Here is a 72,089-nt window from a genome sequence, read left to right as displayed (position 1 = left end):
AAACGCACTGCTGAAACATAAACCAGGACGCACGAAACGAACGAACAGGTACACACAAGACGAGCGCGAACTAAATGTCGCAGTTTTTACTTATTTCTGTTTGAACAGCGCGCTCTTTTCGCAAACCCGGCCGCTGGAGCGAGCGAAGTGACCTTCGTACGCGCTGTGACTTCAGCGCGGACATCGCGGGAAAAGCACAACACATACAACCCCCCGCTCCACCCCCCGCCCGCCCCTTTTTTTTCCTTGAGATAAGCGCACGAAGGCGACCACGCACTTTAGGGCGAAGAGCCTCGGTGTTCGCAGGAGCGGGGCGACGACCTTTAAAGCGCACCCAGCGCGCACATCGCGCCATCTCGCTGGTGAGTAAAGAAGCACGCTGAAGTAAACGATGTATATAAATAGCTCACCGTTAGCATGCTGAAAGGCGCTACTCTCCGTGGCTTAGCCGTCTAAAAGCCGTCTAACAGCCGTCTAACAGACGGCTTAGCCGTCTAACAGTTTAAATGCACATATATACCCTATAAAGTGGACGGGGGGATGACCGCCGCCGTAGCTCAGTGGTAGAGCTTCGAACGCGTTATTCGGAGGTCGCAGGTTCGGTCCCTGCCGGCGGCAAGTTATCTTTTCGTCCGCTTTACTTTCTTCACATTTATGTCCCAATTATTAGAAATAACATCCCCTGTACTTTGCTTGGCATTATTGTCTGTTAGTCCTCATTAACATTGTGTCTAATAAAGAAAAACGAGCCCTTAAAAGCAATCTTTGGCCCTAAAGTTAATAATTCAAAGATCAAATAACGAATTTCTGAAAGTTTTTCCGTGTCGGCGTAGAGTTGGTCTGCGAAGGCGACACGGGCTCGAGTGTCCTAAAATTTTAAATTAAAATCTGTATTGTCTAAAAAAAAAATAAACCAGCTCTACTTCGCGAACATTATCGAATCAGCGAAGCTTATGCCCGTCCTTCATCAGGCTATATCGTACTTGTATGTTTTTGAAGTCTTCCGCTCGTTGACGCTTAGCTTCGGCCTCTCTTTCGCGAACATCGCGGTTGTCTCGGCGACGACATGTCCGCTCTCTCGTCACCTCTCGCTGACGCTCGCGTCGGGTGGCTTCTCCATCGGGAGAATGAGAAATGTTCGCCATCTTGAACGTGGAAATTCTTGAACACTGCCACTGACACGGTATTTTACACTCCACTGCGCCTCAACCTCACTCCATCTAGGCGCGCTCTTCGAAGGTTCGCTCCTCGACGTCCACCACCCTCGCCTTCGCCTCTTGAAGCACGTGCAGCTCTCCCCTTCCTACCGAGCCCCACTGTCGTCACACTGCGGGGTCACGGGATCACCGCTACCACAACCCCGGACATGAAAGCCTCGACTAAGAACAGCTACGCTGTTCTTAGTTAAAAAAAAAAAAACACCCTAGATAACGTAAGATGAAACCGTACGTTTTGGCAAGCCCCGTGTTGCGCCGCAACTATAGACTAGAACAATGGTTCTCAAATGGGGGTTCCACGGACCCCCCTCGGTTCCGCGGAGACCCATTTAAATAAAAGCCACGTACTTCACACTGCATGCTATGTTGTGACCCCGTCCTCACCTTTCATTCTCTCACTGCAAAGGGTCCCTCATCTATTCAACCGGTTCACAAGGGTCCCCAAAAGTTCAGCCAATTTTGCCATTCCACAGGCGATACAAATTTCTTGAGTCCGGCTCTACGGCGTGCCTCAGAATCGTATACAAAGCCCTAGAAATCACTATCATCACCAGTCACTCTTTGTCGACAGGACGTGTGCATTGAGTCTCAAAAAGTACCATAACCAACGTAATCGCGGCACTGGGAGTAGTCCGATAGTTCTGATATTTCAAACGTCCCATGTATTTGTATGTCATATATCGCATGACTGCCTAATTAGACACCAAGTGTTTGTTCGTAATCGAGAGGTGTTACTGTACTATAGGCATGCGCAGGGAGGGGTGGAGCAAGGGGGGGGCACCAAGTCTGGCTCATACCTTTGCTCAGCTTGCCTAATCTTTCGAGTTATGGCCACGGCGCTTTCGACTATAGTGCGGCTAAGACCACAGATAATGCAAAGCAATCACGTTTTACATTTACTTCCGCAAAACAGGGGACCAGAGGCACGCCGTTGTCAGACGCTTCATTCATTTGGCATCCATTGCGAAGCTCCTTTTCTTTCGAACTCAACAAACAAGGGAAAGGGGGTGCTGCGTTGAATATTCCCCACCCCCTTGCGCGCGCCTATGACTGTACTAACTCCAGCGTGACCATAAGCCAGACACGCTAAAAGAGTAAGCGCTAAAAATCAATGAGCACAAAGGAGCGCAGACAATGGACTTGTGGTTTGTGCTCGTGCCCTTCTTTGTGCTCGTCGATTTTTGGCGCTTATTCTTTCAACGTTCATGGATAGCCAACTAGCCCAACAGTCTGTCCCGCTAAAATAAGCCAGAATATTTGAGCGAAATGTTACGCACTTTCATTCTCTTCTGTGCCTTCCGTGCAGATGGCCTCGTATTCTTCTTCCATCGACTGTAGAGCTATAATGATCGCCGCTCGTGGAACGCCATCCAAGCATTTCTTCGCGAACTCCTGGGTGCAGGAGATCTGCATCTGCAGGAACCTGCGGGTCCAATTTGAAATAGTGCGCAACATGTGAAACAAAAAGCGAAGACTTGCAGTAACGCTTGCTTGACAGTTATTCCCGTCCTTTATCAAGCAACACGAAATGTTCGATTGCAATAAGTGTATCGAGTAGTGAGGAACCGGCATATAGAAATGTTCGTTGTGTGGCCGCTTTGTGGCTCCAGCGTCCTTATTGCGTACTACACCAATAACGTTGCCACTGGAGCTACTTGGTATCACTTCAACTTATCACGCGCTGCCAGGTACTGGTGAGGACCACAGGAACGAAAGACCCACGCGCATCGCCCTCTGTGTGTGTCCTTCGTTCCTGTGGTCCTCATCATACCAGTCATCACGTTATAAGATGAAGTACAACATCGCAGTTTTGTGGCATAAAGCGCCCCCAACATATTTCCCAACCACACTATAATGAGGCGAGCGCTGACGCGTAAACACGTGTTCTGCAAGATACACCATCTCCATTATTAATGAATGTGGTGTTCGGTCCATTTTGTCTATATACCGTGTCTACATACGGACGCGAGAAGACGAAAATTTGGAGGCGGGGTCTACGCCTGTCATTTCCTTTCCCGCTTTTTCGAGGTAGGAGTGGCCTTTTGGTATTTTATTTTTTTGTCTTCGTGTACTTTGCCTTTCTATTGCCCCTAAATGATTCCTTGACAAAAAAAAAAACAAATAGTTAATGCCAGCTGCTGCTTGCAAGCAAAAAAAAAAGTGAATGGGAAATCAACGCAACTTTATTCGGATAAGTTTAAATTTGCCGCTTAGCTCGACCGCGTTGAAACTAGCACTGAGATATGCAAGTCCCTCACAGAAGATAAAGGTATGGTAACTATTACGCGAATCACTTACACGTAGTTACATTAAATCATTTTAGACGAACAGATACTTTTACTAGTTTTAATGATATCTGGTTCTAATAAGAAGCGCTAAACGCACAAGATGCAAAAGTAAAACTAGACAAGGCAAACGCTTAAATCAGTTACATTACATTAAATCACATTACATCATCGCATCACATCTATAGCTACATTAAATCGCACACAGTTAAATGACTTACAGGCAGTTTTCTTCGAACTCCTTCCCGCCTTCTGGTAGAGTGGTGACGTTGCTGAACACGAGGTAGTCGGAGCCGCAAGCGGTCAGCTGTTCCCTCGTACAACTGGGCTTGAAGGATAGTTCTTCACACGAGGCTGAGGCGATGTTCCATTGGGCACAGCGACATAATGACAAATAAAAAATAGCGTGTCGGTTATATAGGAGAACAAACCAATCATTGACATCGGTGAAAAAACTTTAAGTTGATAGAGTTAACTGTAGCTGTGCAAAATCCACTTGTGGAAACGCTCAGGGTAGCGAAGCGGAATGTCGCAGAATTTACCGGCGTCGTGTAGCATCAGCTTCAGGTACGCTGGAAAGTTTTCATTAATAATATGTGTAGCGGTACACGTTAAACGCAAGTGGTTGTATGCCTTGCTCGTCAGCCACCGCGTTGCACGTTGTATTTTTGAGAAGCCATAAGATCCACAAGTAAACCGTGAAAAACTCAGAGCTTCGTGTTTTCGTACATACTTGCTGTAGTCAAGTGACATTACTTTCCAGCAAATAGCTCGCGGTGGAAAAAATGGAAGGTGGCGCACTACAAAACTAGGAATTCAACGCTGATATGCTCATTTTGACGCATTTTACAGAGCAAGATAATCAGCATATTGTGTCTTGCTTTCTTGTCGCTAGAATAATCCGTCTGTTCGGCTGATAGGCCGATGTTCTGCAGACCACATCTGTCTTTTAAATGCGAAGCATTTCTTAGCGAACCTCAGGCACTTTGGGCGTTTCTATCTACGTATCTATCTATCTATCTATCTATCTTTCTAGCCGCCTACGTCTGGGCGCTCTCCTGGTCGTCTCTATAACTTCTAATATACCAAAATTGGCATAGCAGGGGATCAGTGTATGTTGAACGCGATTCACTGGTCATGACATGAATAACGCAAGATACCTGCCGCGTACGTCATGAAACCCTTTCTCTCAGTCACGTGTGGCACACACCCGCATACCAGAGTTTAAGTTATGCGGGTATGTGCCACAGGTGATACAAAGTCTCAATCAACACAGTAAACGCGAACACACACATTGACACGCAAGGAAAGTGATAATAATAATAATTGTTGGGGCTTTAATTTTGACCATCTGGTATTGTTTAACGTGTACCGAGATCACACAGCACACGGGCATCTAGCATTTTGCATTCATCGCAATGCGACCACTGCGGCCGGGATCGAACCCGCGACTTTCGGTTCAGCAGCCGAGCACCGTAACCGCTACACCACCGTGGCGGACGTAAGGAAAGTGAGGAAGCTGAAGACAGAACACCCCTGGAAGACGGTCAACTACCATGCACTCGTTAGCGTGGTCCGCAACGTGGACCACGTCGATTACGCAAGGACCGGGGTCAATGATTCCTACAATAAATCTGCCGAGAGAACCAAGCCTCTCATCATTACCGGTGGCTTCAACATTGATTTATGAAGACCCAACAAGGCCCGGTCTTTATACTATGGGAAAGACGGCTTGGATGTGGACAGGGCATTAAAAGACCTCGCTGCCACGTGCAGGACAGGAAGTGTCATAAATCATTTCATCGTAAGAGGCATCCAGGATTTCTACCAGCTGTGCTATACCTCGCACTTCACTACACTTAGACCCCTCGTAGCCGTGATCACGAACGGATCCGATTAACAAGTCCGGTCCAGCTGCTGGTGCTCACTGATCACGGTGATAATGACCTTGATCAAGAACTGTCAAGAACCCCTTCTACACATACACACGGGTTCGTGAAACGCGCGTGTATTCCCATCATAACAGATAAGTACAAGCATAAAAACTGTAACGCAACTGTAACAACTGCAACTGTGACTGTACCGTACGTGCTGTGCGCCTGCGTGCGCCACTCGGCTTTGTGTATATCCAGGGAAACTTTCCTTAATGAAGCTTAGTTGCGAGTAACGCCTGTCCTGTGCATTTGTGTTTCTTCTTTGTGCTGTTCGGATTCGCGCTATCTAGTATTGAAGAATATAAGCACTACATATCAGCTTACCGCGTCTGGTGATGGTAACACCCTTGTTGCTGTTGGCATCGTTACGCAACTGTAAACAACTGGTTATACAAAACATATGCGACTATTCAGCATATGAGTGTGTTTATACCACTTTCAGATTTCTCTAGCGTCATTCCGTAACGTTTCGCTCAAGTTGAAAAATTATGCCACAGTACCCATCCCGCGCATGCTTCGCATAACATCGATTCCCACGGTACGTGGGATCTGCCGAATTTTTTGTAGGGAAAGTATTATTGGTGAGCTGATACTTCAAAGTGCGCTCCCTGAAATGGAGTTAACTCACCATTTTTCGCGGCAATTTTTTTCTTTTCTCTGAAATCTTTACGCCGTCTGACTGTACGGCACGATAGAAGTGTCTGTGCTGAAAAATTAAATTCTAAGCAGCGGTGCATTCAAGATATCATGCCAGTTCTCCTGTCTTGTCATTTAGACACCTGTATCTTTGCCATATGTTCTGTCAGCTATATAACAATAATACGCTTTAGCTCACGTCTTTCTGCAGCCAATATACACATATTGTGTATGGCTACACGCACGCGTCTTCACTCTGTGTGCATTTGTTTGTTTGTTTGTTTGTTTGTTTGTTTGTTTGTTTGCGTACGTGCGTACGTACGTGCGTGTATGTGGGTGTGTGTGTGTGTGTGGTAATGCTGCCGATGTCGGTTTCTCTTAACGCTGTCGCATTTAAATTACCAATGTCTGTTCTCGCCGTTCCTGGGTAGATATAAACAATCACCTGTGGCGCACATCCGTACACAGCGGCCCGTAGTAAACGGGTATGTGCCACACGTGTCTGGAGGGAGGGGTTTTCGACGTAGGCGACAAAATTTTCATTTCATAACTTGACAGTCATATTCGTCAAATCATCTTACGTCGCCCCCCCCCCCCCCCACCCATGCCAATCATGGTCTACACCAAGTTGAGGAGGCGATCATGAGAGCACTCAGACGTAGGCGGCTAGATAGATAGATAGATAGATAGATAGATAGATAGATAGATAGATAGATAGATAGATAGATAGATAGATAGATAGATAGATAGATAGATAGATAGATAGATAGATAGATAGATAGATAGATAGATAGATAGATAGATAGAAACGCTCAAAGGGCCTAGGGTCCGCTAAAAAATGCTTCGCATTTAGAACTCCTTTCTAGCGTTACAGTGGAGCTGTTATGCTTTTCGTTGTGCCGTGACCTGAAAACTATAATCATCATGAGCCGGCACTTGCTCTCTTCATCCTCTTCTTCACCTTCTACTTGGCTTCCAGAACACGCACGCTGATTTGTCTGGCTTGGAATGCGATAACTCTGATGGGCAAAAGAACCAGTACAGAGACAGAGAATGAAAGAAAGATAGAAAAAAAGAAAGAAATAGAGAGAAAGGGATAGAAGGCTGAAGAACGAGCACAGAGATAGAAAGCGAGAAATGGAGAAAACAAATAGAAGAAAGAGAGAAAAGAGATAGAAATACGGAGATAGAAATAGACAGAGAGAGAGCGAGATGGAAAGAAACATAAGCAAGAAAAATGAGAAAGAAAATAGCGAGAGCAAGCATAGACATGTGTAATATTATATAGCATAGAGTATCAAGGGGTTGGAAATGGAAGTGATGTTGGCAGGAGGCAAAGGAGGAGGGCAACGCCACCAGCTCCGTCGCTTCCTTAGTCTTTGGACCACTACTGCGTACCTGCCCCAATTCTTTTCCTTCTTCTTCCTCGAGCCCTAGAATATATAGAACTTAAAACTTGTGCCTCACAACCAGTTGGGAGACTCTGCCAAGAAACATGTAGGAAAGGTACAATATTTAAAATATAGAAAAGGAATCATTCTTTTTATTTTGTTTATTAGTAATATTTTTGACCAGAGTGAATAATTGCTACATGAAAGTAGAGGCCGATATGGTTACTTGGGAAGGATAAGTAGTATTAAAATAATAAAAAAAATAGTGTAGAAACAAATTTGGTTGAAAATGAAGCTTTCATTCCCTGATTACAGTGCAAATTTTATTTACTCTGTTATATAATCTTGAACGGCAGCGCATATCTTACCGTCTCTGTGCGTAAGGGTACGCGCCAATAGCACCTAGAAGTTCTTTGTCTTCTTTGGATCACTAGATAGGTCAACGCGGATTGGCACCTTTATACATCTTGCTCATTGCGGTAGCAGCAGAGTAGGGGAAGAGAGGCCTCTTTTTTAAAACCTTGTAACGCTTTCTAAGCTTCCACAGTAGCTTGTACTTATGTGCGTAGTGCCGATATAACCACTGTAAAAATAAAAAAAATCTATTCGCTTTTATTGCGATATCAATTATACTGACACTCTCGACGGATTCCTGCCATCTCCGTGGCCGTCACGTCTCGTATATGTATATGTATGTATATATATACATAAAAGCCTCAAATAAAAATAATTCAGAAGAAAAAAATTACGAAGCGCGCGACCGGTGGTTCGAACCAGCGACCCCTCGCTCCGCAGCACGCTGCCTTAGACAATTACGCCATGCGTCAGTTTTTCTTCTTTAATTCATGGAAAAGTTACCTGTTATTGCTATGAACCGCGCACTACATAATCCGTCACATTCGAATTACCTTGACGTACTCAACACTCACAGTGTTCCCTACAGTAGGAGGCTTTTCAAAAGTCAGGCAAAAACACACACAAACATCCAGAAGTGCAAGCCACCCCGGAACGGGCTCAAAAGTCCCAACACTCGTTCTCCAGTATACTAACGGCAGAGTACACGCGCACGCGGTGTTGGGTGAAGCTCACGGGACGCCACACGTGGCGAAATTAAAATTATTCGAGGCGCGGGTCATGCTGCATTGCTGCTCGCGCTGCGTTTGCGTCTTATCGCTGGCGACCCATGCTAGTTTTTCATTATGGGGCTGTAGCGCCGCGCCACTCGTGGCCAGTCTGCCTGGGAAAAAGAAGAGCGTCCCGTGGCTCGTCCGGAAGAGCGTCCGGTAGCGATACCAGAAAGTCAATTTAGCTATTTAAATCATTCATTTGAGTCGAGGGATATAAGCACCTAAATTAATAATTTTACTCTATGCCTATAGGTTAAAGTTCCCAACCGGTTATTTCGCACTGCCCTAATAACTGGCTCGTTTTTCTACTTCGACACCACCAAATATCACGTTCCGGCTGCCTAGCCAATAAAGTTTCAAAACACACGGTCTAATCTATTACTCATTATGTAACAGCGCGAAAAGGACAGGAAAACTTTGGAAGGCACACATAGGACAGGACAAAGCGCAGCCAACTAGCCAACTAGCCCGGTTTACTGTACTCCTAAACTTAATCCATTACTGTTCATTGTGCTGTAGATTCAATGCTACGCCCAATAAAATAAAGTCTGTAATTTATATTTTGACGTATAGTATACTTACGCATGGAAGAAAACGGGCGCCCGGCGCCTCTGCGAGGCGCCATGTACGGGCATAACCTAAGTTTAGACAATGCCAGGCAACGGTTATAACTTGCACTAGTATGCATATTTATTGTGTTCTTTGAGAAGCTGCTGCGTATCGTTCGTTATTATACCAGGAAAAAATACCTTAAGCGCGCTGAATGAAATATTTTTCCTTGTGAGAGACGTATTACCACCCAGCCCTTCAAGCGACCTTGTTATGTTTCGTTATTGACGCTGCATATCTGCATCTTACTGCCACCTGCTCGTCCACAAGTTTTCCTTAAAGGACTCCTAGCACCACAGTTGCGAACTTGTATTTTTTGTGTTGGTCAATTAAAATGCGCACATAAGTACACCCGACCACGCAGTAGTGGTCAACGTAGTGTTGCTTAGTTTAAGATCGTTTGGATGTTATCGCGAGGGCTCATTTGAGTTGGCAGCACCTCGCTACGTTGCAGTGTTCTCCGAAGGACAAGCGGTTCGCGGAATTGTAAGAACATTAAGAACCAATGATCTTAAACCAGTGCTCGTCGAAGCTATCGTACCAGCATCCGCTGGCTTCTTTTGCTTATAGTCAACCTTGATCATATTTAATCTATATATAGCTTTCGATATTTTCAGGTTGTAGATTACTTATTTTAGCTTTTGGTATCCACACTCGTGAATGGCTGGAAAGGTGATGATGACGACGACAATGATAGTATTGATGATAATATGTGATGTTTTGCATCGTAATTCCTTGCTGACAAAGAAACCGAGCGAACACTATAACTCAGTGGCGTCTCTCAATCTGCTTAATTAAACATGTGAATACAGAGAAAGGGGCTAAGTATGACTCACTGCCAAAACTTCACGCGCTCACGTCCTTGGCAAGTTGAATGTCTCTTCATGTTTGGTAGTCGAAACGAAGTGTGAAACAACATCGCTTCGTTAGGCAAGCAAGTATTCCTGATTGTCTTGAGTTAATCGTACTTACGGGTGAGTTAAGTACCGAGTGAGATACGTACCGAGTACCGAGTAAACGCTGAGTGATTTATTTTTGTCTTTTCAAATACTAACGAAATATTTGTAAATAGTATGTGGGACACAGAACAGCTCTGCCCTTTTAGTTTCAGCTCTGGAATAGTCAGATATTGCTAACACCGAGAAATTAATCTTAAACGCTGACAAAATGAAAAAAAAACAATAAACTATTGATCTACTGCCCAACAAATTCAGGACACGTAATGCACATGCAAGCAGAAAGAGCTCTTTACATCAACCCAGTTGCAACGAAATTTCAGACATGCAGCCATTTCGATGAAAGTGGCCATATTTTTTCTGTAAAATCGTCTCTTTTACAGCTAATGTGTTAATAAAACTAAGTTCTATGCACTACTTGAAAAAAAATAATTAGGAGAATGTTCTCTGCGTTTTTTTTTATATTTCTAGTTCTCTTTTTCCTTCTTTCTTTCTCTCTGCACTCGTTTTCTCGCCTATCAGGGTTGTTGCATCCCACGCTTGGCAAACCGGCGCACATATGAAAGCAAAGCAGAAGAGGAAGGAGAAGATGAAGAGAGCGCGTACTGTTTAACGATGATAATTTTCTATCTGCGACACATGGCAAACCTAGACCGTAACAGCACTGCTTAATAACAAATGACATGAAAGAGAGAATAACGTGAAAAATTGATGCCCCGGAACAAAAGGAAAGCGCTGGCCACCCTGACGCATCGGCGGAGCTGTGTACGGGGCCGGTTGTCGCTTCTTGCAACGACATACAACGATACGAGTTCTATCTCTACCGCTTTAACTAACGCTTCAAGCAAATATTTTGGGAAATGGTAAATATGTTCGTGTATACTTCTTGACTGCAGTCCCTATTGCCGTGAAATTGTAACCACTAGGTTGTAACTAACGTATGAAACGGAAGCAAAAAAAAAAATCTTAATGGAGAAATACCATGTGACAACATGCGCTAATTTTATTCGCTTAGTTTTTTTTTCAGATTTTAAATTTAACGCATGTTCTTTAGTGCAACGAAAAAAAGTTGACATCTTTGTTAGACACACATAGGTATACTAAATGAAAGCGCGGTTTGTAATAACAGCGCAAACGGTGCCAATGAAAAAAAAATTATCCCATATGTTAACACAATCACGTAAGGTAGCGCAACAACGCAGAGACGCAAGCAACGACATGCATAAAGCCCTTGCGAAGTCAGAGCATTCGATTTATTGCCTTTATCCACCGCGATATAATGGACTGTGACCTGATCAGCGTATTGTATTTTTTTTTCTTTCGCTCATGCAATTTCTTTAACAAAGCGAAGGTATACTTGTTTTATTAGTCTCAAAGTGCAAATCATTTTAGCTCTACCACCGGTAACTTGTACAACAAACACCGACTCTGTCAACGATTAGAAACCTGTTCGAGATTATATAAAAGTGAATCACTTTCACCATCTTTCTTCGCACATGATCAACGTCATATTGATCAGTTCTCTCGTTGTTTTAGCTTAATGTCAGTTGTTTCACTTTAAAACGCATTTATGATACATATACGTAATTATCGACCAAAGTCATATTCTTACCGCTGTAGAAGGCCAATGCGGACAATAGGATGAACCACGTTGGGATGCGCATTATGTCTTGCCTTGGAAAGCGTGGTTTTCCCAATGAAACTGGCTGCGTCTTCTGAGCTCTGGACACCTACGCTCGCTTACGGTTTTGAGGAAAGAACAACTATTTTTTTTTCTGTACTTTTTTGGTAGGCGTGGACAGACGCACAAGAGACAGACAAGCAACAACATAAAGCCCGTATGTATACCGTCGCTTTGGCAATCACTTTCGTTATGGCGATTACCCTAGCCCGATCGCATCTTCTCCTGAACGTCAAGAGTGCCCGCTTTCCTGGTCGTGAAATGTGGCACCATAATTTCCCCCTGCTGAGTGAAGGGTGTCAACGCAGAGGAAAAAAATAAATAAAAGAAGTGCATTCGGTTGCACAATAAATTTTTCCTTCGCGAACATAAGGGGGCTTCACTAGTGCTCTTTAATGGGACAACGCACAGCTAGAGTGTGCTAGAACAGGAGTGTGCTCGGAACGAGCTTTGAAAAGTGATGCCCGAACCGAGTCAAAGCGCTTGTGGCGCTGCGATCGGTAGCCTGCAATATGTCGTCGTTCAAAGAGTTGCGCGCGTCTCCATAAATGTGGTGCAAAGGTAGAATGTCTGTTTACCACTGAAATCGATCGGGTTCGATTCGCAGCTGTAGATGATGGGTTTTTATTTCTAGTCTCACTTGCTATAGCTGTATTACTAACTTCAATTGCTACGTGTTGCTACAAAAGGTAACGAGAAACCTGAAGTGAATAAGAACTTCGACAGTGAGCGTAATTATTTGCAGAGCCACTGCGCGGCATTCATCAAAGACGTAAAGTATGGCCTCCGAGGTTTTTGCGAATACGAGACTCGCAACGAGGCTTCACACTTTGAGTTACTTTTTGTAGCAATACGTAGCAACTGAAGCTAGTTTTAAGAAACAAAGGGAAAAAATACAGCTATAACAAGTGACACTAAATATAAAAACCCACCATCTACAGCTGCGATTTGTACCCGGGCCATTTTAGTGGGAAGTGGGCATTCTCACCCCTGCACAGCTTTGGCAGAGCCGCGCGCAAATCTTAAACGACGACGGATTGCAGGCTACCGACCGCAGCGCCACAAGCGGCTTGACCCTGTTTGGGCTTCACTTTCTGTACATTGGTGCTGCGGCCGTTCCTAGCACTCCCCCGTTCTAGTACACTCTAGCACAGCACTGCCATGAAGAGGTGAGAGATCCTTGAACACGGGGTGTCACTGGAGGCAACCTTTCGACATGTGTTTATTATTATTATTATTATTATTATTATTGTTATTATTATTATTATTATTATTATTATTATTATTATTATTATTATTATTATTATTATTATTAAATCTGTTTAAGGAAAGGTTGGTGCTTATGTGTTGCTCCGACTTGTCCTCTTGCATAATAGTTGAAGGTGTGAATAAAGTGATCATCCCATTATCACTGACCTCAAAATGATAATCTCACAGTGATCGGAACGGTTAGTGGTAGACTAAAGGGGCATCCTGGCGACACGCGGAACAAATTACTGAAAGCAGTGGCCCAGCACGTAATGTGGCAGATTGCAACTTGGGTGAGCAAAAAGTTACATGCTGCACTCATACGTTCTGTCCCTGAGAGAGAAAAAAAATTCGGCAGATGCCACGCGTTGTGGGAATCGGCTTCATGCGAAGCAGTCAGCCAGTACTTCCGTGCTGTATTTGGTGGCTTTGAGCCAAGCGTTACGAGGTGGATCGAAATGTTTTTGTAAGCGTAGTAGCTGTGTCCGCATCGTGGACGTACCAGGCACGTCGAAAACACTGGCGTTTAAAGAGTAAATTATGGTGCGACGTAACGTAAGCCCTCACGTTCGAGTACATACGTCAGTATTATCGAAAGTAAGTGCACTTCATGGTGCAATCATGTGAATATCATACTTAACTCTCATTAATGTTCGAGCAACGCTTCAATATATCTTTCTGAATCATAGGAATACAAATGTAATGTTTATTGGACTGCTATAAAAGCGGAGCCAACACTGACACCACAGACGTTAATATCATATGACGCCTGTATCGTAGGAGTACATATGTAGTGTATATTGCTTTCCTGTAAAATTATATAGCCAGCACCACAACCATAACTGATGTTGCACTGATATAAAGCTGCAAAAGCTGTTTTCCAAATCACTTTATAGACATGGCGTGGCTCTTTGGTAGCATACCTGATTGCCACACAGAATACTTGGGTTCGATTCCTGCTGCGATCGTAATTTTTGTGCTTTCCATTCGTCGGATCAACGCTGCCGATGTCGGTTTTTGCTTAACGCTGTCGCATTTGAATTATCAATCTCTGGTCGCGCTTTTCCTGGGTTTTTCTTAGTACAGCCTCATTAATAACAATAATACATGACTTTCAAAACAACTTAATCTACTTCTTCCTAAAGGTAGGACAAATTATGGGAAATTTGTCATTGCATTTCCAGGCATCTCACTTTCGAATTCATAACCATCAGATATTAAGTCATTTTCATTATTATCATTCAAACGTAGAATTAAGGATTGCATTACTCATTTTGTCACACACATAGCATTCATTACGTTTTTTTTTCTACAGCGCACTTTCAAAATGTACTGTTGCCTATTTGTTAAGTGTTTGAATTTTGTATTTATTTGATGCTTGTTCACATTGCTGGTTGCACGTGACATTTATCCTTGATTGAATTTATGTGAATTCGTAATTTCTTCCATTTGACTTTTTAAATATCTCATTTTATCATTTGGGATTATAATAATGACACTTTTATTGATGATTAGTCTTCCCTTCTATTACGGACGCACTTGAAATTACATACAATATATCACTCACTGTTGGCCGAGATTCTTGTAACCCCCATTTAGTTTTTGTTGGAAGGTGCCCCCGACAATTTTCACTTCGGGACCTCCCCCAGTGTGCAGTTATACGTCTACGTTCTTCTATTTTTTATTTCGTCAAATAAATAAATAAATAAATAAAAAAATCCCACCATCTCCCGCTAAAGGGGACCATGAGGTGATGCGAAGCAGCGTTTCCGCATGTCGAGCCCGCGTTTCAGAGGGGGAGTGGAGAGGGGAGAGGGGAAGGGAGAGGAGGGTAGAGAGGGAAATGTGGAGAGGGGAGGGGAAATGGGAGGGGGAATGGGAAGTGGATAGGGTGAGTGGAGAGGGAGAGGAGGTGCGTGGAGAGGGCTTGCGCATGCGCAGTAAGGGTGGTCACGCTGCACACCACCACCACCACCGGTTTGAACTCCGCTATAAGCTACTTCACATCTAAAAAATATAACCTATCAATCACCTATGGCGCATACCCGTATACCACGGCCCGTGGTATACGGGTATGTGCCACGCGCGTCTGGGGGAAAGTGTTTGACGATGCATGCGACAGGATTTTCACGTTATTCATATCATGTCCTGACAGTCATTTTCGTCAAATCCTCTTACGCTCCCATGCCAATTTTGGTGTACACCAAGTTAAGGAGGCGATCATGAGAGCACCCAGGCATAGGCGGATAGATAGATAGATAGATAGATAGATAGATAGATAGATAGATAGATAGATAGATAGATAGATAGATAGATAGATAGATAGATAGATAGATAGATAGATAGATAGATAGATAGAAACTCTCAAAGTGCCAAAGGTTCGCTAAGAAATGCTTCGCACTTAATATATAGAGGTCATACTTTATTCTTGAGGAGAACTTCTTGGCCTAGTTGGTATTGCTTGCTGTATGACATACTGCCGCTAGAAAAAACACACACACACACACAAGAGAGACACGAACAGGACGATAAATAGGCGGCACTTCCAACTGATTCACAAACTTTATTCACAAACTTAATACACTCCAACCAATAGGAACAAAATTGCAGTTGGGGTTCTTGAATACATGCGATACGATAGATACACAATGAATACCATGAGACTTGCCCAAACCCTGAAACAGTTTTCGAAGTAATTATCAAATCACGTTACCATAGGAGTGTATTGACTTTTAAGGCAATGCACTCATATGTGAAATTTAAGAATCTAAGCAAAATTTAGGAAACCCTCAAGTACTAACGGAGTTACAATGATTACTCGCGCGCTTCAAACGGTTTATCCTTTCGCCCTAGCGAGCGCGCAGAAAGCGACGCTGGGGAGAGATAATGCAGGTTCAATAAGCCACGTCCTACGTGAGCGCGCGCTATGACCAAGGTAAATGTAACTGGTAGTGAAGCTTCTATAGAAGCATATACGTTCAGAAAATGGCGGCTCATCAGCTGGTGATGGGGCTTAGCGCCTTTTGTGTGAGGAGGGAACACTTCCGGCGGAACAAAAAATAAAGCAGATGTGACGCAATATCCTGTAAAAACGTGACGTTGGCCCTAGCGCAAAATTTGACCTCAAGATAGTTTCCTTAGGCCCCTGATCGCTATGGACTCGTGCTACGGCGAGCCGGCAAGTCGTTAGCGAGCGCGCTTGAAGCCAACGACAGCGAAACTAATATCGACTCATGACTAAAGAGCGGTGTTAAGCGTACCGCCGTTTAATTCGCCTTGATTTTGCCAGGAAAACGTATTCATGGAGCTCTTATTCTGCGTTCATGTCATATTCCATAGCGGAATTAAAGTAAGCAGCTGGGTATTTATCATGTTTGCTGCAGCTTTGTTTATTTTCTTAGCACATGCGCAGGTGTCTCAAAGAGCGCACTGCTTCTGTGCTTTAGTTCTAACGAGAAGAAATGACACCTGGTCACGGCAAAATTATCACATTTCAGTTTTATTCAATGGTCCCAATTACGCAATTTTATCATCACGTCCTACACACGCCCTACTCGAGTGCCGTAATAAGTACAAAAAGTGCGTGCACTACGTGCACTATAAATATGTTTCGCCTTATTTCCGAAATCTTACGTGTAACGTATACAGTAAACTCGACTTGCTGCGCAACCAGCAGGAAAGAAGGAGCGAGACAGGAAACGCGGCGGTTCCGCGGTAACTACGCCGCACACAATGCTCAAATGAGCCAATGGCCGTAAGATAAGTGATGCCATATCATAAGCCGTATTGCGCTTATGGCATGATTTGTCGAGAGAAGAGCAATTTCTAGCTGCCTTTGAGACTTAATTGTACATTCCATGCCACGGTGCTGCGCGATAATGTTTGGCTCGCATGTTCGCAAAACGCCTCGACCACCTACCTGCAACATCTTGTGACCGTGTTCTAAAACTGTTGCAGAGCTCCTTCAAGAATTTCTTCTAATGCTTGCTAACCGTTCTGATTGTCGTTATATTGTCATTCTAGGTGGTGCTTTGTTGTCACAACTATGAATCAGCGAAACATGTCACCCCTTTCTACCTTATGCCTCGGAACCTCCCCCCCCCCGCCTCCTCCACCTTTCGCTTTTAACGCGATAGCGTTGAAGAGCTCGTATCGCAGAAATTCCGCCGTCGGCGTCGGCGTCGGCACCGTTGGTTGTGAGTGAAAAATCATCATCTTGTCCGTGACCGAAAATCGAAAAACCTGCAAATAAAATCAATAATAAAAATGTTGGGTCCGAGTGAGAATCGAACCCAGGCCGTCTGCGTGGCAAGCAGGTGTTCTACCACACAGCCACGCCTCTTTTTTTTTTTCATGGAAATATGACCCGTTATATCTGTGAACTACACACTACATACTTCCTCTGCTGGGAGCTGCACTGAAAGTAACTTTCATGCTTCCCAAAAATACGCGTCCTGTATACAGGTGTCACAGTACGAGATGTAATATCGCAGTAATATTGCGTGGTACAAGCGTACATTGCCATCGGGCGTCACACCATGTGAATATCATAACGACTTGGTGGTTTAAAGACAGCCACCCATTACAAAAGGCACACACATTACTGCGCGTATTCCCTTAAGACCACGTAGAGGGTGCATCGCAACTTCGAAAAAGGTTCTCGCGCATAATTGCTCCTGGTTTAAAGCATGCTACCCACTACAGAAGGCACAAACCTTATTGCGCGCATTCTGTTAAACACTCGTAGTGTTCGAAGTGCGCACTAGGGGCAGGATATTGCTATCGCGTTCAACTCTTAAAGGCGAAGCTTAAGCGTCCCCCAATTTTTTTTTTCTTGTTTACTGATTTGATTTCTCTTCCCTTTTACTCAACCAGCAGTGCTTGCCTGCTTATCTAAATAGTCCTTGCTAGGGGTGTGCGAATATTCGAAAATTTCGAAGAACGAATAGAATAGTAAATATTCGAATACAGAATATTTTGCGAATAGTTTTCGAATATTGAGCGCCGACGCGAGATCCCCAAAACAATGACACATTAGAACTGTTAAAGACCATTTTTCTTCTTTTAATTACTTAATTGCCAACACGCATGCAGCCCAAGCTTTTACGAGACTGCCAACGCTATATTGATTACCGGATGAAAGCGCTTTTTTTTTTAAAGCTCCACACTCACTCAGTTTTTAATATGCTACCGCTGCATCGCATTAATCAATTCCTGTCTTCATCTTGTAATAAGTGAAGGTGCACCTGCATTAAGCTTCATGAATAACAACAGACGCAAGGGTTGTGTCTGCGTAAATTTTTCTTGCAGATACAGCTTCCAACACTGGTGTCTACCTGCCTTCGGTGCCGAGGACCATGTTGCGATGACAGGTTTATGTGTTTCATTACAACCTTAGCTGTATACATGGTGTTCGGTTAAAAATTGTTCAGATCTTATGTCTATTTAAAAGCAGGCCGACAAAGTATCTGCAGTCACTGCAATATTTCAAGCTACAGTAGCAAAGTATTTCGAAGGCTCTGGTCGCTGCTAATATAATAATATCTGGAGTTTAACGTCCGAAAACCACGATATGATTTCGAGAGACGCCGTACTGGAGGGCTCCAGAAGTGTTGACCACCTGGGGTTCTTTAACGGGCACCTAAATCTAAGTACATGGGCCTCAAACAATTTCGCCTCCATCGAAAATGCAGCCGCCGCGAACGGGATTCAATCCCGCGACCTTCGGGTCAGCAGTCAAGCGCCATAACCACTAAGTCACCGTGTCTGGTCCCTGCTGCGTACGAGCTTACTTCAGTTTTCATTATTGTGGTATTTTGACTTTGTTAAAAGAAAACCGTAATGCTCTTTGGTGAATGTTTGTGGATATTTCTTTCCAAGAAAATGTCGTGGAGTTCTAGGATCGTCTTGATCCTAGAACTCGATTCTTGATTCGAAAACTATTCGAACAATATTCAACTAGTATTCGTATTCGATTCGGCGACATCACTATTCGATTCGTATTCGATTCAGTTCCAAAATTCACTATTCGCACACCCTAATCCTTGCCTTCTTTCTCCTCATCCCTACCCCCATTTTCGCACTGGTCCTCTCCTCTTCTCTTTTAGCTGCGGTAGAGCCTACGAAGCGTAAAATGCAAGCGCTAAGGTAAACAGTTTGTACCCTGAAGAAGACAAGACGAGATGGCGAAACGTTGCCTCCAGCGTCTCCCATGTTAAAGGATTTTTCATCTCTTGAAACTTCCACCTACTCCAGAGCTTCTGCCTTACAGCAGTGCAATGTGATCCAAAAGCTTAGAATAACAGAGAGCTGAGCTAGTTGGTAAGTATTCATTCTAAAAAGACAGGGCGTGCAAACAAGGACAGAAGAAAGGAGTCAGGACACCACAAACGCCGATTAATAACTGAAGAGACGCACAACGGCTGAAAAGGAAAGAAGGCACGAAAACTTATCTGCGCATGCCCATGCAACAGGCGAACTTATCAATCCGGCACGCGTGGCGGTCTACGTTGAAGATCAACAGGCGTTTGTGGTGTCCTGACTTCTTTCTTGTGTCCTTGTTTGCACGCCCTGTCTTTTTAGAGTGATTCAAAAGCATTCTTTGCGGGGTGATTCACCCATCATGCAAAGTGTCCGTAAAACACAAAAACGATGAACGTAAACCCCACAATTTATTGATATTAGATGTTTTGCTTTAGTCCCACAGTAATAAGTGGCGAACTGGTAGACCTTGTTGAAAAATGCAAAAGTTGTCTGCTTTTGTTTGGACAATGGTCTTAATTTTCCATGGATTAAAAAACAACAAAAAAAAACAACCGTAGTATGAAAGAACGCCATGGGACTAGCTGCTTACGCGTAGCAAAAATAGTGCCTAAAGCATGCCGCGAACCTGCTATTAATGCCCCTTTCAGAACAATTACATATACAGGCCTTGAGGAAGGAAGATATAATCAAGTATTTATGTTTGGCTTTCCCAAAAAGGAAAGAATCACGGATGCTGAAAATGCAGTAGTCTTGGCTGCCACTTTCGCAGTCTTATCTAGTCTCTTTTAGAAAAATTAATAAATAAAGCGATTGTAGGCACAGAACGTGCGAACCAAAAAAAGAGGTGTATATATAAAGTACAGGAATAATCGAACTTTTCTTAGTGTTTACGCTGTTGGCAGACAGCGTAAAGACTGAGGAGCAGTTGGCGCCAAATGGCGGTGTATGAGGCTTGGCGTGAACATCGCGTACAGTTTTTTTTTTTTTGCTTTCCCTTGCGGCATTCTTAATTTAATAGACCTGAGTGCAGAATCGATCAGTCGTTTGTAGCATGTACGAGTGCCTAATGTCTCTTGGCGTAAACACCTAGTCACGTGGTACTTCCTCGCATATAGCATGTTTTAGGGGCGAAGCTCCTTAAGGCGTGGGTCGGTCGTCCCCGATGTATGTAGTTGTGGTAGTAGGTAGCCACATCTAGTTTAGTTCATGGAGTGTTCACTAGGTGGCGGTACTTGTAGTTGATGATGAAAGATGCGAGATGTTATAATAGGAATGATGTCACATATGACGCGTGTCATTTTTGGAAGGCAATCTTTCGGCGACGTACGCTAGGGAGCGCGCTGTAATAAAACCCGTTCGCTGTTGGCGCGCGCTCGGAGTCGCCGGATGGACAAGGCTGCAGAGCGGCGAGCGCGCAAGGCGGCGGCAGCGCGCGCTCGCAGACAGAATCCCGATGTGCGAGCCCGCGAGGGACATTTACTCAAGTGTTTCACTTTTAATTGTGGGGCGAATTGCACGGAAGAGTTTCACAGTTTACCGATGATTCCTTCCGGAGCTTCGCCCCACTCATCATCATTCACCCCGTGAATATGCTGTGATTTTTTTTGTTGATTTTTAGTCCCGAAAATATAAAGCTACGATATTTCCGATAATGAAACAAATTTACCTGTACATTTATAATTCAGCTGGACTACTTCAACGCTAAAATTGTGGCCTTCGAAACAATATTTAAAATTTGTACTTTTAATTTCTAAGATTTGTTTAAGCGCGTGTTAAAACAGCATTTTGGATTGCTTAAGAGGACAATGAAAAGTACTAAGTTGGCTGCCATTCAGTAATTCCCACATGGAGTTTCTAACGCTTGGCAGAAGTCAACCAAATTACGACAAAAAAAAAAGAATATATCTGACGATTTTCATCAGAAACTATTAAAAAGGAACGTCAACTACGAGCGTAAGATATACGCACCTCTTTGTGTTTTACGTCATTTTTTTTTTCTAGAATAATTATTGACTTACTGAATTTCCACTGAAAACATGACGTAGTCTTGTCTTTCTGGCCTTGTGTCACTCATGAAGAGGAAGCTAAGGAGGGTTAATATAGTAAGCTGTTGTTGCTGACAGATATGTTGCACGTACGTCCTAAGCGTTCTTGGCGCCGATTCATTTATTGTGCGTGAGCCTGGTACAAAAATATGAGAGCGATGACATAATGAAAACTGCTGGTCCGCTTTATTGCTGATGTGCTTATATACAGGATGTTTCGATGTGAAGGTCTTTTACAATGTGGACCTTTGATGCGGAAGGTAGTACGTGCACTCTAGCAGCACTAAAGGGCGTCTGCAGAGCGGAAAATTGCAGTGGCCGAAAAATAAATCATGTGTGATTGGCGATGCAAAGGAAATAAACAAAAAGGAAATCAGAAATCAAATACAAGGATCAGACACTAGTAAAACCCGCCGCCATGGATTTGACAAGCGGCTGATCGCAAGACAAAGCTTGCGGCACCATGCAGCCAGGCTGCGCATTTCTTGTTCTAGCAGAGGTGCCTTGTGATTACGTTGCGTACAATTATTCCGAACAGCATGTGTGCACTTTTCATGCACACAAGGAACGGCGAGGCTGCTAAGCTAAGTTGGTGAAATTTGACGCATTATAATTTGTTAGCAACCAAAATAATGAAACATTTTTTACGCATAATTGCAGACGAGGTCCTCGACTACAATAAGGGGGATTGTATAAAGTACAAATGGCCTCTTCGAGATGCCCATTTTCAAAGTTCGGCGTTTTCGGTAAACAATATACGTTTAAGCACAATATTGAAGTATAACGGCAGCGCGAAAGCCACATAAAGTATTGTAAAAGAAAGCGCGAATATTAAACTCAGCATATACCGACATTTATTATACACAGCTTGTCTTGTCTGCGGCAATAAATACCTGAAATACCGGTATTTTGTGCCGCTTGCCATGATTGCAAATTATTTTTTTCCTTCAGAAGTGCTTGGATAGCCAAGGGATACAAGATACGCATAACATTGTATTTCGCTTGCTCTTTCCCGGGAATAAAACTTGTGAGCAACACGTGCAATATTTTTTTCGCTAGGTGCGTTCGAAATGCAGAAGGGTGTGTCCAGATATGATCGAACACGAGGTCCCGGTCACCATTCCCGATTGTGATGAAATTTATTGTAGGCCTAGGCATTACACCCAGAACAATGGTCTCGCAATTAGTTTTGCGAAAAAAAAATTTTGTTCGCCTGAAAAAAAATATACAGATTTTGGCCGCAAAAAACGCTTTTCCGCCAATTTCGCGATTTCTGAATTTTGAGCGCACCTAGGGAAAAAACGGTGCACTCCTTCGTCACAATATTTATTCGCCTTAAAGAACAAGTAAAATAAAATCCTATTAGTCTATTATTTCCCTTGCTTGTCGAAGCACTTTTCAAGAAAAAAATCACAAACTTGGCAAATCGCACGAAATACCTGTATTTCAGGAATTTATTGCTGCAAGCAAGTTAAAGTGAGGATAATAAAAATTGGTACATATCAACTTTGATACTTTCGCTCTCGTTTTAAAATAATTTTCGTGCTTTTATCGCGCTCCGTTTTACTTGATAATTGGGCTGAAACGTAAGTGATTTACCAGAAACGCTGAACTTTGAAAATGATTTTCTCAAAAAGGCCATTTTAATTTTTTTTTTAAATCCCTCTGATTGAAGTCAAGAACATCATCTACCATTGTGCAGAAAAAGCGTTGCATTATTTTTGTTGCTAACAAGTTATAGTGCGTCAAATATGACCATGCCAGCCTAGCGGCCGCGTCGTTCGTTATGGGCTGAAACTCGGATATAAGTTGCTAAAAATACTTGTACGTGCCATAATCACAAATCAGCAGCTCCACACCAACAAATGCGTAGCCCGGTGTCATGGTTCAGCAAGCTTTGTCTTGGAATAAGCCGCTTGACAAACCCGCAGCAGCGGCCGCTCGATACTGCGGGCACTCACATTACATGAGTGCCGCTTCGACTGCGGATGAGCTCCGCTTGAGCACCAAACTACGCTCAGAGGACAAAGGAGAGAATGAATGCATCACTGTGAATGTTAAAGGCCGTTAAGTGCCAACAAATGACATAATATGCAACGAAAAATCTGCCGTCAATTTCCCAGTGAGCGCCTTCAATACAGCACGCATGTATTTTTTTTCCTGCTGTTATGCCCGAAGCCGCAAAATATCGTGATAAACGCTCGACTTGCGTTGAATATCCTATCTGCGGAGGCACAAAAATACAGTATTGTAAAAGCGGTTCTTTAATGAAGTAAAGGACTTGGGCACACTTCTTTTCACAGCCGGCTGACACAAGTGTTCTGGCACGAGATGAACAACTGCAGTTCGAGTTGCTCAACCATCAGAAGCACGTATGACAGCTTTCTTTAGATGTCAATGGCTTTCTTTTGTGTCATATGTTGCTCATAGAATGAACCTAATTATCTTTAGGCCATCAGAAGAGAGAAAGCAACATATGAGCGCACTACTGGAGGCGCTCACTGTGAAATTGCCGGAAGAGCTGTTGTTGCATACTATGACATTTGTTGGCACTTAACAGCCTTTAGCTTTCACAGTGATGCATTCCTTCTCTCATTCGTCCTCTGAGCGTAGCTTGGCGCGCAAGCGGAGCTCATCCGCAGTCGAAGCGGCACTCATGTAATGTGAGTGCCCGCAGCATCAAGCGGCCGCTGCTGCGGGTTTGTCAAGCTGCTGATCGCAAGACAAAGCTTGCGGAACCATTCCACCGGGCTGCGCATTTGTTGGTGTAGAGCTGCTGATTTGTGATTATGTCACGTACAAGTATTTTTAGCAACTTATATCGAGTTTCAGCGCAGAACGAACGACGCGGCCGCTAGGCTGGCATGGTCATATTTGACGCACTATAACTTGTTACCAACCAAAATAATGCAACGTTTTTTTCTGCACAATGGTAGATGACGTCCTTGACTTCAATCAGAGGGATTTTAAAAAAAATTAAAAATGGCCTTTTTGAGAAAATCATTTTCAAATTTCGGCGTTTCTGGTACATCACTTACGTTTCAGCCCAATTATCAAGTAAAACGAAGCGCGATAAAAGCACCAAGATTATTTTAAACGAGAACGAAAGTATCAAAGTTAATATGTACCGATTTTTATTATCCTCACTTTAACTTGCTTGCAGCAATAAATTCCTGAAATACAGGTATTTTGTGCGATTTGCCAAGTTTGTGATTTTTTTCTTCAAAAGTGCTTCGACAAGCAAGGGAAATAATAGACTAATAAGATTGTATTTCACTTGTTCTTTAAGGGGAATAAATATTGTGACGAAGGAGTGCACCGTTTTTTCCCTAGGTGCGCTCAAAATTCAGAAATCGCGAAATTGGCGGAAAAGCGTTTTTGCAGCTAAAATTTGTATATTTTTTTTCAGGCGAACAAAATGTTTTTTCGCAAAACTAACTGCGAAACCATTGTTCTGGGTGTAATGCCTAGGCCTACAGTAAATTTCATCACAATCAAGAATGGTGACCGGGACCTCGTGTTCGATCTTATCTGGACACACCCAGAAACTGCTACATTGGCAGAAATGTGTTTTTTGCGGCTAAACTAAGTGTATTTGTTTTTTACGGAGACAAATTTTATTCTCAAAACTACTTCAAAATCATTGTTCTGGGTGCAATACCTGTATCCACAGTAAATTTTATCAACTTCTGGAATGGTGACTATAGGACCTCGCGTTCGTTCTTATCTGGACATACCCCTCAGAAATAAGGTCGTGTCTCCAGCGCACTCGAAAATCTCTGAGGCAACGTGTACTCGTAGGCACTTACGACGATCTGAACATGTCGTTTGCTCACGTGCTCTTTAAAGGCTGCCAAAAAAAGCTGTACCATAACCTGTTGCACAGCATTGCCAGGACCACCTTCAGTGGTATATTCGAGTCATCTATAACCACTTTACTTAAACTCGAATTTCGTAGGTGTTAGCCGTTAAGATTTACTCATTGAAAATCTAGCCTATAGCCGTGCGAATACGTCGGTAAAAAAATAAAGCCATTGAGGCCTTCTAAACAAAAGTGTGCGTTTAACAGAACTGACATTTAGCCTAGTTGACGATGATAATGATTATGTGGCATCTTAATTAGGTGAATTAATATCCACAACTACACACGCAGTATTTAAAACAACGAAGAAGGAAATCAATTGTTCAGCGCCTGTCCTTTCGGTTCTTGTTCTTAGCGTCACCGTTAGCGCTGCGTTACTGGAGAATTCGCCAGTTCGCTACCTGAATATGGGACAAGACAATTCAGAACAGATAGAGGAGGTTAAGAATGAATGTGCGACCGACGCGTCGCCCTATAAAATGAAGTCTTGTAACGTTTGGTAAGCGATGCGCCACTTTAAAAAATAAAAGTGAAAATTCCCGCAATGATTAGGGTCTCCGGCCAATCGTCGACGCGGCTTCGGCCAGGAGCTCGATGAGGCTGTCGACGGCGACGTCCTTGGCACCCAGCTGCGGCAAAGGCTTGAGCGCCTTGCAGGCATCGGAGCCTTTAGTGTGGACAGCACAGGCTGCCCGCAGCCCTGTTCCCACCACTCGCTCCAGGACGCCGAGCAGGAAGTCCTTGGCCCCGACGCGGTGGCAGGGAGCCAGTGTCTTGGCGATGCACTCTGTTACGTTGTGGTACGCACTGCGATTCACAAAGGCAGAATAGCATCACAAACCGGAAATAAAACAGTTTACGATAGCGTGGTTCCTCGTTATACATAATGAAGAGACCCAGACGCAGTCGAGATAAAGAAACGCAAAGGTGGCACAACGAGAGGGCACGTGGCTCGCATAATAGCTCCAACGGATCAGAATGTATGAGTTGAAGCGTAAGTTGAAGAAGAATGAGGGAACCGGAGGGCATAATGAAATGCACAGGTGTCGTAACACGCGGAAGGGTAAAATGCCGCGAAAGATAATGGTTTCATCTCTGAGAGACCACGCTGTGTTTAAGAATGCACGGAAGCTAATTGTAAGACGGCCGTATAGATTACAATCGCCACTCTAGTAGACTGGAGGATGTTCGATACAGACGGGTTCGTTTAGTACGCAGGTGCTAAACGCAGGCGTACGCTAGCCATAGAGCCACTGAAACTATATTCTTATATGCTTCCTTTTTATTATTCGGATAGTATGCCGTTAGGCATGGATAAATAATTTCTTTAAGAGATACACGAAGAGATTTGATTCATGCTGAAGGCATAGCAGTGATTCTTGATATAGTCCGTGGCTCAAATGAACAAGGTCGGCTGGTCGATCAGCGTGATCGAAATATGGGGGACAGGTCTCTGCCAAACAGCTATACAGGCAAGACACTCGCGATTCATCGTAGAGCATCCGATACCGTGGCTCTCAGCCAGCTAGTCGAAGGTGGCGGGTTCGATTCGAGGTAGTGATCACCACGTCCCATAGGGTAGAGAAATTTAGGAGCGTCATTTTGCCGAGCACGGCACACATTAAGACACTCGTCTTGGTGGAAACGGTGCTCAATCAATCAACACGGAAGAAGATAAGGGAAGGACATGGGCGCTCCCTTTCCTTCGTCCTTATTGTTAGAGCTGCTTTTTCACCAATATGAATACACACTAATTAGCCTGAATTTCTGCTTCGTTAAAGTATTTGTCCAGGACGAAATAAATTCGTAGACCAGTTACATTGTATAGCTCACTGTGGGGTTATGAAACATTAAGCTCTGTCAGTCAGTCCATGGATTCACATCAAAGTGTCGTTACTCACCAGCAGGTGTAGTGGATTGCTGCCTTGGCTGGTGCCTTGAACACTGCTCGCAGCACCGCGCTATTCAAATTGGTGAAGCAGGTGTGGAGTTTGTCACCGGCGTAGTTCATGCATTTGACACCCGTCAGGTACGCTGCCGGCATTTAAAGGAGGAGACAGAAAGATGAAAATTACTCCAGTTAGGTACATCTCGCGTCATTCAGTGCGTCAATGTCACAACTTTGGCCAGACTAAGCGTACGCGTTAATATCTGCACGAAAACAGCCTGCAACTCATTTACCACCGTCTGAACAAGAGCAGCCCGAACTCTATTACCATCTCCATAGCTATTTTCGCTGCCGTGGTTATCCAGCCTCGAATGCACTGATGTCGTCATGAGACACAATAGGCACCGTACGCGATATATTTATGTTAACCATGTCACTCACTGAGCGAATATGCAGGTGCCTGTAAGCAACCACTGTAAGCAAAGCAAACACACGAGCAATTCGCATACTCGCATTATCTGTAGCCACACGCGAATGAAAAATAGTTTTTAATATATTGCTGCGGTGTTGCAGCTATCATCACGTTGAAGTGAGGGGAAGAGGAGGAGGACGACGTGTTCTAGTGAACAACAACCACCATATCGACTGTCAGGCTGTACATTCCGCTGTAAATATCTTGTAAATATAATCACAACATTTTAGTGTAGGTGCATGGTACAATGCAAGACAGAACTCCGCAGCGGACGTGTTCTGGAAAGCCCCGCAATGTCAACAAAAGGAAATTCTGCTGCTTCTGCTTCGACCGCTACTCCGGTAGAGCCGGTACAGTCGGTCGTATTGACTGAGCCGTGCGATCCTGGTAATTTCTGCGGCACATGCAACGTTGACGTCGATGCCTGGATTGCGAAGTACGAGCGTTTTGCAGCGGTCTATCGGTGGTACCCGACAATACATTGCTCCCCAATGTCGTCCTGCACCCATGCCCGTAGCCGTAGCTGTATCCCCAAAAATTTTGGTGAAGTGGGTGTTTTTACTAAAAATAAATAATGAAAATAGGTGTTTCTCTCAAATAGTCAAGGTTTTCAGCAAGTGCCCCTCCCCCCGAAAAAAATTCCTGGCTACGGGCGTGCCTCCACCTCTTCGCTCACTTCACCGTCGTGATAGCTGCAGCACCGCAATATCATTTTAACTATGCTACCAAGTCAGTTATGGGAGCGAATATTTGAGAAAACGTGTTTGAGCATGTCTATAGATGTGCTTGCTATTTCCAATAAATCTCAGGTAGAAGTCCGTGCTTCCAATTTGCTTCCTTTTTTATTGCTCGTTGTCCGCTGCTCTACTGTTTTATGAAGATTAAATTTCAAATAGCCAAGTCTCATTCTTTTCTTCGTTTAGCTCGGGAGCTTCTTAAGAACTCATTAGACATGCTATTAAACGTCAATGTGGCTATTTCATGTTATAATGCCATAGCACTGGCCACAGTTCCTCATTAGCTTCTTGCCTCAATCTATAAATTCAAGAAAAAGAGTTCCCTACTTTTGAAGTGTTTGCTGTTGGTTCTTTTTAGAACCCAATTTTTTCACCGCATTACTTGTCGAAATTACTTTAAGGATACTGTGTATTACACATATTTTATTAATCCGGCAAGCTGCTAGCGTTTGGCTACAGTTCCGACAGTTTTCGTTTGGCTACAGTTTTCGTTCGCATGCTTTGGTAATACGACAACTAGTACTCGTGACTTTTCTGCTCACCTTTGTTCGGTCCTGAACCTGGAGTGCAAACGGCTTCCATGTTTTCGCCCAGTGCTGCTACAGTTGCGAGCGCAGCGCTCTGGCTTCGTCCCCTGGTGCAGTCATGATGGAAATGGAGAGTACACGCTATCTGTTGTTTATATTTCCTGAAACGAGAAGTCGCGTGGCGTTTAAATGAACACGTAATGCCCATCAATATTCTGTAATTGACTTAAACGGGGGTATATTTTTACGGCATCGCGTAATGTTTTGATACTTTTCGACTTCGTATCCGAGCACGGCCCTGTCAGTTTCGCTTGGGGCCAGAATGCTGGCGGAAAAAGCTTCAATTCACAGTACATAACCTCTACACATAAATGATGGAAATTTGTCTGCTATGTTGTGCTTTCTTTTCCTTTATGTTTTTTTAGAACAAAATCTTTCAGTTGCGAGAGCGTGTTCGTCCAGTGTTTTTTCTTGCTTCGGTTTCATTTTTCAGTGCTGTATCGAACATGATAACCTTTACGTTTTTTCAGCGTGAAATTATCAGTGAGGTAATTCGAAATAACGGAAACTCGAAATTTAACGACATTCTTTTAAATGTAAGCCAAGAACATGTGCTGTATGCACTTACATTTAAAATCGTGCTAACGTTAAAACACGCAACAAACTAGGTATCATTCTATGACGATCAACTGTGCAAAACAACGTGTATCTTGTGATTTCATTAGGTTGTGTCTAACTAAGAAACGAGCCCTTGATCTCTCTGTGCAGAAGGTAATGAAGCAACGCAAGGCTAAGAAAACAAGAGAAACCTTGATCTCTTCTCTCTTCTTTCGTTCAGGCACGAGGAAGGTACACGAACGAGCGCAGACTAGCGGCTGAAAATTTATTGTCTGATACACATATATAGTACAAACACACGTGGTTAGGTTACAAATTTGCGGTTAAATAATCAATTTCTAGTTTGTGCAACATTATAGACGGCGTTGCCACACACGTCGGCAGACTTATGAATAAAGAATGCTTGAACAAATTCTCGCGTGGCCTTATCTCTGAGCTTTCACGACACTTTAGTTTCATTTAGAGAAGGGTGACAGTTTCATTCTTCATACTGAACGCAGAGCTTAGAAGATGGCTGCCCTTTCAACGGTGCTCTGTGGTCCGTTAATCTATTATTAACGCGACAGCGTTAAAGAGCCCGTATCGCAGAAATTCCGGGGTCGGCGTCGCTGATTGTGAGCGAAAAATCATCATTGTCAGCGACCAAAAAATTGCCACGGATGCAAATGATAAAAAAATGATGTACCCGACGGGGAATATAACGTAGGCTTTCGGCGTGGCAAGCAAGTGTTCTAGCATAGAGCCGCACCACTGCTTCGAACTACACTGAAATTAACTTTCATGCTTCACAAAGGTACGCGTCCTGTGTACAGGCGTCACAGTACGAGATGTAATATCTCATATCGCAGTAAAACGCGGTACGAGCGCACATTGCCGTCGGACGTAATTGCATAACGTTATGGTGGTTTAAAAGCGCCCACCCATTACAAAAGGCACACGCGTTACTGCGCGTATTCCCTCACGAACACGTAGTGGGTGCATCGCCACTTCGACAAAAGTATTACGCGCGTAACTGCTGCTGGTTTAAAGCATACCACCCCATTACAAAGGGCACACATCCTCGTGCGCGGATTCTGTTACCCACACGTAGTGCTTACGCTGATATTTGGAAAAAAATATCACGCGAGTACACTTTCTCTCACGCCATCGGGCTCTAGACACGCTTGCGATGCAATGTTGTCTGCAAGCGCCAGCCACAATGCTGCGTCTTCCTCATCGGCAAGTTTTGATGGGGCATCAACGTCAATGGGCGCTTGACAACGAGGGAGGCCACGCAAGACGGAGGCAGACAAGGCAGACACGAAAGCTCGGCGGGCTGTAGCCATGCGAAGGAGGCGGCGCGAGCAACAAGTGAAACAGAGCCCGATGAGGATGGGGCCGGATGTCGCTATCGCGTTCAACTCATAAAAACGAAGCTTAAGCATACCCCAATTTTAGGGGCGAAGCTCCTTAAGGCGGCACCCGTTCGTCCTTCGTAGTCGTAGTAGTGCGTAACCAGTCGTAACGCTAGTACCAGATCTTGACCTCCAAGGTGGTGCCGGTGGGAGATTTTTCCTGTGTGTTGCTGAACAATAAAAAATTCGCAGCGTGCGCGTTAACTAAAAGCCGAATTCTTCTGTCTCTCATTCCCCATTAGCAGCCATTGGCATGTTCCAGTAGGAAACGTTAGTAGAAGTAGAAGTGTAAGTGTTAGCTACAAGCCGACTTCTTCTGTCTCTCATTCCCATTAGCAGCCATTGTTTACCTCCAAGGTAGTGCCAGTTGATATTTCTCCTGTGCGTGATTAAACAATAAAAATTTTGTTCAAAACGCCGTTGATTGATGAAATAAACCAACGAAAGACGCCAGATGTTTTCTAAAAGCAAAACGAAAGAACGCCAGATGTTTCTAAAGCAAAACGAAAAGACGCCAGCTGCTTAACGAAAGACGCCAGATGTTTTCTAAAGCAATGGTTTTCTAAACAATGAAAATTCACAGCGTACATGTAAAATTAAAGTGAGCTGCAAGTCGTCATAACTCATCGAACCTTTAGTATAAACGCGCCCGGTGATGATGTACTGGGCAGAATTCACGGAAGATTCACGGTTTACCGATGAACCTCCGCAGCTTCGCCCACTCATCATCATTCACTCCGTGGATATGCTGTGATTTTTTTTTTCAAACAGCGTCCAGTTTGATCAATATAACATTTTCCACGGAACAGATGGATACAGCAAACGACCCCTTTTCCACACTCGACTAACCTGTCCCGGTTTTTTTTTAAATTTGCAATGGCACCATCTTTGGCGTCTCCCTCAACTTTCCTTTTATCTGCTGCGCAAACGCGACCTGACTTATTTCTAGCGGAAAACACTATGTTGACGTAAAAGCGGATTCCCACCTTCCTCTTGCGGCGAGAAAAGGTATCGGTGCGAACGGGCCTTCGCGCCGCTGTAGCAAAGCGGCCTCGTAGGCGTAGCTTGCTACGATACGCCCCCGTGATATCTTGCTTCTCGGAGTGTTGTCTGAATTCCTGCTGCCCGAATTAAGCGCTCAAAGAAAGCACCTATTACATAGATGTGTTACATCATTTGTGAACACGTTCACTGAAAAAAAGGGGGTTTAATACCGGATAAGCGTCGACTTCAGCGGTCTTTGAGCGACTGCGTTGTCTGAACTATCGACGCGCCTGGGGCCCGAACAGTGACCGTATTCTTCTTCACGGGAAGAAACACTGTTCTACGCAGAGATGCAATGATTTCTGTAAGTACTGATGGATGGATGGAGTGAATAATTAATTATTTAATTAATTGATCGATTGATTGATTATTGATTGATTGATTGATTGATTGATTGATGATTGATTGATTGATTGATTGATTGATTGATTGATTGATTGATTGACTGACTGACTGATTGATTGATTGATTGATTGATTGTCTCGTACATTGCAAATACAATGCTTTGCAACAAACAGCCGCATGCGCGGTCATTAAGCAGAAGTGGAGACGCCAGATCACTTATTAAGCTCACGTCAAGCTTCAAACATCTATCTCCTATCTATCTATCTATCTTAAAGCATCTATCTATCTGCGAAGTGATGGGATGTAAGGTGCTTTAAGCTGTTCGAACTACACATTTCTTCTCTGGGAAAAAAAAGATTGCGAAAGTTGCTGTGCCAAGCGATGAGTTGACATTAAATGTAAATGTATATTGTTCTCACCTGACTACCAATAAGAAGTTTTGAAGAAGGAATATTCACAAGTGCAAGCCGCGACCGATTCCCGAAACTTTCGCAATACATTTGCGTATATTGTAGCTGCAACAGTTGCCGCAATTTTCTCTTCTCACTATTATATTGAGTCGATGTGTGTGACGATCTCAGTCCTGCCTCGTGTACCTAACAGCAGACAATTAAATAGGGCAAATCATCCATTATGTCGCGGACAGTGATAGCCAAAGGCAAGAGAATCAGTAATGAGGCGTCAAGCTAAAGTTTCACACACGGACGTAGCGTAAAATTAATTTGCACAGCCAAACCAAGGAGGGACGTGCAACTAAATTTTAATTGCCACAATACAGGCGATCACGTCGCTACATGATGCCCTATCGTGTCCAGCTTGGAATGTTCACTAGGAACCTAATATACATTATTTATATATAGCGCACTCAGGTAGAAATGCGGGATGTTTAACCTATCTCAAACTTGCAGAACAGGAAAAAAAGAATATCACGCCAATGATGACAAGCATGACGTCATTGTTTTGTTACCGAATACGCTGTGACATCTGCTTTACTTTTGCCTTAGCTGAAAGTCTCCATTCCTCACATAGATAGCGCTAAGCCCGATGAACTGTTAAAAACCCTCTATGCTCCGTTTCATACATCATGTGTAACGCTGCGGAAGCTATCAAAGAAGTTCACGGTCAGCAAGATGTGCGAGTGCGCTCGTCTCGGGCTTGGCATTCGTCGTTGTAAACGCTCCTGGTAGCCGAACACGAATGCGCGTTTGTGGTGTCGTGACGGCCTGCAAATGAAACACCGAAAAAGCGAAAACAAAGAGACTCGAAGCGATCCAGAAGAACTTATTGACCACCGTATGACGCTGTTTGTTTATATCTGAGGCGCTAAGCATCTTCATTCATTATGCAACCTAATGAAGAAAGGAAGTCGTATTACGGGTCGTTAAATCATTGGACTATTTATTGGTGCGAACGCATATTCTGCAAGAAATCTAGCAAGCCTCCACAGCGTTTCACCTGATGTGTGAAACGGAGCATGAAACGGAGTTTACACCAGAGCACGCCTGTCTCGCACCCAGGCTGCTGGCGAGCCGAGCGGATACTCTCGCACCCAGACGCCGGGCTGCCAAGGCGCGCATCTGTTGCGCAAATTAAACAGGGCAAGCGGCAGTTCTGTGGCTATAAAAATTCGAAAAAGTACCCGTTCACGCCACTTCCGCTTCTAAGAGCTCGTATGGGCACTACTGCGTCGTCTTTAGATGCCAAAACAAGCCGCGCAACAGGAGGATATTACTTAGCGCTGTCTGCGACGATCATGACACTCCACGGGATTAGTGCCGGTGTGGTATTGTCAACTTCGCCGCGATTGGATAACTGTAATTCAAGCAGAAAAACTAGGAGCCAAGTGAAAATGCGCCAGTAAGTGCACTAACTGCGTGTATGCTATAGTATGTGGTCCTGCTATTCCATTTTACGGAGCTAATTTGCGTGACACGCAGCTGGGTCCAAGGCAGACGTAAGCTTTGTGTAGGGGTGCACTTAATACCTTTGAGCGTTTCCTTGTAGTGCAAGGTAGTTCTTTCAAGCACAAGCAATCCGTAGGCATCCACACCTTCAAGATTACAAGCGTTCGTCTTCAAAAGGTAGTAAATGGTACGGTGTTCCTCAACAGCTGGCCAGAACTTCGTGCCTTATTTCAGTGTTTGATGTCCCCAAATTTATTTGGACACAAGGCATCCAGCTGCACATAATACATTTACTGGCATGCAAGTAAACAGTACTCGCGCCAGTGTCCTTTACGTCGCAGGCGTAGCGCTAGCTCAATCAGCTAAATTTTTAGTATATTTACACAGCAGGCATTTAATAAGAGACAGCTGCGTTCCGGCCATTTCAATACTGGCTTAACTAGGAGTAGCACAGTTTCACTCGTAAAAGCATCATCATTACAGGATCAAAATCACGCAGATAGCTTCAGAAAGAGGTCGCTGCAGGTGACACTCTGATCGCACGCTTTTGTGAGCAAGACGCATTATTGTAAGAGCGCTCGTGAAACAAAAAGTACGTTCCGTGAAAGTACGTTAAAATGATGAGTTTTCACAAAACTTTGTGCGCAACTTGTAATATGCGGCAACAAAACATCGTTTCACTCTTTCGCGAGCTCCACTGCAATTACGACTCACGCGTACTACAGCGAGGACGTTTTTTTTAAATGCGAAGCATTTCTTAGCGAACCTTAAGCACTTTGAGCGTTTCTATCCACGTATCTATCTATCTAGCCGCCTACGTCTGGGTGCTCTCATGATTACCTCCTTAACTTGGTGTAGACAAAAATTGGAATGGGGAGGTAAGAGTGTTTCGCGAATATGACTGTCTGGTCGTGACGTGAATAACGTGAAAATCCTGCCGCGTACGTCGTCAAACCCTTTCCTCCGGACACATGTGGCACATACCCGTATACGGTAAGCGGGTATGCGCCACAGGACATTGACAGTTTATGTCTTCCCAGGAGCGGCCAGAACAGACATTGGTAATTTACATGCGACAGCATGAAGAAAAACTGACATCGGCAGCGTTGACCTGACGAATGGAAAGTACACTCTTAAAAAAAAGAGAGTCAAAAGGGAGTCACGTCTGCTTGACTCTCTTTGTGGCAGCCGATGACCACCTTTTTTTCTAAGGGGAGTCACAATGCTCTGGTCGACGCTCCTGAATGAAATAGATGACTCCCTTGCTCCAAGGGAGTCAGTGATGGTTCTGCATATAGAGGGTGGGTTTTTTTTTTAAAAAAGAAAGCTTCACTGGCTGCGACCAAGATACAGTTCGCTGCTTTGGCTTGTGGTATACCGAAAAACTTTGGTTGAGAATATATAACATGGGATCGTAAAATGTGGAATTACGCACGTATTGTGTTATGGCTTCAGTTACGATATTGCTGAAACGGCGCTTCGAAAACGTCTACAAGTAAACAGGGTTCTTAAAAAATCTTGCCCCCAAGCGAAACATTGAGAGTTATGACAACGTTTAACAATGGCAGCGCTGACAAATTTGCGAATCTTCGCACGTTTGCAAGCGAGGTTTGTAGATTCCTACGACAGCATGTATGGCAGAAAACATACATTTATTAGTGAAATGGACGTGCATGGTGTTGAACGCACTGGCGATCGGGAACACATCTAACTCGACGGCCGTAAAAACATGTGCCGCAAAGCTGGCATGATAACCGCGCAGACCGGTTATCAAGGCGACGCTTTACCGCGTCTCCTAAAGAGCGACAATACTACCAGGGGTGCTATCGCGGAACGATTCTATTCTTTATTCCAATGCTTTTCGTGCTTTTCGCGCTTGGCCAGTGGTCAGAACGACTGTCCGTCCGCATTATCAACGCGATCAGCCAGCCGCGAGTGGTGGATGATAAGAATAGCATAGAATATGGCATTGGAATCGGAAATAGCATCGTTCCGCGATTGCACCCCAGAATTATAGCGCGCGTGGTCATCATTTCTGCCCGCCACAGCTAAACTACATCTTCACGATAATCCACGCGGGCCACCAAATCGCTCAGCAAACGTTGAGCACAGCTAGGCACGCACACACGGCCTCACCGCACTCTCCCTAGCCCCTAGAGCAGGGGATGCACGTTCCCCTGCGCCCCCTCCCACCGTACAGCCCTTACAGACACACACAGGGCACGCTTCGCCTCCTCCACCCTGATATTATTCAATAGAGCTTTAACTATGCATGGATGTGTGTTCTATAGCACCAAAACAAAACCGAAACCATGTAGGCAGTTCGTGGAGGCTACTTTAATCCAAAGCCGAAGCCATCAATACGAGGCAGCCATTTTGGCCTGGCCTGGCGTCGTTAGACGGCATTGTTCGTGATCCGTCTCGTTGTGGTCGTTCTTTAGTCCGCCAGAATAATCTGTGTCGTCAGCCGTGATTGCAAGTGATTGTTTTGCGTGACTTTCTTCGTGCTATGCATTCATGGCGTAGTATCGTATCGTCGGCTCGCTCTTGCCGTGTCTGGCTGATCGTTTTGCGTGACTTTCCTTCCGTGCTATGCATTCGTGGCGTAGTATCGTGTCGTCGGCTCACGCTTGCCGTGACTGGCTGAAGCAGTGTCACTCAGTGTTTGGGAAAAGCAGCCTCCGGACGGAGAAGTCCCTGCAGTAAGCTTCGTTTCGTCGTGAACTTGCCTGAGCAAGATGGCAGCGCATGACGGATCCCAGTGGCACCGACAGACGAAGCCTGTGGACGACGCTCCTACGGTCGTTATAGATTTCAGGTGAGTTCTGCCGGCTTCTGCCTACAACTCTTTTATTCGCTTCACACGTAGCTTTGCCACTTGTCTTTTTGATGTTCCAGTTGCACGGATTTTGCTATCGTGTTTCAATGGCTTGACAACGACGAAAACCGCACTGGACTATCCAGTAGCAGGTAAAACGGAGTGGTGCGCGCCAATATCGTGTTTCCTTATTCCATACATGCCAGAAAAACATGAAATTGCGAGTTGAAATCTCGGTTGCAAGTCGAGTGTGGTGACACGTAGAGCAACGTTGCACCGATATATATTTGAAGGGTAAGTAAGATCAGCTGATCAAAATCAATCTAATGCACCCGGCCCGAACATGCCTGATATCCAGATTATGATTTTGGCTCGTGAAACTCTAGAATTTAGTGTTTCTTTCCTGTGCTATCCAGACGTTGAAGCACGTTTAATACGTATTTATTCGCTGCATATTCGAACTTCTCGCCGTGTTTGCTTGTTTGTTTGTGTGTGTGTGTGTGTGTGTGTGTGTGTGTGTGTGTGTGTGTGTGTGTGTGTGCGCGCGCGTGCGTCCGTGCGTGCGTGCGTGCGTAACTGCTATAAAACTTTGATGCAATAGCTTTTGTAGCACGGTTTCATTTAATTGAAACAGTGGTGACTTGATCTTATGATGCTAAAAATTATCATGCAACAAAGGTAAATGTGAGTTCACTTCAAAGTTGTAGTTTTTTTTTTGTCCACAAACTGCATACGAGCATAACCTCATCCTCCTGTGATACTTGCTTTGTCTAATGTGGTGTGGTGCTAGTACCTAATAGTAAACACAACACCGGCTAGTAATAATGGCAGTAAACATACTGCTCAAACGCTGTGTTGCGTGGATATTGGATGCCTTTGTTATACCAGCCGTGGTTCAGTTCGTTATTATTTTCAACACAAAGATACAGTCTACAGTGATGTTGTGGGCAGTGGACAAAAATCCTTTAAAATGGACTTGGAAGCGTTACGCTGCGAAGCCCAAGGACGCGGGTTCTATTCCTGACCCCGGCAGCTGCATTTAGAAGGGGGCGAGATACAGAAACTCCCATGCCCTCTGATTTGTGCACGTTGAAGAACTCCAGGTAGTTGAAATTAATCCGTGATCTCCCACTATGTAGCACCGCTTAATAGCATTGTGCTTTTCGCTCATAAATCTCTAGCAATTATTACTTCGTCATTATACCTCGAAACACTCGCTGTATCCTATTTGCATTCTATTCGCCATAGTCTGCAATGAATATTTAGCACTTTTTACAGCAGGGTACCTCATTTGACATTCTTTTACAATGCACCTTAATTGTCCCAATTTCGTGCCATAATCAGCTGTTGTTTTTAATATGTATATAAGTCACTTCAGCACTGTTCCTTTTTGTTTGACCGCTTCTCATCACCTCAATTGTTTGAGGTTTGAGGCGATGTTTGTGCTGCACAGTTTGCCCGAGTTTGCTCCCAACCCTCTATACTGGTCAACGCTGGCTGGTGGGTTGTCCTTCCAGACAAACGGAAAAACGAGACCTTTGCCTGTTGATATAGATCTGAAGAAAAAATGGCACATTAGGCCTTTAGAATAGCTGCACCTTCGTGCAGCTGTTCTGAAGCCAGGCACTAGAAGGGCACGCTCACAATGATGCGACAGAGAGAAGGCAGTGAAGGCAAGCCTAGTCTTGTCGTACATTCGCCATATTTCGTGTAGCTGTATACACATTTTGCCGTTTTCTTCGTTAAACTAATAATAACATTTGGCGTTTAACATCCCAAAACCACGATGTGATTGAGAGACGCCGTAGTAGAGGGCTCTGGAAATTTCGACTACCTGGGGTTCTTTAACGTGCAGCTAAATCTAAGTACACGGGCCTCAAACATTTTCGCCTCCAACGAAAATGCAGCCGCCGAGGCCGGGACTCGATCCCGCGACCTACAGGTCTTCGTTAAAATACTGCTAGTCTAGTGGTTATCGTGCTCTACTGCTGACCCGCAGGTTGCGGGATCGAATCCTGGCCGCCGCGGCCGCATTTTCGATGGAGGCGAAAATGGTTTAGACCCGTGTGCTTAGATTTAGGTGCACGTTAAAGAACTCCAGGTGGTCGAAACTTCCGAAGCCCTCCACTACGGCTTCTCTCATAATCTTATCGTGGTTTTGGGACGTCAAACCCCAACAATTATTATTATTATTAAAATACTGCTGCCATGCTATACAGGGTGATTTTTTTTCAGACAGTACATATCTTTTATAAAAAAATTCTATGACAGTCACGCTCCAGTAGTACTCTAGTTCGAGGCGGAAATATTCTGCCGCAACAAAAAATGCGTTGACGGGACTAATTAACAAAAACCCGTTAACTAATTTTTATTTATTGACTTGAGGGCAGTTGTTTATATTAGAAATTTGAAGTGCGTGCCACTTTATGGTATACCCATTTTTCAGAAATCATGAAAGTTTTACGTAACTCGAGATATTTATTGTGAAATTTTAAGGGCTAAATCAAAACTGATCATGTCCGGCACACAGAAAACGCGGTTTTTCTGTTACGTCAGACCGGAGCTGCCCGCGACAAGGGAGTGACGAAATTTGAATGAAGGCACGTCGTGGTCGTACCTTTTCGTGAAAACTGGCAAGTCATCTAACTTGCGTCAGCGGATCGCCTTACCTTTGCATGTGGCATTTGGTGCTCATTTGTTTCTTTCGAGATGCGCGCATCCGAAACGGCAGTAATATCAACCTTTTCTTTCTATGTTTACAGATAAGTACCACACATCGCGCCCAAATAATAAGCTGTTTACTTGTGTATTTCTGAATGCTTGCAGATTTTCCTGATCACATTCTGCTTCGGCCCACCTTCATTAAACTATCATCACCTTCTTTTCACGTGTAGCTCCGAGCTTACGTAACAGAGAAGCGACGTTTCCTGCACGTCAGGCGCTATCAGTTTCGATTTCGTCCTTGAAATTCAATAATAATAATAATATCTGGGGTTTAACGTCCCAAAACCAAGATATGATTATGAGAGACGCCGTAGTGCAGGGCTCCGGAAATTTCGACCACCTGGGGTTCTTTAACGTGCACCTAAATCTAAGTACACGGGCCTCAAACATTTTCGCCTCCATCGAAAATGCAGCCGCCGCGGCCGGGATTCGATCCCGCGACCTTCGGGTCAGCAGTCGAGCGCCATAACCACTAGACCACCGTGGCGGGGCTTGAAATTCAAGGATGAATATCACGAATTACGTGTAACTTTCGCGATTAAAAAAAATGTGTATGCCATAAATTGGCACGCGATACAACTTTCTAATATAAACAACTACCTCCAGGTCAGGAATTAAAAGTTAATTAATGAGTTTTTGTTAATTAATCTCTTCATTGCCATTTTAGTTGCAGCAAACTATTTCCTTCTTGACGTAGAGTGTGTGCGCGAAAACATCTTGAGCGTGACTATTATACAATTTTGATAAGAAATATGCGTTCTCTAAAAAAACATCCTTCTAATTGTACGGAGGTCATGCAGCGGAAACAGTTGCAGCTGGCTAAGGGAGTAACAGACCCTCAAAGTACAGCAAAGTTAATGGGTATCCCTGGTTTTGTTCATTGCCATGACACTTCATGGAATCTGGTGTGTGAGCGCTGCCCTTGTCAGATTAAAAGGTGATCGATCTGTCTGTCATCATGTGTTTATTTTTGTGCACTTGACTATTTCAGGTTGCTTCAAGACTGCACATTGAAGCTCTACAGCTGCATTTGACCAGGAAGCCTCCTTGGAAACTTCGTGTCTCGAGGTAGTCAAGACGTGTCCAAGAATTCGGAATAGCCACGCTTAAGGTCTGGCCGTGAGTGGTCTCGAATCAGTGCAACCTGCTGTCCTTTTCGCCAGAATGCCACCTGACCCTGACATGGTCTGGGAACACGACACTGCCAAGCTCATGCACGCAAGCTGTGTCACCTATTGGGGTCCTGTATCTCAGATGACTACATGAGAATCCTGTACTACATGAGAACTACACATGTTGCATGTTTTGCGCTGTATGCCACATAAAATATGTAATGGATGTCACAAAGAAGTGCTTGATGGCTGGCCATTGATTCCTATTCATAAAAACTGACTGCTGGCTATGCTAATGTTTATGCCAGGTCTAGTATATTGCCGGATTTGACAGTAATGAACGATGTTAGCGAAACTATTGCTTTTCATATCTCACTCATTCTGACAGTAATGTGTCTCGCTGTATTTCTGGACGGTGTTTCTGTATTTCAGTTCTGTACAGAACTCTCCATACCACCGCTAAATATATATATTTATATATATCATACCTTATATATATAAGGTACTTGACACACGACGTACGTTTTAGCATTAGCATAGTGCTAAAACGTACGTCGTGTGTCAAATGCCTTCCTACAGTATCAGGACCTCCGTGATCTTTCTGTAGCTCTTATATTTAAGGGTCATTCCATGCCAAGTGTCCCAGACGTGGCGCTCGCACATCGCAGATTTTGCTGATAAAATTTGTGCCTTTTTCCTGTGCCACATGGAGTATTGTGGCAAAACATTCTTGCTCGAAAAAATTTTTGACGGTCCTGGCACCCCCCTGAATTTCGCTTCTATTTATTAAACTGTACCTAATAGAAAAATGTGTATAAAATCTACTTTTGTGTGTTGAGCTTCTAAACTGCGCTTGCGCTATCGCAGAGGTTCTGTTTAGTTGTCCCATTCATTATTTCCGAATTTTTGTGTTTCACTACCAGCTACGTAGCTTCAAAAACTACAAAAATCTTCAAAGTTCGTGAATTTTTCTTGAGCTATCTGGAACTCACCCTAACCAATATTAATAATAGCCTGATTTCCAGGAAAGTGTATTTTAGTACAGAAATGTTTAGGGGTAAAATAGACTTCAAATCTTTCCGAAAAAAAATCGTGAAATTAGAGAAAATGTACGATTTGTTGCATGTTTGACCATATTTTTCATACTGATGCGGTCAAAGTAAAAATCCTCGTCATGCGGCGTTTGATAAAAGACTTCATCGTTAAGTGATGAAAAAAGTCTTATCAAATCATTTTTTTTGTTTTAAGGAAGAAAATAATTTTTGAATTTGGCCCTCCGAACGCGCAGTGCATTTCATTTTGTTGCCACTTCGCCGCAAAGCACGTGGTAGCCCTTGCAGCTGACACTCGTCACAGGCAACGGCCAGATGCGAGATGTATGTCAGTGGCTCGTGAGTGGTCGAAAGTCTTGTCACGTTGATGTCAGGGCGACAAGTAATGAATTCGCGTTACAATGTGAGCTTGCTTGGCGGGCCCAATGGGAAGTATGCACGCCCGAGAGCAGCCTATGGCGTCGTTGGCACAATGTGCAAGAGGCCGTCTGTACAACACGTATACCCTGAGAAAGAAGTGTGTACAGTGTGCATTATTTCTTTCAGTATGTGTCTGCTAGTTGTGCAGACGTCCCTCTAGGACATTGTGCCAACGACTCCACATGCTGCTCTCGGGCGTCCATACTTCCCATTGGGCCCGCCTAGCAAATGCTCATTGTAACGCAAATTCATTACTCGTCGCCCTGACAGCGCGACAAGACTTTCGACCACTCACGAGCCGCTGACATACATCTCGCATCTGGCCGCTGCCTGTGACGAGTGTCAGCTGTAAGGGCGACCACGTGCTTTGCGGCGAAGTGGCAGCAAAATGAAATGCACTGCGCGATCGGAGGGCCAAATTCAAAAATTATTTTCTTCCTTAAAACAAAAAAATGATTTGATTAGACTTTCTTCGTTACTTAACGATGAAGTCTTCTATCAAACGCCACATGACGAGGATTTTTACTTTGACCGCATCAGTATGAAAAATACGGTCAAACATGTGACAAATCGTACATTTTCTCAAATATCACAATTTTTTCGGAAAGATTTGAAGTCTATTTTACCCCTAAACATTTCTGTACTAAAATACACTTTCCTGGAAATCAGGCTATTATCAATATTGGTTAGGGTGAGTTCCAGATAGCTCAAGAAAAATTCACGAACTTTGAAGATTTTTGTAGTTTTTGAAGCTACGTAGCTGGTAGCGAAACACAAAAAAAAATTGGAAATAATGAATGGGACAACTAAACAGAACCTCTGCGATAGCGCAAGCGCGGTTTCGTAGCTCAACACACAAAAATAGATTTTATACACATTTTTCTATTAGGTACAATTTAATAAATAGAAGCGAATTTCGAGGGGGTGCCATGATTGTCAAAATTTTTTTCGAGCAAAAGTGTTTTGCCACAATACTCCATGTGGCACAGGAAAAAGGCACAAATTTTATCAGCAAAATCTGAGGTGTGCGAGCGCCACGTCTGGGACACTTGGCATGGAATGACACACACACACACACACACACACACACACACACACACACACACACACACACACACACACACACACACACACACACACACACACACACACATATATGTATATATTGAGAGAGCGTAGGCATGGGCAAGTTGGTAATTCATGTTTGGCATTTTTGAGCGCGCAAAAGAACAGGGACGAAAAACGACGCGGACACAGCGCTGACTTCCAACATATGCCTTATTTTCTACAGTGGTACATATATATATGTAGACAACAACAAGCAACGCACGCAGGCGCATTGTACAGGAAGGCTTCATGTAAAACCACAAATAAGTATGCATGATAAGCAATCAAACAACCTGATACCGGATTTTTTTCTTCAAGAGATCAAGCGGTCATTCCTGACTACCACTATCGTCTAGTCACCCTGTGGGCCTTGCTTAGAAAGTCTAGTTCTTTTTTGGATAGGTCAATTGAAGGTGCACTAATGCACATGTCTCCCAAACTTGCAATCTTCGCCGCTTCAATTATCTCACGTGTTGTTTGTGCCTGGCTCCTTCCTGTCGCAGTGCACTGCGAATACATGGGATAGCACCCACACTTCCTGCAGTGGAAAGCCAAATGTCCCACACTTCCAGTTCGCACGTTATTTGCGTGCTCACGCAGCCTGTCATTGGCACACCGTCCCGTCTGCCCTATGTATTTCTTGCCACAGGACAGCGGTAACTCAAACGATGTTGTTCTCACATTTAACAAAGCTTTCTTTGTGCTTTTTTTCGCACCTGGGTTTTTCAGAACCACTGTAGGAGGCCTTGCACAGATTATAAAGCTTGTTTGGTGCTGAAAGGACGACTCTTACGTTGGCGTTGTTTCCTATCTTTTTCAGCATATGTGAGACATCGTGAAGGTACGGTATGACGGCGCATTTCTGCTTGACAGGCTCCGTTTCTGGTGAAGCCTGCTCCTCACCCTCGCGAGCATGTTTGACAGTCTTGAGAAGACCCTCCGCCACAGATGTGACGACATACTGAGGAAACCCCGCCTTTTTCAGGCGGTCAGGTTGCGCCTGGAAACTACACGAACACTTGTGAGGACATGAGCGGCGAAGCGCATTCATTAGGGTTAATTTTGCAATACCCCTTTCAACTAGCTTGGAGTGGCCCGAAGAAAACAGCAGAAGCGGCTTATTGGCCCTAGGCTCGTACGACCAGAAGACCTGGTCTCGCTCGAAGAACATTCGTATGTCAAGAAAACGCAAGGCGTTGTTTTGCGGCATTTCATGCGTGACTGCGAGCGGTTGCAGGAAACGCGTGAACAGATCAAGTACGTTTGAAGAATCATTGCCAAATTCGCCTGGACTTGATTCTAGAAAGACAACGTAGTCGTCTACATATCTAAACACCTTCTTTACATTTGTGCCTGTTACTAGAAACTAGAAACAGAGCTAAAAAGGCGGGGTTTCCTTAGTATGTCGTCACATCTGTGGCGGAGGGTCTTCTCAAGACTGTCAAACATGCTCGCGAGGGTGAGGAGCAGGCTTCACCAGAAACGGAGCCTGTCAAGCAGAAATGCGCCGTCATACCGTACCTTCACGATGTCTCACATAGGCTGAAAAAGATAGGAAACAACGCCAACGTACGAGTCGTCCTTTCAGCGCCAAACAAGCTTTATAATCTGTGCAAGGCCTCCTGCAGTGGTTCTGAAAAACCCAGGTGCCAAAAAAAGCACAAAGAAAGCTTTGTTAAATGTGAGAACAACATCGTTTATGAGTTACCGCTGTCCTGTGGCAAGAAATACATAGGGCAGACGGGACGGTGTGCCAATGACAGGCTGCGTGAGCACGCAAATAACGTGCGAACTGGAAGTGTGGGACATTTGGCTTTCCACTGCAGGAAGTGTGGGTGCTATCCCATGTATTCGCAGTGCACTGCGACAGGAAGGAGCCAGGCACAAACAACACGTGAGATAATTGAAGCGGCGAAGATTGCAAGTTTGGGAGACGTGCATTAGTGCACCTTCAATTGACCTATCCAAAAAAGAACTAGACTTTCTAAGCAAGGCCCACAGGGTGACTAGACGATAGTGGTAGTCAGGAATGACCCCTTGATCTCTTAAAGAAGAAAAAAATCCGGTATCAGGTTGTTTGATTGCTTATCATGCGTACTTATTTGTGGTTTTACATGAAGCCTTCCTGTACAATGCGCCTGCGTGCGTTGCTTTTTGTTGTCTATATATATATATATATGTACCACTGTAGAAAATAAAGCATATGTTGGAAGTCAGCGCTGTGTCCGCGTCGTTTTTCGTCCCTGTTCTTTTGCGCGCTCAAAAATGTCAAACACACACACACACACACACACACACACACACACACACACACACACACACACACACACACACACACACATATATATATATATATATATATATATATATATATATATATATATATATATATATATATATATATATATAAAATGCTTAACAATGGTGGTGACGTGGCTAAGGACTACGCAATATTCGCAGGATGTTGTGCCTATAGTTTAGGTGCTTACTGATAAAACAGTAGGTTGTCATTACAATGTGAACATGTATGAAATGGCATGAAGTGTTTAAAACCGATTCAGAGAATAATTTTACGAATCACAGAAATTTCAGTTTGTTTATAGGATGAAGGCATGCAGACGTGAAAGAGAAAAGACACAGACAAACCAAACGCTAGCGTTTGAGCTGTCCGCATCTCTTCTGTTTCCGTGTTGCATGGCTTACTTTCTTCTAGAATCAACATTTTTTGTTTTTACGCGAGCGGAAATTGTTCTGAGACTCATCTATATAAACTTCGAGTAGTATTTTATTTCCCCCAGAGGAATCGAGTGCAGCACTGTAAAGTTGCTACAAAAACTTGTTGCGGCTGTCATGCATCCACCACAGTGTTCCTGTTTGAGTAAACCCGGTGGAAGTGCCTTGTTGAGTAACAAGAGGTAGCGGCACCAACTTTTGTCGATTGTCAGATAAAAACCCTAATGGTGTTCGCTGTGATTTGAAGTTCTTTTGAAATTCTTGATCAATCTCTATAAAACTTGTTTAGTTTATGTGTATTTGTACGCTGATTTTGAAAATGCAAATATTTTTTTACTATTATATGTCGTGTTAATTAAGTATATCAAACATTTCATGTGCCATGTTAGGCCTGCACGAGTTACAAAGTAAGCATATCACAATAATATGAAATGGGAACTGTATGCAACATAACCAGAATGCATGTCCTAAACCCACTTAACAATAGTCATAGTATGCTGAACATTGACCAGTAAGTGTATGTCTAGCTGGTGATTCGTTCACGAGAGTTCAATATTACGTAACTTTTAACTCAAATGGGTTTAAAACGCGAGTTCGTATGTGGGCTAGTGGGTTCATGAGCATTATGCCAGAACAGCGCAGTAAACTCCTTTAAAACTATTGCATACAGTTTTTATCCCCTAACTATAGCGATATGTCGATTTACTTTGTAACTCCAAGTTTGGAAAGGCTTGCTCATCAAGACACATGAAATTTTTGTGTCAAAACTGCGTTTTCTTCCAGATAATTGCATATTTGAAATCGCCACATAAGTAAACCTAAACTCAGCAAGTTTCATCAATATCGACCAAGAAGAAAAATAAACGCATTATTTGTTGCAGAGTGTCTCATTGAGTACCACGAAGTGGTCACACTGACTCTTGTCAGGGGAGTCATGTACACCACTGTCCTTAAGGACAACGGAGTCAAAGGAACGCTCCAGTGGGGGTCAGCGTTACCATGGCAAAGGGGTCACCCTGACTACCTATAGGTACTAGCGGGAAATAAAAGGTAGTCGCGTAGACTCCTGCGTTGGGAGTAATACATACTCTCTCTCTGCTTGCGAAGAAGGGAGTCGTTGGTCTGAAGAACGAAGGGAGTCGTTTGACACCCTAAATTGTGAAGAAGGGAGTCGTTGGTCTGAAGAACGAAGGGAGTCGTTTGACACCCCAAATTGTGAAGAAGGGAGTCGTTGGTCTGAAGAACGATGGGAGTCGTTTGACACCCCAAAAGGTCATCATATGTGTAGCGAGGCGATTACCACCCAAAGGTAGTCAGTACAGACACCCTTTTTTTTAAGAGTGTATAAAGATCAGGATCGCAACAGGAATCGAGCCCAAGCATTCTGCGTGGCAGTCACGTATTCTACCACAGAGCTACACCACGTCTTGAGACTGCTTTATGAAAATACCTCATGCAGGCGCAATGTCGGTGCAGCGTCAATTGTGGTTTGCAATGCTGGTTATCTAATTTTATAACGAAGCAAAAAACATTGCATATGTACTCCTATGGTACAGGCGTCATGCCGGGTTAACGTCAATTGTGGTTCCAGTGTTGCTCCGCATTCATAGAAGTCAAATAAACATTACATTTGTATTGCTATGATTCAGCAAGCTACATACAAGCGTCGCTCGACCGCGAGAATACGCTAACGAAAGTTACATGTGATATTCATATCATCGCACCGTAAAGTGCACTTCGTTTCGATAATACTCGCGTCTGTGCCCTAAAGTGAGTGCTGACGTTACGTCACACAATAACGGGTAAGCTTAACCGCTGTTATACCCAAGTGCAGTTTGGGGAGGTAACCACAGTTACCGTAAATCAGACAGAGGCACTGTCACACGTTTGCAGTATAGAGTTACAATACTTACTAGAGGGAACTCTGGCGCTAGTGTCTATGGGAGCTGCAATGAATCGTGCTTCAGCCAGCATGGGAATCATGGGTAGTACACGGATTTGTCTAAACTTCGTTCTTTCGGCTCCGTTTGGCTCCGCGTCGCCTGCATCCGTTCTGTCGCAAAACGAAGTTCAGCAAAAATCAGCAGTTTCACTTCACCACTTTAACTTCTTTAGGCTCACCGCTTCAAATCTGGTCACGAAGTTCACAACGATCCATTCTTTGATCCGAAAGAAAACCAAAACATAGCAATAAACAAAGCCACAAGTGCGTTCGAAGCCCACAAGCACGAAGACTAGGCAAATCCGTGTACTACCCATCATTCCCATGGTGGCTGAACGATCGCAGCGCCAGAGTTCCCTCTAGGTCATTTTAGGAAACTCTATGGTTTGCAGCGCTTCCAAGCGTTCTTTAGTTGATACATGGCTGCGTTCGTGCAACACCGCTATAACACCGCCTTGTACAGGGCTTCAGGCTCGATCATGGACGCCTCAGCAGCGTGTTTTGATGCGCGTCTATCAAATAGCGTGAAGCTTTGTTCAATGAACGAACGCAGCCCTGTACCAATCTCGTGAAATGCACACGAGATTTTTGCAGCACGGAGGAGGAGAAGGAGAGAAAGGAAAGGCAGGGATGTTAACCAGTCTAGAAGGACCGGTATGCTACCCTACACTGGGGGAATGGATGGGGGAGATATAAAGATAGAGAGAGAGAGAGAGAAGGAGAGCACGCACGCACAAAAAGTCACACACATTTCACGGTCATCATAACGACGTTAGTCTATAACCGACGGTGCAGGTCTGATGCCTTCAAGAAGTTTAGCACTGCCTTCGTCGCCTTCACCCACGATGACCTATCAGGACGACATTCCAGAATGGTTCCTGCCGTCATCGGTCTGGGATCCATGCGAGCAAGAGCGACGGCGAGGGATTTTCTCTGCGCATTGTAGCGAGGACAGTCGCAGAAGATGTGCTGTAGTGTCTCCTCGCTACCACAGTTGTCACAAAACGGGTTGTCAGCCATTTGGATTCGAAAGGAGAATGACTTTGTGAAAGCCACTCTTAGCCATAAACGGCAAAGCAGAGTGGCATCATTTCGGCGTAGTCCCGTAGGTGTCTGAAGACGCAGATTGGTCGGGCAGTGGCGGTGGTGGTTGTGCAGTCTGCTTACTGTGTTATAAGTGGAGGAAGTCATTTCTTGTGCAGCCACTCGAAGTTCGCTAGCAGCATCGGTACCTCAAAGCCGGTAATTTATCTTCCCAAATGCGTATCAATGCCTCCGTGCATTGCTGCCGAGCTGCTCGTGTCCGACGTCGGGGCCGCCATGTTGTCAGTTTACGGCGCTAACAGGGGTTGCCTACCTCCGTTTACGAAAACGGCCGTTAGAGGATTAACTGCGGTTAGGGTTGTCGTGTGACAAGGTGTAACAGCCGTTAGACTTAACGGCCGTCGTACTTAGCTGTGGTTAGACTACCCGTGTGACAAGGGTATAAGTTGCCTTTTAAATGCCAGTGTAGTCGACGTGTATGATAAGGCCACGATGTGCACCCAACTACTACGCTTACAAATACACGTCGATTTACCTCCTAACGCTTGGCTCAAAGCCAAACATGCATAGACAACTACTCGCTCACTGCTTCGCATAACACGGATTCCCACAAGGCGTGGGATCTTCTGAATATTTTTAGGGGCGAAGCTCCTTATAGCGGCACCCGTTCGTCCCTCGTAGCGTAGTATGTAACCAGTCTTACGCTTTGACCTGCAAGGTGGTGCCGGTGGGAGATTTTTCCTGTGCGTTGTTGAACAATAAAAAATTCGCAGCGTTAGCTAAAAGCCGACTTCTTCTGTCTCTCATTCCCATTAGCAGCCATTCTTTACCTCGAAGGTAGTGCCTGGTGAGATTTCTCCTGTGCGTGATTAAACAATAAAAATTTTGTTCAAAACGCCGTTGATTGATGAAATAAACCAACAAAAGACGCCAGATGTTTTGTAAAAGCAAAACGAAAGAACGCCAGATGTTTCTAAAGCAAAACGAAAAGACGCCAGCTGCTTAACGAAAGACGCCAGATATTTTCTAAGCAATGGTTTTCTAAACAATGAAAATTCACAGCGTACATGTAAAATTAAAGTGCGCTGCAAGTCGTCATAACTCATCGAACCTTTAGTATAAACGCGCCCGATCTCACGTCGGTGATGATGTACTGGGCAGAATTCACGGAAGATTCACGGTTTACCGATGAACCTCCGCAGCTTCGCCCACTCATCATCATTCACTCCGTGGATATGCTGTGATTTTTTTTTTACAAATGTAACACCGTACGTACCTGACGAGGTTGCTTGTGCAGCCTGCTCTGCACGCACTGTATACATTGTGGACTTGCATGAGCAAGGTGTTCTTCTTGATGTTGCAATAAAAACAGCGAAAATGTCCAGGCTAGAAAAAATTAACACCATCTTCCCAAAGGGAACCATGATGGGATGCGAAGCAGCAGCGTTGCGCACGGGTGGCGTCACGAGTTGAACGGCGCTAACGCGGGTGCTGCGATGAGCGCTGGAAGATTCGTTTGAAGCGATGGCTGGCTTAGGTCTTCTCGTTTCTTCAGAGTGGACACGGGCGCTGGACCGGAGCTGGCGCGCGTTTCGCCTTGACTACCACGGCCTTGTAATCGGTGGAGTGCACGCTGAGAGGTTCCTGCAGACATTCGACGTCGAAGTTGGCAAAGACCAGATCCAAGTACAAGCCACAAATATGGCTGTTTTTGCGCGAGGAAATAACGAGGGAAGGGGTCCAGGGGGCGCTCCCCTGGACCCCTTCCCTCGTTATTTCCTCGCGCAAGAAACAGCCATATTTGTGGCTTGTACTTGGACATGAACCGACTAGCCCAGCAACCTGTACTTAAAGACCAGATCGATGCACGTTCCCCTTATCGTGGTGGGTAGCTTCCGTTCAGCCGACACGCACTTCAGCGAGTGCACGTCACGCATGTAATCGACGAGCCATTCTCCTCCTCCTCCGTTGACGTCAAAGTTGAAGTCTCCCGCGACTATAAGAGGCGCGCGTCGACACGCCTCGCCGCAATCAGTCAGCGTCTCCTCCAGACAGCGCTGAACCTGTTCCTTCGGCAGGTTGGGAGCGAGGTACAGCGCGAGTATCGCGACGTCGCCGACGCGCACGGCAACGCACTCGGAGGAGAAGCGTCTTCGAGACGTTCCGGATCGTTCTTCCAGGTCGACGTTAAACGCGCGTAGCGCACGCCGACTCCGAGCGTAAACGGCGACTCCTCCCGCCGCCGAACGTTCCGGTAGCGTTCCTGTAGCGGCAGGTGTTGCGGGCGAACGGACGAGGCGGCAGCTGCGGGCGCTGCGGCGAGCGCGCGACAGGCGAGGGAGAGAGTGACGTCAGCACGCACTGCGAGGGGAGCGTGACGTCAACGCACAGCTGCGGCGTGACCTACTTGGCACCGCTCCAACACCTGCGGCGAGGGGAGCGCGTTGCGGCGCGTTCGTACGGACGCACAGAGGGACAGCGTTACACGGGCTAGTCAAAGAGCTGCTTCGTATCTAAAAAGCGAAACACGCTCTCCGACGGGCTGAGTTTCGGGAGTTTCGTGTTTGCTCTGTGTAGCGTCTGCTGGCATGGCAGCCCGGGCATGTTGTTTCGTCACGTGTGCGATAGATGGCGCGACACGCGATGTAAATATGGCACTACGCATGGAATTCGCTGTGTTCTGGTCTTGATAAACTTCTTACAAACCGCCATTTGGAGATCACACGGGTCCCGTGGAAGTTGCTCCGCCATGTACACATTTACCTCGCATTTATGCTACAAAGGTACAACCTGCTAACATCGAAAACATTAGGCGAAGTTTTAAGATGACATTATTATTAAGATAAAAGATACAAACTCTCATTCAATTAAGCTATTGTTTCTGTAAGGGCTAAGCGATGGCTCCCCGTGTTGAACAATATACTGAAGAACATCTGTGATGCTTACTTTGCAACTTCTGGGATTTTACACGGTGGCTAGTTCTTCGACGCCATACGTCGCACCTGTAGTACAAAGGCAACAATCTCTAGTCGTTGGTCATATATGTCCATGTTACTGAATTTTGTTTTGTCATTCTCGTGAACGTAAGTGTAACAAGGAAACACTATCTTAAATTGTTATTGACGTTAACCGTCTGTTATATAATAAATTTCTCTAAAAAGAGAGCGCAGCTCTTAGGAACCCGTTCCTGCTTTGAGTGGCGTCGGCATAAACGACAGAGCGAAAGAGACACTTCTCCGAAGCGTTTCCCCCCATGAGAGCCAAGCGAGCCGATGTGTTAGCGTCTGCAATGCCTGCTCGTGCTTCTTGTGACAGCGCAGCACACACCTCTCGCGCACGGGCACGAGAAAGTGGGTTGACTTGCGAAGCTTAGGAGAAGAATACGTGCGTTGGTCGAAGGGACACTATGTGTGGAACGCTCTCGCGGACTTTTAAGGACTCTTTATAGTCCAGCGCAGCGTTCGCGCCAGCCACCGGCGGCGGAAGTTGGCGGCGCGAGGTTCACCACGTTAGGTTGACGCGAAAACTGAGCATTCGTCGCCTTGACCAGTGCGCATTTGCTCAACTTATCGCACTTTTCGCAAACTTATCGCAGAACAGCACGAGTTTCAAGAGAAAAGAACGGACAATAACATGCATAACACATCACTAACCTACGTGGCTACAGAAAACGTCGCGGAGCTGAAAGGTCTACGCTGCAGGTCGTTGGCAGCGTGGCTTGCCCACTGTTCTTCCCCGTGCATTTTCACGAAACCTTTGTGTCTCGCGAGAAAGAATCAGATTTATCTTGTTACGGTGGGCCAGGCTTGTTCACGGATGCACAAAAGATCCGAAGTCGCAGTGTTTCTTTCTTCCCCAGGGCGTTAAGAATCGGGATAGCACATCCGAACAAGGGAGCCGCTACAGTTTGTCGTTTGCTAACCCTCCACCAGGGGTTTCTCCGGACATCCGCTTGGTGGCGTGACAGTCTATGATCATTACGAATAATACTGTAAAGCTTTCACAATTTGTTCTAAAGATATCTGTGCCGGGACGCCTGACTGCTCTCTTGCAACAGAGTACATCGTATTGTGAATCTCTTCTTTATTGTGAAAACATTAAATTTAACAGGAGTGAAGAAATTTGAGAGAGCTGTCGTGACCAGACGGTGCATCACGAGACCTTCTCGGTGGGGGCGTCAACACGATTCAGGCAAAAAAAAAAAAGAATAAGGCTCCTTGCCCGATAGGGCAAGGAGCCCTTGTCCTGTCGGGCAAATGGGGCCAAGCGAAGCTTGGCGTGTGCGTACTTGACGTACTGCTTTTCTTTCTTCCCTTCTTTCTTTCTTTCTTTCTTTCTTTCTTTCTTTCTTTCTTTCTTTCTTTCTTTCTTTCTTTCTTTCTTTCTTCCTTTCTTTCTTTCTTTCTTTCTTTCTTTCTTTCTTTCACTTTCTTTCTTTCTCTCTTTCTTTCTTTCCCATTGCGCAATGCTCCCTAGAGCACTGCACGGGCCGATTTTTCCGGCCCGGGCCCGGCCCGGCCCGAAAATGCCATGCTCCGGCCCGCCCGAGCCCGGCCCGGTGTTCTTAAATGTGGCACGTACCCGGCCCGGGCCCGAAGGGTTTGGGCCCGGCCCGGCCCGGCCCGGCCCGTTTCAGCTAGTTATGCCTTGAGCATAAAGGAAGCACTGTCCAACCTTCGGTTATTGTGAAGATACCTGCCGCACAAAATATATTTTCTAGAGATTGTTTTAGGAACTTCTTTCAGTGTCACGACTTTCCCTGCTACTGTGTATACTTTCGGTGAATTCCGCGCGTAACACTCTTGTGAAATGATTGCAGGGCAATATAAAATATAATTGGAGTCATAGCTGGCTCTTTCATGTACGCACGCAGTGCTAACCACGCCATCTCATTTTTGCATTTCAAAGAACAACTACAAGATATAATACTTGCATAAAGTGGAGAAAATAAGCATGGCAGACATTTTTAGGTTCAGTCTACATCAACTGCATGCGAGCTAGGGCTGTTGAGGAAAAATAGCAAGTCTCCTGCAAACTTCATCTATTGCACAATGCAATGAAAAAAAAGAAAACGTGCTCTAGCTGCTTCTGGGAGGATTACACCAGGCTGGGCAGCGTTACATAAATTAAAGCTGTCGTGTTGACTCCTCGGCAGGCAACTGCACCCAATCTACACTACGTTTTCGTGCTAAAAACAACAAGGTTCTTTGTCCCACCCTTCTTCCCAGAGTCACCGCCACCGCAGTGCCATAGATCTTCAAAGCAAAGCACGCCCGTTAACGAGCCACCGTCCTCGTGTCAGACGTGTGTACAGTAACGGTGCGTTGAATAAAGGGTGCTTTAAATAAAACTATTCAGTCTGCGTGTTGGTTCCCATGCAGCACACAACGTCGGGCCGATATTGGTTTCACGGCGGCTGTGCGCGGCCCCACCTCGGGCCAGCATTGCCAGCCTGGCGCCGATATCGGCGGAGCCGTTGACTTTTGCCGGCAAAATTGGGCCGATTTTGCCGCCTTTCAGCCGATCTTGGTCTTTCACCGGCAACATTGGGCCGAGTTATCCAGCCTTCCGCCGTCTTCCCGCCGATATCGGCTTAGCCGATTTCTTTCTTCGGCAACATTGGGCCGAGTTTGCCGGCGTTTAGCTGTTCTTCCATCGATATCGGCTTAGCCGATGGCTTTCACTGGCAACATTGGGCCGAGTTAGCCGCCGTTTTGCCGTACTTTCGCCGATATCGGCTTAGCCGATGGCTTTCACCGGCAACATTGGGCCGAGCATGCCGTCATTCTGCCGTGCTTCAGCTGACATCGGCGGAGCCGATGGCTTATCGACGATGTTGGAACTTTTTTGTCTCCCTCCAGACAGTTATACATGCCCTGTTGAGAACGTCCTCCTGCGTCGCGGCGCTCCAAAAGTCCTCGTCACCGACAGAGGTACGGCTTTTACGGCAGAGCTAACGCAAACCATCTTCAAAATAGAGCCACACAATTAAGTCACCGACGGACATCACCCGAAGGCAAATGGCCTCACCGAGCGGCTAAATGAAACCCTCGCTGACATGCTGGCAATGTACTGTACGTCGAACACATGACAGGGGACGCCATAATATCTTCCGCACATAACCTGAAGTTAACACGGCAGTGTAAGAAACGGCGCACATATGAGGCCGTTCAATCTAGTTGACGGAAGCCCCTCAACGACGCTGGTCGCCGTGTTGCCGGCCGTCAGTGGCGAGAATAACCTCTACGTTGCGCTCTACCTTTAGCCCGCCGAAGAAGCCCGGCAGCTCGCCCGCCTAGGATACAATCGTAATGCAATAGAGCATTAGGCGCTTGAATATTTGTAGCTTAAGCTGTAGAATACCGCTACATGGATTGCGGTACTAGCACAAATAACAAAGTTCAAATATTGTGCCGTGCTAATGCCGTACGTACGACTCGAGGCGCGAAGTATCGCCGACTGAATACCTTGCATTCTCTTATTAGTTTCTGCTATGACAATGACTAACAACTATCACTAGCACAGTCACTTTTCTACCAAAAAAAGGTGGTCTTTAGAAGAATAAGTGACTGAAATTAGATGGCCACTTCGTTGACCAGTTGTTCAACGCTATCAAAAATGTTGAAACGTTATAACATATACCATTAACTTCATGGGCCAAATTCGAAGTACTTCTGTTTTGTAAATGTTTTTGCCACTGGTCGGCCGACTTCACTAATGTATCCAGCATCAAAATTCACCCAAACATTCCCGCACGAATGCTTTTAGCGGAAGAAGTTTTATGTGAATACTAATTCTGTGCATAAATCGAGCCTGTCATCATATTTATAGCACTATATCCTTTCAGCCGCTGAATGTGTGGCGCGAGCGCTCATATACTACACGGACAGTTTCCTATCTCTGTGTTTACACATATTTACTCACGCGCGTGTTTGGGTCAAGCGTAACAAGCGCATTTGCTTCAGTGATGTCACAATTTTACTTTATGAAAATAGTAAAAAGGTGAGCAAGGCATGTTGCTCAGCTAGCTGGTTCATTACTTGAGAAAAAGTAGGTATGGTGCAAAAAAGACCGGGCGAAGTGAAGACACGTTTTGTCGTTTGAATGTTTCCAAATCAGCTAGCCCGCTGACCATCTTTTAACGAACTGACAAACACGTGTTTGTCACGTGTTTGTCAGTTCGTATTTGCACTTCGTTGCCGTCCATTTTGTGACATACATATCTTTTTCAAGTAAAAATCTCTGTCAACGATTGCTTCCCACGTGCTTTCAGAAACAGTCGCATAAAATTATTATTATGGCACGTGAAATACGATGAAAAATGCGGCTCCAACGTGGTGTACGCAAAGTTTTCATGTAGCGACATGTGGCAACAAGTGATGCATTGAAAATTCGACGAACGCCTTTCTCAAACGGCATGCCCATAGACATGCTGGGGGGATCGCACACCATTGTGGTAGGCTGAGCCGTGCTTTCAAGAAGGGAGAATTCGCATTTTTATCGTCTTCTTCAACCTCTACCCCCCCCCCCCACCCTCCCTTCCCCTCGTTCAGCGTCATTGTCGCGAAACTCGCTTGACCAGGCAGGGTAGGGTAGCCGTCCAGACGGAGGCACAATCGTAGCTGCGGGAGCAGGTTTTTTTCACTCCGACCAGCAGAATTCTTCAAGAAGTGCGGTGTGTGGACATGTGTGGTGGAAAGTCAAAATCGTGCACGAGACGGATACGCGGCAGGATTCCGGCATTGTTTTCGGCAGAGATCACCGCAGCGACAGACCAGTGGCCCCCTGCTTCCATGTTGAACTCGCTCACCTCATATAAGGCCACGTGTTCACTACTGTTACGTGTCATCAGATTTTTGTTCTCTTCTTATCGCGTATTCTCTACTGACCATCGTGTTTTGTGTATTCTGATATGGTGCGCTTGCATTTTTTATTCGCTCGTGTTTTTAGCGATCCAACGGGCACACGTGAGTAGTTTTTATGCACGATTCCTTTCTGTTACAATCTTACCTTTAGATTAGGAATGCGTGCGTGTCTATCTTGTTTAGACGTAGAGTTCATGGGATCTTGTGGTACCGCTCGCAATGTTTCTCGCGTCGCGTGCAGCAGTTTATCCATCTTTTTGGCCCTTAAGTTATCACTGAAAAAATTGCAATTCCCGCTTAACGGATAACGCTAATTTAATTGCCAGTCATGTGTTGCGAATGCCTACCGTTCCTTGGTGAACTTAATAAACGTGAGGGGGGGGGGTTCTCCTCTGCTCGTAATTAACTCACGCGTATACATAATCTTCTAGTTTAGTTGCCACTCTTAATCTCGCTTTTTCAGCAAGCCGCCTAACATTATCTTTCTTTTCTTCGGGTCCGTGTTTAATCCTACTTTAATGCTGCCTTCGTTTACATCTCCAGAATTTTTTTCGTGATTCGGCACTGTCGTTACTGAAAAGCGCGAGATCGTCCGCAAAACGCAAGTAGCTAAGATATTCTTCGTTAATCCTTATTGCTATTTTTGCCCGTTTTAGTTCTTTCAATATTTATAGTGAATGTGCCGCGCATAATATTGAGGAGATTGTAGCTCTTCGCGTAGGCGTGCGCACAGTGGGGCCGGGGGGCGGCCGGCCCCCGTAGTCACCTAAGAAGAGGTGGGCGCAAGGTCTGCCAAACACATTGACTTAATAGGGAGGGGAGGAGGCGCCGCGATGAACCTTCGCCCCCCCGCCCCCTCTGAAGGGGAACCCTGCTCACGCCTATGATTTTGCGCCTGATCCCATTCTCGATTAGGATTGTCCTGCTTTTTTTGAGGAATACGGTGGCTGTGGGGTTGTTTTAGATGCTGCCTACGGTATCTATATATGTTTAGATATTCCTTTATGGCATAATTATTCCGGAACTGCTGGCGTGTGTTGATATCTGTGAATAAATTTGTGTTTATCACCTTGCAAATGTGTTGCTCCTTAATTTCTCAGACGCATGCGTAGTTGGTGCGGCAGGCCTTTCATCAATTTAGTTGTGTTAGGGACAATATTGACTTTCGTTCTCGGCCTTGCACGGTTCGACAGAATTGTGGGTCTTAATCGCACACTAAGACATCAGTGGAGCAGTCGTTCTAATTAGGAAGCATTTTTCCAATATAGCACCAATGGTAGTCGATGAATGCCGTTGGGCCGCGAATAGTCTATTTTAGCGCTGCTGACTTACAATACAGTAACCACAGTAATACCGAACTGCCGTGGTCGGCACGCAGCCATTTTACTTTATAACACATGTATCAGCCTGCCTGATCAAGTTACTTTACGCATCGAGCAACTACCGCTGGTGTCCCCATATAAACTAGCTACGTGCAGACCACGACGGTACAGTACTACCGTACTTAACGCACGGTAAGCCACCACTGCTAAAACATAATAACGGGTGTAAACGGTCACGCCGGCGGCTACCCAACGTCGGCGGGGCCGACACCACGCCAGCATCGGCTAGCATACATAGGCCCAATGACGGCTTGCCATCATCGGCTGAATAACGGCAGGCCCGTCTCGGACCGACGCTGGCTAGCCCACGTCGGCCCGAAGCCGGCAAGCCCGCATCGGCCCAAAGGCGGCTAGCCGACGTCGGGCCGATGCGGGTGAAAGTAGCGCGAGCGTGATTTGCCGACGTGGGGCCAATATTGCTGCCGTCATTTGCCGACGTTGGGCCGAGATCGGTCCAATGGCGGCGTGCTGCCTGGGTTACTCCCAGACTCCCGGATCGCTTCTCTAGCCTGATCACTCCAGTTGTGAGCCACACTCGAGGAAACGAGTGTCCCTATGGTCTGGCGCCTCACCACTAGTAATGGCAAAATCAACAACGGCGTTCGCCCTGTGATAAGAGTCGCTCCGCATCTTGCACTCAAAATGCACAAAAAACAGCTCCTGAGATATTAATGACTCACAAGTCGTGTTGGCCAGTCTACGGGCATGCGAGCGTACCTGCATACTCGAAATGTTTCCCTAGATACGAACGCGCACATCTTACATACACTAATCTAGGCAGGTTACCGTTGCGTTCCTTACACGGTACCCAAGAAAGTCTTTCACTCACTATAATGGCGGAAACTTATATTATGCGTTTCTTGAGATCTACTGTAGCATACCGATGGAGCAAAATTGTAGACGTCTTGTACTGTGCAATTTCTGTGCACGCCAATGCACTGCAGGTTGTTTAAATTACCCGGAGCCCTCAACGACGGCGTCTCATATAGCCTGGGTCCCTTCCGGAAGTTAAACCCCACAAAACAACAAAAACAAAGCCAGACAACGCACACACGCAATTATACATATACGTATGTGACCCGGGCCTAATACGGGCCTGCCTCAGGCCCGAGCCCGACCCGAGCCCGAAGATCATGGGCCCGAGCCCGGCCCGGGCCCGATCCAACAACCCCTTACCCGGCCCGGCCCGGCCCGCGGGCCGTGCCGGGCCCGGGCTTTCGGGCCGGGCCGGGCCCGTGCAGTGCTCTAATGCTCCCTCCTAACTGCTTCCTTCCTCCATAAAGGAAATTGGATCTTTATCAACTGGCTTAGCAGCACGACACTTGCGTTGCTACAGGCAACAACAATAGCCATATGTTCATATTTAGGCAACAGTGAATTGTGACAACGTGAAATGACAACTGACCTCGACAAAAGATCAGACTGCCATATCCGAAACGGTTTATCGCCGACAAGCTCATGACTGAAAGCGCATCAATTATTGGAAATCGGCGCACGCAAATACGCATGTGACTGGAGTACCTTCGAGGGCCGAATTTCTGTACGATCGCAAGCGCCGGATTTTTTGCGTACGATGGCTCCGAATTTTTAAGTCATAACACCCTTCGCTTGAACAAGTGAGTAATAAAGGTTGGTCAAAAGCCACGTGATACTCAAATGATGTATGTGTGCCGACGGCGTAACGAAAGTCAGATGACCTCAATGTCACAAGACGTCATAATGGCGCCACCCTATGTTTTCATCATTACGTTACAGATCGTAAACATTTGTGAAGTCATGACATCACGTGACGACGTCATTATACGACATCGTCGCTTGGTCAAAGGGGGGCCATAGCCGGAGGTAGTGCAAAAGCATGTTGGGTACTAAATGTTTACGAGGGGTGGGCGAGGGTGGAGGGGGTTCAATGAAATTGACTGAGAATAAGGAGATCGCTTTCGACTTCGCGTCGTCTTAGGCGAATGCACACCATGTGAACTTTTCTCTAAACCCATATCCGACAATTTCAAATAACACCCTCAATACTGTCACGGGGTCGTGAGGTGCTGTTCGTTCATATTCCAGACTCCCTCATCAAGCCGTGTACCCAGCACCTCCACCACATGTCACGGGGTCGTGACGTCGACGAAAGCGGAAGTCAACGTGTCCAAGATGAAACTCTTTATTCGGCCGAAGTTGTGACCGGGAAACGGAAAGCCAAGTTACAGCAATACACACTGTACACTGATGGCGGCGAACAGAGCATCGGCCGTCGGCGAACTGCCCTGCGGTAAGGCGCGTCGGCATTTATACATGCGGCATCGAACATTTTAGCCTTACCGCTCGTGGCTGCCTTAGTTCGAAAATAATCTCAACTGTTTGCGTTTGCGCGCTCAAGCCTATAATAAGATTCTAAGATAATCTGGAAGGTCCTAGACATTAGGGTGCGGCTTGCGCAAGGCGGCGGCTACGCGTGCAACGGACTAGTTAGATAAAAATGACAAAAAGAAGCGCGCAATATATATACATACATATACATGTCCGGGGCATGACGGCGATGGGAGGAATCCGCCGAGAGTGTCGATATAATTGCTATCGCAATAAAATTCAACTACTTCTGTTAGTATACGTCTTACTTTCGTGTTATACCGTTTCCTATGTGGGGGAGGGGGGGGGGACTAACCATTTCTTTTTCTTTTAGAAAATGCTATTCTACTCAATCACCTAGCTTTTTTATTCGTTATAGGGAGAGTTGCATACAGTTCCCCTTGGTGTAGCACAATTACTCGAATTCACTTAAATTTTTCAACACACAACACACTTGTTACATTCTCCGTCACATCCTTGTATCGTACCCTTTAAGTGCAGCTTAACGATCTGCAGTATTAGATTACCTGGTCCTCCAGTCGTCGTTGTTTCTCAAGATACACTCACACACCACCTCAAGAATAAGTCAACTTCGTTTTCACGAATGACGAACGACGCCGGCATACAACTCTTGTATGGTAGAGATTAAAGGACTCAATGATTTCTGTTCTTTTTTTTCCGAGAGGAAATTTCGGGGCCATTTCTCTATAGCAATTTTCTGCAATGAATACCAAGTGCCATGCAGCGAAAGTTACATGCAGCTTTCCGATAAATGAGTACATGATATTGCAAAAAAAAGGACATTTGAGCTACTTGGTGTATGTTCATCTTGTTGAGAAAAAGAGAGCTCACAGGCATGGACCAACGAAAGAAGTAACGTACGCCTGTGTCGCCGTTTCTTCTTTTCTCAGCCAATGTGTGGGAGTGCGACTTTTTCATTCAAGACGATAATGGAAATCATTCCATTTAACCCGTTTCCAGCAACTTGAACTTGCCACTCTACTGCTTTTTTACACAAAACACAGATCAACGTCGTATTTCTTACGCGCATTCCTTGGCCAGCTCTTGCGGTGTCTCCGGCATACGCTGGGTCATCAGATAGGGAACGTACTCTTCCCCGCAGGTGCGCAGCGTCTCTATTTTGCAGCCTGATTTTAAGTGGGCTCTGCAAGTGCCTGAAAGGAGTTCGCGGAAAAGCGATCGATCAAACGTTCAAGTCTTTTTTCAAAAGTCCAACATTGATCCCTGCAAAATGCGTTGAGGTATACAGTGCCTATGCATCACACGCTTGCCTTTAGGAATATTAACTAAATATTTTGCTTAGAATAACAGACAGCTGTGCTGGTTAGTAGGTATGCATCTTAAAAATACAGGGCGTGCAAACACGGCGTTTGTGGTGGCTTGACTTCTCTATTGTGTCCGTATTTGCACGTCCTGTCTTTTAGGGGCGAAGCTCCTCTTAGTCTAACCTTGTCACGTCTCCGTTGTCCGGAGTAACCACCTTTGCAAACTGCCCACCACTTCGTCTTTGCAAACATCCCACTACGACCCATTACCGATCCTTTGCGAGCTGCCCACTACTTCGTCTTTGCAAACATCCCACTACGATCCATCACCGATACATTACTTCACCGACCATAAAGCCGTTATAATGAAGGGGGAACGGAAGCCACCTTTGCAAACTGCCCACTACTTTGTCTTTGCAAACATCCCGCTACGATCCATCACCGATACATTACTTCACCGACCATAAAGCCGTTATAATGAAGGGGGAACGGAAGCCACGTCTAGCTACCACTTACGATTAATAAAATTTCTTGTATAAATATATACAGTGTTTGTCACGTATTTGATGATGTACCGGGCTATCGCTTTGATTACTGCTGGGCGAAACCACTGAAGATTTCATGGTGTAACCATGATTGCTTCAGGAGCTTCGCCCAAGCTCTTCATCATTCACCCGTGGATATGCTGTGAATTTTTTTAACATGAATATTTCGTTGAGTTTGACCTTGCTTAATTAATATTCACGCATTTCACACAACGGCGACACAAGAAATTTATAGCTTGTATAGAGGGCAGAGAAAGATGAAGGAGATACATCAGCCTTCTTGCCATCGTACTGAATTCAAACACGTCTAATAGCCCTCTCCCCCCTTCTCTTCGGCTCTTCGGTATGGCGTTACCATGTAGGTATTCTGGCCACCAGTCTCGCCGCCCCACTCCCCATGCCGCGCAATCGCCGTGGAGTTGGCCAGAGTTAAGTGAAAGGGTCGCGGTAACATGAACGGGTACGTGGATTGCCCCGTGGGTTCGTTTTGGGTCACTCTCATAAGGAGCCTTGATGACCTGGCACTAAACGCGAGAGCAATGGTTCAAAATTCTGAGGTGTTTGTTTCATAGGCTAGTTCTTCAATGTGGCAATCATCTAAAAACGAGGAGAGTTGATGTAGATTTCTTGAGAGACAACGGCACGCTATCTTTTCTGGCGCTATCGATGATATCGCCGTCTGTGAGGTCTTCTCTTTTTAGCTTGTGCTAACACTATGCTCAGAGTATAAATACCAGCGGGCAGGTGTAGAGGAGCATTTGGTCATTCTGTACTAGCATCTGTTTGAGTATACTGCAACCCAACATCTTTCATGAAGCCGGTTGAAAGAATCAAGGAAGAAACGGCGAGCATGCGATCACTGTGAACGTCTTTGAAGGAATGTGCGACTGATGTGGGACAGATATACCTATTTGACAATTTCAAGCTCAACTAATAGAGGTGCGGGGGGGGGGGGGGGGGGGAGTGGTCGAAAGTTCGCAGGCTACTCTCTCATGTAATCCTATGGCAGTGTGGCTTGGAAACTTTGGGTAAACCCTGCACATTCAAGTGTGGCTTTAGGTGGCAAGCTCATCGGCAGTTGGAATGCCTCCATAGACGCAAACAAATGTAAAAAAAAAGCTTTGCTGTGTGTAACGATTTGCTCATTCACATAAGAACCCACTGCGTGGCATTCATCATTATGCTGTGCCGCTGCCGAGCTCAAGGTCTTAAGTACGATTAACTGCCACAAAGGCCAGTGGTTATGGAAGGCATAAACTGGAGTGAAATAACGTTGGTGTAATGCTAATTCAAAATGGAGGCTGGTACCCTCGCGCAATGTTTTGCATCGTTATTGTGATGGGATCTTTTCACATGAGCGATACATGTAACTGAAGTTAATCGGGATATCTAAAATTATACGACACACGGTCACTTATCTCAGCCGAGCTGTTAATAACTGTACTATTAGTTCCACCAACGTGTTTCGAACACGTTTTTACCATTACATAGGTCGTCAGTTTAGCTGATTCTAGAAAGATGCTTCTCTTGTAAGTACTACGAATATTTGTATATTTCTATCACTGATATGTCGACCTAGGTAAAGGCACAATCATAGTATTATAAAGGCACAGACGTTAACCATGATTGCTCTTAGTCCACGCATTTCGCTTCAGGGTGAATAAAGCCAAGATAAAAAGGTGAATCAACCAGGAATAACATATTCGCAAAGCAATGTTCACTGACAGTTACAGATGAGGGCAGAGTCTGACGACCTTTAAAAAAATACGCGAGAGACAAACAGAATAAGACAGTCACTATGCTGGTTATCATTGGCCTAGAGCAGGACTTTGTGCGTCACGTTAATTAAGGTTTATAGCCTCTGTACCAGATCCTTTGTCGTGTTTCAGGAATGAAGAAATGAAAATTTACTGAGAGGCAGCATGAAGGCTCATACAGTGGAATGATTGCTGCATAGTCTATCCGGTGAAACATTATATGAGCGGAATCTAGCTTCCTAGCAGTAAGCACTGTCAGGTAGCACTTCATGTCATTGCTGGACTATTTCTGACCGTGTGATGAATACATACTAAAATCGAGAATAATTTCTTACCGCGCAGGGACGTTATGGTCCAGATAGAAATTAGCTCAATACTGTGTACATCGTGTCCAATATTTTCGTACTGCGTTCAAGACACACTTTTTTTCTGATTTCTACAATACTATTCGCCCAGAAGCGTGGGATCATGTGCAGCCGTTATTGTTTATTTGCTCGGCAGTGCAAGACAGGCGCATAAAAAGCGATGCAGGGAAATGTGATAGAGATGACGCTTAGGTTAGTCTCGAGTTACGACAGTCGGCTCATCGAAATAGTCAACGACTACTTTCACATTCGCCATCGCAACGAAATATTTCAAAAGTGATGTTAAGAACGAACTTCAAACCGTTTGCGGGTTACTATCTTGTGACGTCTTCGTCAGACGGCGAGGTTATAAGTCCGGACGCAATGTAAGCATAATGAGTAGGCTTACCGAGCAGAGTCGCTGACAGAAGCACGAAGGTGGCATAACCGAGGCTCGTCCTCATCGCCACAGTTTACGTCGTCTTGCGTTGGAATCAGGCGCGGAATGATGTCTTCATTTCATCCGAGCGTTTCGTGAACGAATGTTGCTGAAGGAGGCACTGACGGAGGAGAGCAGGTCTTGATGCGTATCCATTTCGCTTCTGCATTCTGTCGACGGCTCGGGTCGCTTCCAGTGCTTCTGCATTTCGTTTTGTGATTTTTGTAATTTTTCGCGCGGTCTGGGAAAGATCTATCGGTGTGCATGTCGTCATAACTATTTGGGTGCAGCGAAGGCGCTTATCAGTGTTTTAGCGACGGAACGCTGTCTGACGGTCGTTATGCAGCGAGACGCGGTATTTTTTTTTTTGTTTTATAGCTTCAGCACGTACCGGCCCAACCTTGGCAGCAATACACTGCGCTGGCAAGCAGCTTGCGTCTTTAACTTTCTCGTCACGTAGTACGTTGCAGCCTGGTTCGGCCTGTCGCAACTAACACGCCAATGAACCCCTTTCACTGAATTATTAGAGCATAGTGTAACGGTTTCAGAAATATATCCAAACACTCAGCGCTTCGCGTTTTGGTCAGTACCGTTTTGGCGCTATTCCTGCTTATCTTAAAGCTTCTCCTATTGAATGTATGTGGTGATGTGGTGTGTAGCTATAGCTCCATAGATAGTGCGAATGCGGCTCAATGTTATTGTGAAATATGTATGAAGCACCGTGTAGTAGGAAAGTATTTCCTAATCAAACACAAGGAATTAGGAGAATATTCCCATTGTTTAATTCACATCAAGAACAGGCTTTGGCCCGAATTTACAAAAATATTTCGGTACAAATGCAAATAGATGCATAGCGCAGGAAACGTGTGAGCCTGAGGACACGTGGATTCGCCTTTCAGAATGAGTGCTCACATTACCGGCATCAACGCTTGAGGCAAAGCTGTCCTTTGCGCCCGGCAGAATAGAGCCTCGGAAGTCACCAGTTCATCCGATGATCTTCCGAATATGCTTAAGCGAGACAAAAATCAGAATAGCGCATTTCTTTGTTTATTTTTGCAAAGTAACACCTAGGGAGCATGGAGTGACATTTAGGGGAGGCGAAATCATTCTGAAACAAATCGCAGCGGCATTCTGTCTCACAATGTATATAGAGTGAGCATCGAGAAGCCAGACAGGAAGTCCTGCCAATAGATGTTTTCAAAACAACGATACTATGGAGAACACAAATGTTCGTCATATTCTTTGACTATGTAATCCAGAACTTGGTGTTTATAACCTACGCTGCTCGACGAAAGTTGATATTTTCTGTAAGGCAAACCACAACTGACTCTTTACTACGCAAGCTGTAGGAAGGGGTTTACTATTTACTACAAGAAAATAGCGGAATAAACTACACATACACAAGAAAGCAACACGACAGAAAATAATGCCAGTCCAACTATCCAAACAAGCAGTCCTTGTGAAGGGTTTAATACACAAGGCCCACTTCCAAACGAACCAGCTTCACTGCGGGAGGCATCGGGTTTGATTCTCAGTGCCGTCGGGTGCACACCAGTTGTTCTAAAGAGGCAAGGTACTATCCGCAACTGACTCTCCGTCAGCTCGGTCTTCACGCTCTATTCTTTCACCTCGAGAAGGGCGCCATTCCTTTTCTCTCTCTCTTCTATCTTTCCCATCTCTTCCTCACCCGCTGCACGACGCTGAGCCGTGTCCTATCACTATCTCGCTCTCTCTTTCTCTCTCATGGTTGTTGCAGCAAACTAATTGTTGCAGCAGACGTCGTTGCAGCAAACGAATTAATGAATCTTCCATGACTACTACAGAATCGATAAATGAATAATGTGAAGTGCTTATTTGTTCCCACGCGTCAGGAACGTGTCCTTTTGCTGTATGGGCACAACCTAAGGGTTAAGCTGTCGCTTAGCTTGAACGAGGGGATATCGTTTGAAAACAAAGCAACAGAAGAGGTACGCAACAACCACACGTACCGCTACGGGTGGTTGTTGTGTTCCTCTGCTACGCGCTGAGGCTTTTCCGCGCTGTCGCCTAGTTCAAGATCTTTAAACCAGCCGACAAGTTCGCCTTATTTGATGCTTAGCAGTGACTTCATTCGGAGGTTCTTTTTTTTCTTTTTTAGGGGCGAAGCTCCTTATAGCGGCACCCGTTCGTCCCTCGTAGCGTAGTATGTAACCAGTCTTACGCTTTGACCTGCAGGGTGGTGCCGGTGGGAGATTTTTCCTGTGCGTTGTTGAACAACAAAAAATATGCAGCGTTAGCTAAAAGCCGACTTCTTCTGTCTCTCATTCCCATTAGCAGCCGTTCTTTACCTCCAAGGTAGTGTCTGGTGAGATTTCTCCTGTGCGTGATTAAACAATAAAAATTTTGTTCAAAACGCCGTTGATTGATGAAATAAACCAACAAAAGACGCCAGATGTTTTGTAAAAGCAAGACGAAAGAACGCCAGATGTTTCTAAAGCAAAACGAAAAGACGCCAGCTGCTTAACGAAAGACGCCAGATGTTTTCTAAGCAATGGTTTTCTAAACAATGAAAATTCACAGCGTACATGTAAAATTAAAGTGCGCTGCAAGTCGTCATAACTCATCGAACTTTTAGTATAAACGCTCCCGATCTCACGTCGGTGATGATGTACTGGGCAGAATTCACGGAAGATTCACGGTTTACCGATGAACCTCCGCAGCTTCGCCCACTCGTCATCATTCACTCCGTGGATATGCTGTGATTTTTTTGTGCCACGTATGTATGCTGTAAACCTTCAATACGTTATACTGGTGGTCGCTTCAGGAAACATGGTCATGTTTAACTCAGCGCCTACTCTGCCTACAGCGAGGTGGTTCGTTCCTGCTTTTGGCGCTTATAACCCACGACTTTAACACCGAAAGATCAGGCTTTCGATGATTCCAGGTTCTTCTGAAATGCGCTGCGCCAGAGGAAATTGATAAAACTCCACAATAACGACGCTACAGCAATTGAGCAGTAAGACAGCGACTACTTCGATGTCAGGCTTGACCGAGAGGAGTCGAACCGCTATCGTGTAGGCAACCGATTAGCTGCGGTGATCCACCGCCGGCTGCTATAACCTCCGAGAACCATATTGTCACGTCGCTTCAGAGGTGTGCGGCTCGCGCTATATGAAACCTTCGGGGAGTCTGGCATGATGACCATCTAAGGCACCAGTCCACGTAACACTCCCGCTTTTCTTCCAAGCACTTCTGCTCGAGCACCTAATTTTGTTTTTCCGAAAATTAAAAAAAAAAGTCTTCTAAACAATACAAAACAATGCTTTTCGTTCAAGTTAAAAGGACACTAAAGAGAAACAGTGAATTTGCTTAGATTGATAAACTGTATTCTGAGAGCTCCAATGTCGTTAATTTCACCATCATATGCTTATTAATACACGAGCAAACAAAGTTGAAAGTTTCATTTTTAAATTCCGCGCCCTAATCTCCGCGCGTGACGTCACGAATTTCAAAGTGTATTTATCGTATTTTCGGGCTATTCGCTCAACGAAATTTCCTCAAATTTGGTATGTTAAGTCTATGACCCCCTCAGAGGACAATGTACCTCGTTTTAATCGATTAGGAACTACGCAGGATCTAGAAGGTGCCGCCAAAATATGCGACGTGACCGCGAATATCGCGGAAACTTCAAGGTGGTGTCGCCCCCCCCCCCCACACACATTTTGTTTTCGCGCGTTTTCTCCCTTACTAAGCATTTTCTCCCAGCAAGCGTGGTGTTTCTGGTGTCGTGAAAGAGTGGTTTACTTATATGAGAAAAATCGTATCGCTCTTTAGTGTCCCTTTGATAGTTATATTGCATACATATATTATGCCGGAGCATAACCTGACTTAAGGTTGATTGAGCAAACGGTTTCTTGTGAGCAGCTCGGATCGTTGCGGCAACTGGTGGAGCAGACCTCAGCCGGGCGCTTCCCTCCACGTGGTTTTTGAGATACACTTCGCCAGTGTGACTAAACACGAACCCAAGGAGTACACTAGGGAACATGAACGCCGACGTGCGAGTGCCGCTGCCAGGCACCGAAGTCCGGGATTGGACTCGCCTCCATATCTTGTTTTCCAATTATTCAGTTGAAATGATTGTGCTGAAAGTTCACTTAGTGACGAGATTGTCACGCATAACCAATAGAAAAAGAAATGCAGGAAAAGCGAAAGAAAATGTGTCGCTAGGTGGAGCTGTGGTAAGCGAACTGCCGTCGCCGCTTCTCAGCTGGCCGTTCACCATGCGCGCAGCGATGGCGTTGAGGCTTCGGTCCCAACGTATTTAAATTTGCCTTTTATTGTACATCAACACCTATATCTTTTTATATAATTCTGTAGTTTCGTGCATAGTTATTGTTCATGAAATATTATGAAGTCACGAGATATATTCAAGAAATACTTTATTTAGCCTAATGCGCTGTGGAAATCGTATAGTGACAACGTTTCTAGGGTTTATAGCTAAAATAGCGAGCCTAGGAATCGAATGGTCGCGGCTTAAAACAAGGCTTTCAATTTCAGTTTTCTTTCTATTCAGTCTGATTCTTGATCCTTTAGGCCGCATATTTCCTGTGCCGCTTTGTGTGGTAGTACGCCGGCAATGTGAGCATAGAAAGATTTATAACAGAACCATACATTTACTACTTGGCTATCGCAGCCGGATTTCTAACTTCTGGAAGTTCTTCCCAGCGACAAAAAAAAAACCGTTGGAAAAACCGGTTATGATTGGAAATGATTAGAATAATACTGTTGACATGTATATATTATTTTTTATGAATAGTAAGTAACATGTCGATTAATATTGCGGGTAGAAATCACTCGCCACACGAAAGCGAGAAAGTTACACGTCATTAAAAAAGGAAGGAAAAGCTACTCGGAGCATTCACCCGGACAGTAGTGCAAACCCGCCTTGGAAACTCGTTGGAAGAAGCTACAAGAAAGCTGCCTTTGTCTCTTTGCGCTTTGCATAATAATGAACGCTTACCACGTCACCTATTACGTTATTTGAATGAAGAAAACGAAAACAATAAAGTTCTCAGTACGGTTTCTTTGTAGTAGTGGCTTTCACGCTACTTCACAGGAGTACGCCGGTTTTTTTACCTTTCACATAACTTCACTCGCCTTGCAGGTTCCCGTGGCACAGATTTCCATCTCCACGCTTTTGGATTGTTAAATATTTCACCCTCACAATGCTGCCCGCCGTGCTCCTGGTCAGCGCTTATGGATGAGTGCCTGCCCGCTCACAGAATGAACCTTGCAACGTTTTTGTTGTTGTGAGTCACAAGGTTATTCTTCAATTTTTCTCTGGAGGGGAGAAGGCTACTCTAGCGGCATTCCATGACGCAAGGAACGGCGCGAGAGGGTCCCGGTGTAAACTCTGCGAAGTGCCTGCCCCTTCGCCAAGTTTCAAAACCCTCCCCTGCTCTGGATATGCGTCGGTCCCGGACTCCACCATTCCTTCACAGATTAACTATTATTTCAGGGTAGAGGTTTCCTGCGCAGTACCTCGTACGGGTTACTGTTGCAACATCGTGCTACTGTGTAGGAGGATGCCAATTAGTTTCCTTTCATTAAACCTACCAAGGTTAAGAAAAAAAATTGTACAGAAATTAAGGTCCTCAATTTTAAACATTTCATGTGTTGTATTTGCTTTTTCACTGCAGGTACTGTGTGGTGTCTTTTTAATGTTTCGAGTGTTTGTTGAGAGGGTGGAGATAAGTGGGGTGCTATATTTTTGTACCTAAATCTTCTTAGTGTAAAAGTAGCGATGACGTCGGAATGCTGGAAAACCACGGTGTACTCTCGGGTTTTGCGAACATCTAATAGGGATGCACAAATTCCTAATGTTCGGCTTCAATACCGTCTCTTATTGGTTTCCCACCAAACGAAAACGTGGATGCCCAACTTGAAAGTTATGTCCATGTAAGAATGCCCGATTAATTTTATTGATGAATTCGTTTACAGGTTTTTGGCAGCTGTTGTGCTGCATAATTTTATGGAAGTGAATATCAGTATCGCCTCCCATGACCGTGCCACCAAAATATGAAAGGAACCTAAAGGGAACGGGAAAGCTGTGTGCGTGTATTCCTTATGCTCCGCTTAAAGTCCGCTGCTAAAATGCATCAAGTATCATTTTACAGAGCTAGCTGCAACCCATTCTGCATATGCTTAGCATTCCCAACAGTGCTGAGGAAGCGCTTGTTTGCTGAGCCGTCTTGCATACGAAGCTATAGCTGACCAGTTCTCAGCGTCGTAAAATACTGGCCACACAGGAATGCAGTACATCTTAAGCAAAGAATTAGATTGCACTTGTTCAAAAACCTTAAGAGGAAAAAGAAAAATAATTACGAAAGTTCAACGCACGGGAAAACCCATCTAGAATTGAGACATTGAAGACATGCTCGCTGTACATATCTTCAATTGACGAAGAAAAGTAATAGCAGTCGGGTGGCCGTGGGATCCGTACATATCTGCAGTAAAAGCGGTAGCGATCACACACGTTCTTCAGGCGACGTGGACGCCATATAAACGAGTGATCTAGCATGTCTGTTACTGAGGAGTCGAATCTCATTTCGGCGGGCGTGTTGATCAAGCGCGTGTCGCCAGCTCTCCGTACAGCCGGGCTCGCCAGTTCCTCTCTCACGTGCTTATCATCTGCGGTGATCACTTTATTTGGATTGGTCAAACACCAAAACATTCGCGTTGCTCCTTCCATTACGACCGCGCGTAATACGCGTGGCAAGGTTATGATGCCAAGTGTGTACAGCTTCACTGGCTGCTAGTTGGCAAGGTGCGTAGCGGCGCATTCCTCGGCCGTGCAGCAATTACTGCGCTGGAAGGTTTTCGATATAATTTTAACATACCAGGCATTGCGGAATTAAAAGGGGAAATTATAGTAACATTGATTGAATTTCGAAGCAACACAATCGCTTAATTTACTTTGAAAAAGCTGAATTTTCTGACATGCGGAGTTT

The 72,089-nt window shown here is 45.0% G+C and overlaps 2 protein-coding genes across 2 annotated transcripts in view; both read right to left on the bottom strand.

The window, feature by feature from the left end:
- The window catches only part of LOC119373802 (uncharacterized), a 15,977-nt gene extending 4,094 nt beyond the window's left edge, over positions 1 to 11,883 (bottom strand). The window contains exons 1-3 of the mRNA XM_037643858.2: positions 11,768 to 11,883; positions 3,724 to 3,856; positions 2,495 to 2,640 (exon numbers count right to left, since the gene is read on the bottom strand). Of these exons, the coding sequence (XP_037499786.1) occupies positions 2,495 to 2,640; positions 3,724 to 3,856; positions 11,768 to 11,819 (331 nt within the window). The 5' untranslated portion in view covers positions 11,820 to 11,883. The remainder of the gene's footprint in view (positions 1 to 2,494; positions 2,641 to 3,723; positions 3,857 to 11,767) is intronic.
- Positions 11,884 to 24,941: 13,058 nt separating this feature from the next.
- Positions 24,942 to 65,304, bottom strand: LOC119373994 (uncharacterized). Its single transcript, XM_037644051.2, has 5 exons — positions 65,071 to 65,304; positions 61,775 to 61,904; positions 28,895 to 29,040; positions 27,157 to 27,289; positions 24,942 to 26,062 (listed from the first exon to the last, which is right to left on the bottom strand). The coding sequence occupies exons 1-5, from the start codon at positions 65,123 to 65,125 to the stop codon at positions 25,804 to 25,806; spliced, it is 723 nt and encodes a 240-aa protein (XP_037499979.1). The 5' UTR covers positions 65,126 to 65,304; the 3' UTR covers positions 24,942 to 25,803.
- Positions 65,305 to 72,089: the final 6,785 nt, after the last annotated feature.

The sequence above is a fragment of the Rhipicephalus sanguineus genome, chromosome 11 (assembly GCF_013339695.2).
Source record: "Rhipicephalus sanguineus isolate Rsan-2018 chromosome 11, BIME_Rsan_1.4, whole genome shotgun sequence".
In the NCBI taxonomy this organism is placed as follows: domain Eukaryota; kingdom Metazoa; phylum Arthropoda; class Arachnida; order Ixodida; family Ixodidae; genus Rhipicephalus; species Rhipicephalus sanguineus.
The sequence above is the reverse complement of the archived record's forward strand: the minus strand, read 5'-3'. Positions and strand labels throughout refer to the sequence as shown.

What these genes read in the sequence shown, in the direction of transcription:
- LOC119373994 (XM_037644051.2), bottom strand. Translation starts at nt 65,125, where the DNA reads ATGAGGACGAGCCTCGGTTATGCCACCTTCGTGCTTCTGTCAGCGACT. An exon ending in TCTGTCAGCGACTCTGCTCG is followed by an intron (nt 61,905 to 65,070) that starts GTAAGCCTACTC and finishes AACTCCTTTCAG; the next exon opens with GCACTTGCAGAGCCCACTTA. An exon ending in GCAATCCACTACACCTGCTG is followed by an intron (nt 26,063 to 27,156) that starts GTGAGTAACGAC and finishes TGTGAATCGCAG; the next exon opens with TGCGTACCACAACGTAACAG.